At 39.6% G+C, this 72,089-nt stretch overlaps 1 protein-coding gene and 1 long non-coding RNA gene across 3 annotated transcripts; both read right to left on the bottom strand.

Moving 5' to 3' along the window:
- Window positions 1-37,219: 37,219 nt before the first annotated feature.
- LOC120869011 lies at window positions 37,220-38,104 on the bottom strand. Its single transcript, XR_005722392.1, has 2 exons — window positions 38,006-38,104; window positions 37,220-37,798 (listed from the first exon to the last, which is right to left on the bottom strand). It is a non-coding gene; the product is annotated as an uncharacterized LOC120869011 (long non-coding RNA).
- Window positions 38,105-42,610: 4,506 nt separating this feature from the next.
- Window positions 42,611-70,620, bottom strand: LOC120869010 (mitochondrial poly(A) polymerase). Of its 2 annotated transcripts, none has more exons than XM_040248034.1 (9): window positions 70,444-70,620; window positions 65,781-65,953; window positions 65,004-65,237; window positions 63,153-63,377; window positions 55,647-55,858; window positions 52,819-53,045; window positions 46,301-46,393; window positions 46,147-46,220; window positions 42,611-43,623 (listed from the first exon to the last, which is right to left on the bottom strand). In XM_040248034.1, the coding sequence occupies exons 1-9, from the start codon at window positions 70,595-70,597 to the stop codon at window positions 43,264-43,266; spliced, it is 1,752 nt and encodes a 583-aa protein (XP_040103968.1). In that variant the 5' UTR covers window positions 70,598-70,620; the 3' UTR covers window positions 42,611-43,263. The 2 variants fall into 2 exon arrangements, with proteins under 2 accessions (XP_040103968.1, XP_040103969.1); XM_040248035.1 differs by having other exon boundaries at window positions 70,131-70,607.
- Between the last annotated feature and the right edge of the window lie 1,469 nt (window positions 70,621-72,089).

Below are 72,089 nucleotides of genomic sequence, written 5' to 3'. Positions count from 1 at the left end.
TTGGAACATTGGGATACCTGCCTGTGCCCAGACTCCTTCCTTGGCTTTGACTTCCAGGTAGTTCCAGTTTACTTAAGTCATCACTTGTAAGAAGGTCTCTTGACTTCCCCAGAGAGTTGGACCTCTGCTCTGGAGCTCTGCTATAGCACCCTGTGGTTCTTTCGCGTACAGTTATACACACTACATTCTACAATAGATCCTACACTACTATAATACATCCACTACGCTACTGCAATATATCCCTGTATCCCTGTATAATTCTTCCATAAGACCATAAGCTCCATGAAGGCAGATGACACAGCTGTTGACATTTCTCCCGGCAATCTTGATTCCAGCCTATGATTCATCCAGCTCAGTATTTCACATGATATACACTGTATATATAAAGTTAAATAAGTAGGGTGACAATATACAGCCTTGTTGTACTCCTTTCTCAATTTTGAACCGGTCCATTGTTCCATGTCCGGTTCTAACTGTTGCTTCTTGACTTGCATACAAGTTTCTCAGGAGACAGGTAAAATGGTCTGGTACTTCCATCTCTAAGAACTTCCCACAGTTTGTTGTGATCCACACAGTCAAACGCTTTAACGTAGTCAATGGAACAGAAGTAGATGCTTCTCTGGAATTTCCTTGCTATCACCATGATCCAGCGAATGTCAGTAATTTAATCTCTGGTTCCTCTACCTTTTCTATATCCAGCTTGTACATCTGCAAGTTCACATACTGTTGAAGCCTAACTTGAAGGATTTTGAGCATAACCTTGCCAGTATGCGAAATGAACACAATTACATGATAGTTTGAGTATTCTTTGGCACTGCCCTTCTTTGGGATTGGAAAGAAAACTGACCTTTCCAGTCTGTGACCACTGCTGAGGTTTCCAAACTTGCTGGCAGATGCACTTTACCAGCATCATCTTTTAGAATCTGAAACAGCTCAGCTGGAATTCTGTCACCTCCACCAGCTTTGTCTGCGGTAACGCTTCCTAAGGCCCACTTGACTTCACAATCCAGGATATCCAGGTCTAGGTTAGTGGCCACACCATTGTGGTTATCTGGGTCATTAAGACCTTTCTTGTATAGTTTTTCTGTGTATTCTTGCCACCTCTTAAGTTGTGTGTGAAATAAATTTTGTGTGAAAACTTATTCCCACACTAAAACCTTTTACACAGATGTTTATAATCAGCTTTATTCCTAATTGCCAAAACTTGGAAGCAAACAAGATGTCGTTCTGTGGGTGAATGGATAAATAAACTGTGGTACACCCTGGAAACAGATTATTACTTGACCATGGAAAAAAAAATGAGCTCTCAAGCCATGAAAATACATGGAGGAAACTTAAATGCAGAGTATTAATACTAAGTGAAAAAAGCCAATGTCAGAAGGCTACACACTGTATGATTTCAACTACATGACATTCTGGAAAAAGACAAAACATGGAGACAGTCAAATGGTGAGTGGTGGCCAGGGGCTGAAGTGAAGAGAGAAGAGTTGGTGGAATGCAGAGGATTTTCAGGACGACGAAAATACTCTGGTACCATAATGATGAATACACATGGCTGTACATTTTCCAAACCCATAGAACACCAAGAGTGAACCCTAATGTAAATAAGCTGTGAACCTGGGGTGACAATGATGAGTCAACGTAGATTCATGAGTTATAGCAAACATCTCATCTGGAGAAGGACCTTGATAAAGGGATGACAGTGCATGAGGGGGGCAGGAGTACCTGGGAAATTGCTGTACCTTCCCCTCAGTTTTGCTGTGAACCTAAAACTGCTCTAAATTCTCCTAAGGAAAGTGCTTTCACATACATTATTCTTATAACCCTGTAAATTATGTTTCTTATAAAAGACTTCCTTTTTACCAAATCCTTTTTTTTTTTTTTTTTTAAGATTTGATTTGATTTAGGCTGCTCCAAGTCTTAACTGCAGCATGCAGGATCTTTAGTTGAGGCATGCTTGTGGAATCTAGTTCCCCGACCAGGGATTGAACCTGGGCCCCATGCATTTTGATCATAGAGTCTAACCCTCTGGATCATTTGGGAAGTCTCATTTTCCCAAATCTTTCATTATTAATCATATATTTTTGCCCTGAAAGTGGTAGTAGGTCTATACTCCCACCTCTATAATTTTTCGTTTAGATAACTAACACTTATTTAGCTTTAATGATATACTAGGCACTTTCTCTAAGACTTTTATTGAAAAGTTTATCAAAAGAGGTCTTATGATCCCAAGTTTACAGTCTAGCTCACCATGCCCTGGGCCATGCATCTCCTGGTCATGTCACTTCCCAACCTCTTACCTTAGCCCCTGCACCTGATCATGACCCCTCTCTCCTGCCTTCTAGTTTCGTCTCCTGTCCAAGCGGGGCTCTTGCACCTCAGGACCTGGCACAGGAGACTGGTCCCAGCTCCTCTGATACTAGCCATGCTCACCCCTCGGACCTCCCTGCCCTCAGGGAGCTTGAGGCAGGTGCTGCCTCCAGGACCACTCCTTGGTGCTGGCTCATTTCCACCAACTTCATCCTGGCCCTTTCTGGAAGCAAAGAGATTCTGACTCTGGAGCACTTTCCTCATAAGAGTCAAGGACACACACATCCAGCAATTCAAGAGGACGCCACAGGCAGGGCTGTGGATGCAGCCCGAGGAATGTGGATGGTGACCATGGAATGAGCTGCTGATGGAGAGTTCACTTCCAGAAAGAAGGTCTTGGCTAATCTGCCTCCAGATCTAGAGGGTGCTTTCCTCCCAACCGCAGATGGACTGGCTATCAGAAGACACTCGGACTTTCCTGGTGGTTAGGAATCTACCTGCCCATGCAGGGGATGAGTGTTTGATTCCTGGTCCAGGAAGATTCCACGTACTGAAGGGTAATTAAGCCCATGTGCCACAACGACGAGTCCACAAGCCACAACTGCTGAAGGCCTCGTGCCCTAGAGGCTGTGCTCTGCAACAAGAGAAGCCACTGCGATGAGAGGCCCGTGCACCGCAACTAGAGAGCAGCCCCAGCTTGCTGTGATGAGAGAAAACCCCACGCACAGCGATGAAGATCTAGCACAGTCAAAAACAAACAAATAAATATATAAACTAACTACTTCTGAAAAAAGAAGAGGACACACACTTTTGGAAAAACAAAAGAATGCCCAGCTTGAAAATTAAACCTGACAATACCTGTCAGAGCAGAGGCTGGCCTTTCTAAGCAAAATGGTCAGATTACAGGCAACTTCAACTCACAGACTCGGGACTGGTCTGGGTTGAGGGTGAAGAAACACCTGAGAACTGCTCCCACCTTTATGAAAAGTGAGGGGCAGTGTGAGGGGTCAGGGAGGGCATCACATGGCAGGGAGGTTCCTGAGGCCACAGCCTGCAGGGAAGTGGGGCCTTTTCCAGCATCTGGATGGAGACTCACATTATAGCCTACTTTGCAGTGTATAGGGCTTCCCACGTGGGTGGTTCAGACGGTAAAGAATCCACCTACAATGCAGGAGGCCTGGGTTCGATCCCTGGGTCAGGAAGATACCCTGGAGAAGGGAATGGCTACCCACTCCAGTATTCTTGCCTGGAGAATCCCAAGGACAGGGGAGCCTGGTTGGGCTATAGTCCATGGGGGTCACAAAGAGTGGGACACAACTGAGTGACTAACATTTCATAGTTTATAGGCTTGGGTAGTGATTTATTTCTTTTTTTTCAGCGAGGTGGAGAGGGGAGGGGAAGAGAAGGCAGGCCAAGAACAAATCTTCTGACAACCTTTGAATTAGGTGTCTTCACTGTATTGGAAGAAAATATTTGGCTACTGGATTAAAACCTAAAACCCTGAGAATAACAATAAATAAACAAAGCACAGTGGATGGGCACCCCAGGGGAGGGCTGAGCACTTGATCCAGAACGGCAAATGCAAACTTGAACTCTTTTTGAAGTTTTAAACTTGCTCTTTGAAATTCATCCAATGTTGCATTCTGCCTATTAATGTTTATTTTAATATGAAAATGATACTCTTTGTCCTCCAAAATCTTCAAACAAAAACATAGTGTTCCAGGAAGGTGTGGCAGGGAAACACAAAGCCCAGTTTCATGTATCTTGGAGTTGAAATAAGCAGGTGTCCAAAATCTCCATGCATTTAGGGCAACTGCTGGCTGACCATCTCTCTGCCGTGGGTGAAGGAGACAGACTGTAGACCCCAGGAGCTGGGTGACAAAGGGAGGCAGAAGGACTTCTCTCCAGGGGAGGATGCCCAGAGTCACTGCAGAGCACCTTGCAGAAGTCAGGCTAGGACAGTCCATCTTGGGGTCAGCAGGCAGGGGTCGCACCTGCTCCCAGCATCCTCAGTGTCCTTGTTTGCATCTGCATTTGCTCAGGTGTGTGAGGCTGTGATTACAGAACTGACATTATGCAGATTATGTGAGCTGCCCTGTCCGTGGCCAAGAGACACCTCAGATTTGTTCCACTTCCTCACGGGACTCATTTTCAGAAGGCTGGCATTCATCTCACAGCCCTGGGGCTCAGGCACATCTGGCTGCCTTTGCTTTCTCCTTCCTCTTTGGGACGTGGTTTACCATGAGTCGTGTGCCGTACGTCCTGAGCTGTGCCTTTTGACCTTCACCCCAAAGCGTGATGTGGTCCCCCTCCAGAGCACAGTTACATCTTACAGGAAAAATTAGGTCAGCTGTCATTGATCAAAAAGCGGGTAATGCAAGATGTTGCTGTTATTTAGTCGCCAAGTCATGTTGGACTATTTGTGACCCCATGGACTGCCACACACCAGGCTTCCTTGTTCCTCACCACCTCCAGGAGTTTGCCCAAGTTCAGGTTCATTGAATCGGTGAAGCCATTCAGCCATCTCATCCTCTGTTGCCCTCTTTTCCTTTTACTCTTTTTCCCAGTACCGGGGTCTTTTCCAATGAATCAGCTGTTCATATCAGGTGGCCAAAGTATTGGAGCTTCAGCTTCAACAACAGTCCTTCTGGTGAATATTCAGGGATGATTTCCTTTAGGATTGACTGGTTTGATCTCCTTGCAATCCAAGGAACTCTCAAGAGTCTTCTCCAACACCATAGCTCAAAAAAATCAGTTCTTTGGTGCTCGGCCTTCTTTACAGGCCAACTCTCACATCCATACATGACTACTGGAAAAACCATAGCTTTGCCTAGACAGACCTTTGGTGGCAAAGTTATGTCTTTGCTATTTACTTAATATGCTGTCTAGGTTTGTCATATCTTTCTTTCCAAGGAACAAAGCATCTTTTAAATTCAGGTACAAGATAAAAATTGGAAGATAACCACTAGAAAAATAGAAATAGAATGTATAACTTCCAAAGTAGCAGCAGCAAAGAAAGAAAAAGAAATTAAGAAAAGTCAATTATTCTAGCAGAAAGGAGAAAGAAATATACCTATAATATACATATACATTAGGAACAGAAAACACAAAAGTAATACAGTAAAAGTGAAGTTTTAAAATCACAATAAATATAAGATCCATAAAATATGTATTAAAAGATAAATATAATATAAATGTATTAAACTTATGTTTGTTACACAGATTTAACTCAGTTAATGGAAAAGGATACAACCCACGGAAGATTTAATACAGCTGACTATAAACATATGGAAAGAGTTCTCAGCCTCCCTAGTAATTAAAGAAACAATGAATTCACATATGGATTTTCAGATGACAACCCTTAGTGCTGAAGGGAGTGGGTAGTTTGGCATCCTTTTAAAATGTTGACTGTAAAATGAATTGGAACACATTTTCTGGAATAGAGTCAGCAACATGTATCAAAAGCCTTAAAATATATGCACCTAGCAATTACACTCTGAGGAAATAATCAGATAACATGGGCAAAAAAGTATCTGCAAGGATATTCTAATAAATTATTATTTAAAAAACCTGAGATATAAATATCCAACAATTATATTACTACTACAGCTATCACTGCTACTACTCATAGTGATAAAATATAGTACTTATTAAGAGTTTATTGCATAGCAGCACTGTTCTAAATGCTTTACTGATGAACACATTTTGATCTCCATTTTAAACTGTATGAGGTGAGTATTATAATCACCCCATCTTATAGGTAAGAAAACACCGGCAACACAGAATTTAGTAATTGCCTGAAGCTACCCTGAGATCAAAGGGAAGAACCCCCCTCACTTTTTTCTTAGGAAGTTTCTGTTTTGGGGGGCTTGTCCCTTCCCACTTCAAAATGCTTTTGGGGGACACTCACCACAGTTGAGAGCTGAAGGTCTAGGGCACAGATAGCTGGTGCTGAGAGACTGATAATAACCCCCACAGCCAGTACTAGAGCCTTTGAGGTCCCCTCCCTCAGGCTAACCTCGACTGTTCTATTTTTGTCACTTCTGGTTAATCTTATGTCATTCCAGTGATTAACCTCTTGCGAAAGACAGAATGACACGGGGGACCAGTGAAGATTATGTAGCAGGTATGATGGCCAATCCAACCAGTGAACACTGGGACAGATTGTTCATAAAAGCCACAGTGTTTCCCAGTTCACAGGCTCTTCTAGAACCCCACCACTGCCCACTTTGCAGGGGAACCTACGTCCCCTCCCCACGAATCTGGGTGGGCTCTCCAGAATCACTGCAACACTTGCGTTTATGAGATTATGCAGCCAATAAGAAACATATTCTTGAAGAATGAAATGGCAACCCACTCCAGTATTCTTGTCTGGAAAATCCCATGGACAGAGGAGCCTGGCGGGCTACAGTCCATGGGATCGCAGAGTCAGACACGACTGAGGGACTCAGCACACGCACACACGCAAAAAACATGTTCTAGGCAATACTGTGTTTTAATAACCCTAAACACAGGAAAAAAACTGTATTGTAAATTGTCACACTGTACACACACATATGTATCTTAGTATATATATTTACACTCGGCTATTTAAGTGAAGGAACAAGTGTGGAGGCATCATTCACTGAAATATGAACAATCCTTGCTCTGGGTACCCGAATCATAGGGAACTTTTTGTCTCTTCTTACTTTTCATATTTCTACAAGGAAATTACTTATGCAATGTGAAATAAAGAACTTGTAATTTCAAAGATCGAAAAAGTCATTGTGGTAGGTGGGGTGGGTGGGGTGGGAGTCAGAGGAGGGAGAAGGCACGTCCTGCCAGCCAAGCTAGGCGCTTATTTCCTTCCGAAGCTTCCTGGTTCCTCACAGCCTAAGGTCATGTGTCCCTAGCACTTGAACCAGCCAGGGTCTTTTCTGTCCAGCCTCAGCATCTCCAGCTGTGCCTCTCATCTGTGATCTGTCCAGGGTCAGCTGCTTAGCCTTTGTTCTCTTGGTCCAATCCAAGGAGACACTCAAGTACTTGGGGACTCATATAGGTGTTTCCTTTCTGTCATCCGAGGAAATGAGGCCAGGTGTGCGGTTCACAGTGGTAGACAATGGCGATTCATTAAATTCATTCAACAAATGCTGACTGGATGCCTACCACGAGACAGACTCCATTTTCAGGCCAAGCAACTTTGCATTCAAGGACAGTAAACTAAATGAGCCTCTTCCAATTCACTTCTCTAGTGCTTTTATTTTTTTTTTTTAAATAAAGATCACAACAATAAGTTAAACCATAAAGCCCTCTTGTGGTAAGATTATAAAAGTTTTGGGGAATTCCCTGGCTGTCCAGTGGTTAAGATTCCATGCTTCCAATGCAGTGGACACAGGTTCAATCCCTGGTCAGGAAACAACAATCCCGCATGCCGTGGGGCACAGCCAAAAAATAAAAATAAACAAAACAAAAAAAATCACAGAGCTGAATATTAAAGAACATTAAAGATCTGAGTATTAAAAAATAAGTTCTTCGGGAGTAAGATTTTTGTTTCCCTGGTGGCTTAGATGGTAAAGAATCTGCCTGCAATGTGGGACTCCTGGGTTCAGTCCCTGGGTTGGAAAGATCCTCTGGAGAAGGGAACAGGTACCCACTCCATATTCTGGCCTGGAGAATTCCACGGACAGAGGAACCTGGTAGGCTATATATAGTCCATGGGGTTACAAAGAGTTGGGCAACACTGAGCGACTTTCATTTTCACATAAGCTCATACATACCAACTAATGTCCAAGTAATTATTTGATTGTGATTCACTGAAATTCTTAAAAAAATTTTTTTTATATTCATTTAATTGGAGGATAATTACTTTACAATATTGTAATGGTTTTTGCCATACATCAATATGAAACGGCCACAGATGTGTCTCCTCCATCCCACTACTGGGCATATATCCTGAGGAAACCAGAATTGAAAAAGACACATGAAAAAAAAATATATGTACCCCAATATTCATTGCAGTACTATTTACAATAGCTAGGTCATCGAAGCAAACTAGATGTCCATCAGCAGGTGAACGGATAAGGAAGCTGTGACACACATACACGATGGAATATCACTTAGCTTCTTAACTGAGTCCCTAAGTTTTTAATCACGCTCTGTAGCACCCCTGCCCATCCCCCAAATGAAGTCAAGGCTGCGGCACAGAAACCACTCGCTGCACTGTTGCCATCTGGCTGCAAGTTCAGAGCAGTGACCTGTCTCCTTTGCATGGAACTAACTGTCCTGCCTAGGAAGCTGAGAAAACACTTCCTGCCAAAAGCACACCTTTCTTCTCCGACTTGCCCAAGTCTGAGCAAGCAGTCTGAGGAAGCTGACAGTCCTTCAGATTCAAACCTGCCCTCAGGAAATACCCTCAGCATTTTTGGGTGCAAACCTCGAGAGATTCTTCCCTGGGATCCTATTTTTTTACCCTTCCCTGGATCATCCCAGACCTACTAACCCTTCTTACAAAAGCCATATGTAGATTGACAGCTTCCAGAATCCTTTACAACAGGCGAGCTTCCCCTTGAAATAGAATGCTGATGAGTTTAGGCTTTTATCTCTTACAAATTCTCTTACTCTTTGTTTTCACTTATTTCTTTAAAATTTTATTTATTTTTAATTGAAGGATAATTGCTTTAAATATTGTGTTGGTTTCTGCCATATACCAACGTGAATCAGCCATAGGTATTTATGTGTCACCTCCCTCTTGAACCTCCCTCCCACCTCCAACCCCATCCCACCCTCTAGGTTGTCATGAAGCTCCTGTTTGAGTGCCCCGTCATAAAACAAATTCCCATTGGCTATCTATGTTACACATGAAAAATAAAAGTGAAAGTGTTAGTCGCTCAGTTGCGTCCGACCCTTTGCGACCCCATGGACTGTAGCCCACCAGGCTCCTCTGTCCCTGGAATTCTCCAAGCAAGAATACTGGAGTGGGTTGCCATTCCCTTCTCCAGGGGACATTCCCCACCCAGGGATCAAACCTGGATTGTAGTATATATCACTCTTAATTGTTGAGATGCTGAGGAAACAATGGTCAGAGAAACATTTCATCCACGAGAAATCAATCTGAGAAAAGGCAAATAAAAACTCTTTAAATAACTTTTTTCTCTTGGCCTGTTGTTCCACACTATTTTTTAGTGTTATTCATTTATTTAAGGACATATCACTTAATTTAGAAAACTTCTAAGAAAACTTTGGATTTATGATAACATAAACTTTATTCCCTTAGACTCCCTACACTAGTCTAAACTAAATCAACATGAGCTCCAAGTAGATTACTGCTTGACTGTTTTGGGGACTTTTCCTCCCTGTAGTTATCAAACATTTACAAAAAATAGTTAACTAATAAAAAAATATTTTTCTTATACATTGAACACTGAAAGAGAAAAATAGGCTGCATGCCTCATAAAGAAATGTCCTTCTAGTATTGGGTTGGCCAAAAAGTTTATTCTGGTTTCTCCATAATATCTTACAGAAAGACCCAAATGAACTTTTAGGCCAACCTAATATTTAACTGGACCAAGGAATCAAGAAGCATAACCATTCCTGATGTCTGTCTCCCTTCCTCCCTCCTTTAAAGAAGCGAATCAGCATCTAGAAATCAGACTGAGCCACTTTGCTCACAGTGGTCTGAAAGGTCCATTCATTCAAAGGTTGACAGTAAACAAACCGGGTCACAAGTGTAATAGCCTCGAAGGGATTCTGTATGTGTTTTAATTCTCACTCGGGGGCCCTGATGCTCCCATTCTTTTCTATCTCTACTAGTTTCCTTAAGGAAAGAAACATCTCCTCTCTGAGAGAATTGTGGGCAACAAGCTTTTTAAAAACTCACATTTTTCTCTCCACGAACAGGAGCCGGTGCCAGAGCTGTGGTCTCCACCCTCCTTGCTTCCCCCAGACATTCAAGGGCCAGCAGGCTGCAGCATGAGGAGCCGACTCACTGCCTTGCCTCCGACGTGCAACTCCCAGTAGAACGTTTGTCATACTGAATTTTGGAGTTCTCTGTCATCACATGGACGACAAAGGATCGTGATCCGGCCCTTTAATGTCTGGATCAGATGGGCTGAGAAAGCAAGCCACACACCCTCAGATCATCGGCTTAATTAGGACATTGAGGGAGAAGGGTTTGATTTTCAAACTGAGTTCTGATTTTCAGCTGAGTTCTGATGGCAGAACCTTCTGTGGCTGCCAGGCCATTCCTGCCCTGTGTGTGTGTGCATGCTAAGTCGCTCAGTCGCGTCTGACTCTTTGCAACCCCGTGGACTGTAGCCCACCAGGCTTCTCTGTCCGTGGGATTCTCCAGGCAAGAATCCTGGAGTGGGTTGCCATGCCCTCCTCCAGGGGACCTTCCCGACCCAGGGACTGAACCCAGGTCTCCTGTGGCTCCTGCACTGCAGGCAGATTCTTTACCCCTGCGCCACCAGGGAAGCCCTTCCTGCCCTGACCACTTCCAGCTCAGGCAGCTGTCTTGACGTGGATTTTTCAGTTGTCAGTCATAGAACCTAAAGGCTTTGGGCAGTACAGTGCCTGTGAGACCAACAAAGAAATACATCAGGGTGGGTAGCTCTGCATTGGAGGTTATGAGCAACTTTTTTCTTAATGTGTTTTCAATTTTCAAAATTGCCTACCATAATTTATATAATTTTTAAAAGGAATTTAAACAGTAGATGGAAAACTTGAAGGAAAAGGCAGTGGTTCTTCGTAGAGACCCCAGGGCTGCTGAGTACTCAGGAGACCAGAAGACTGCTTGCAACCTAACCCTAGAGGTTTCCCCAGAGCCTTTCAGAAGTGCGATGGGGGCACGTGACCATAACCTTCCTGCACTGACTCCCACTCCCAGGGTGGTGATCCATGACACAGCAGAGCAGTAGGGAAAAGAAGAGCTAACCCGACTTTCTAATGTTATACAGCTTATAAGTCACTCTGACAAATGCTCAGCCCTAAAATTGCCGACATTAACCAATGGACCAGCTGTGCGTTGGAGAGAAAGAAAACCACAGAGCTCCCTCTGCAGGCTGTGGACAGTATTAACTGACCTCCTCTCCATCCCTGGCTTCCTTGAAAGAATCCAAGACCCTTGTCAACAAGGATGTGGTTATTTTTAAATGAAATGAAATGTGCTGACACTCATAAAAACAAAAATAAAAAACCTTTCTCCTGTGCATTCTAGGGTAGCAGAGCAAACAGTATTTTAAACACGCATAGAAAACAGCAACAGCCCTTGTAATTTCAATTCCGTGAAAAAATTCAGCAGGGGGTGATTAAAATAACATTACCAGCTCGAGAGCCAAAACCAAGGCTGCAAGGCAGTGTTTCTAGGTGCAATGGACAAAAGCTTGCCTCGTGTCCTCAAGCTGCTTCGTGGAACTGGAATTGGTAAAACAAAGCTAACAGGTTCAGATGGGTTCATTTCTCCTTTCACCTGTAAACGCTGGTGAGCTCCTGGTTAGGAGCACCATTCTCCTCACCATAAGATAAGAATGGGCTGGATCATGTCTCAAGATTCCTTTAAGCTCCAACAGGAAAGAAACAAATAAGAATATTAGAGTGGGTTGCCATTCCTTTCTCCAGGGGATCTTCCCGACCCATGGCAGGTTCTTTACCGTCTGAGCCACCAGGGAAGTTCCATATGCAACAGTAATGATACACATTTGTCGCCAAGGTATATATTAAAGGGTGGATGGTTTCTATCCACATGTTGGTGTCGGGGTGGAATGAGAAGACCTGGGGCCAAATTCCATCTCAACCACTTACCATGGATGAGACTTGGAAGGTCACTTCTCTTAAGGGTCAGTTTACTCACTGGTGAGAGTGGAAACAAAGGCTCAGTGGTAAAGAATCTGCCTGAAATGCTGGAGACAAGTGTTTGATCCCTGGGTGGGGAAGATACCCTGGAGGAGGGCAGGGTAACTCACTCCAGTATTCTTGCCTGGAGAATTCCATTGACAGAGGAGCCTGGTGGGCTACAGTCCATGGGGTGGCAAAGAGTTGGACATGAGTGAGGGACTAACACTTTGAAGAGTGGAAACAGTAACAACAGTCAACTGGAAGATGCAATGAAAGAGAAGCCCCCATTTTCAGAGGAGCAATCATAAAGATAAACTACCTTAATAAGAAATGGGCATGATTTATAAAGCACATCCCTGAGGGAAATGAAGAAAGAACTACACAAATGGAAAAAGTTACCATGTTCTCAGGAGGCAGACTCAACATCATGTAGCTGTTAACTCCTCCTGAATTAATCTGTTAATACTATCCCAGTTTTAAAAACCAACCAGGTTTTGTTGGAACTTGGCAAGTTGATTCTACAGTTCTTACAAAAAGGTAACCAAACAGCTCAGGAGATTCTGAAAAATAAGATTCATGAGAAGGATATAAACCCTTCTGGATACTATTAATAAAACAAGTTATAAAGCCATAATTTAAATGATTTGGCTAAACAGTTTGTTAAAACAGTTTGGAGTTGACACATGAATAGAAGATCACAGAAAGTCAGAAACAGATGCCAATACAAATTGGAATGTATTAGCCTTTGACTGTGTGGATCACAATAAACTCTGAAAATTCTGAAAGAGATGGGAATACTAGACCACCTGATCTGCCTCTTGAGAAACCTATGTGCAGGTCAGGAAGCAACAGTTAGAACTGGACATGGAACAACAGACTGGTTCCAAAGAGGAAAAGGAGTATGTCAAGGCTGTATGTTGTCACGCTGCTTATTTAACCTTATATGCAAAGTACATCATGAGAAACGCTGGGCTGGAAGAAGCACAAGCTGGAATCAAGATTGCCAGAAGAAATATCAATAACCTCAGATATGCAGATGATACCACCTTTACGGCAGAAAGTGAAGAACTAAAGAGCCTCTTGATGAAAGTGAAAGAGGAGAGTGAAAAAGTTGGCTTAAAGCTCAACATTTAGAAAATTAAGATCATGGCATCCGGTCCCATCACTTCATGGGAAATAGATAGGGAAACAGTGGAAACAGTTTCCACTAACTTTATTTTTCTGGGCTCCAAAATCACTGCAGATGGTGACTGCAGCCATGAAATTAAAAGACGCTTACTCCTTGGAAAGAAAGTTATGACCAACCTAGATAGCATATTCAAAAGCAGAGACATTACTTTGCCTACAAAGGTCCATCTAGTCAAGGCTATGGTTTTTCCAGTAGTCATGTATGGATGTGAGGTTTGGACTGTGAAAAAAGCTGAGCACCGAAGAATTGATGCTTTTGAACTGTGGTGTTAGAGAAGACTCTTGAGAGTCCCTTGGACTGCAAGAGATCCAACCTGTCCATCCTAAAGGAGATCAGTCCTGGGTGTTCATTGGAAGGACTGATGTTGAAGTGGAAACTCCAATACTTTGGCCACCTTATGTGGAGAGCTGACTCATTTGAAAAGACCCTGATGCTGGGAAAGATTGAGGGCAGGAGGAGAAGGGGACAACAGAAGATGAGATGGCTAGATAGCATCACCGACTCAATGGACATGGGTTTGGGTGGACTCCGGGAGTTGGTGATGGACAGGGAGGCCTGGTGTGCTGAGGTTCATGAGGTCGCAAAGAGTCAGATACAACTGAGCGACTGAACTGAACATAATAAAAGTAGGATTTAAAATCCATGAGAGGGGCTTCCTTGGCAGCTCAGTGGTAAGGAATCTGCCTGCCAATGCAGATTGAACACAGGTTCAGTCCCTGGTCTGGGAAGATCTCACAAGCTGTGGAGCAACTAAGTCCACGGCACAAACAACAACTACTGAAGCCCATCTGCCCCAGAGTCCGTGCTCCACAACGAGAAGCCACTGAAATGAGAAGCCTGGGCACCGCAACTAAAGAGTAGCTCCCACCCACCTCACCTAGAGAAAGCCCACGTGCAGTGACAAAGACCCAGTGCAGTCATAAACAAATAAATAAAATTATAAAAAAATAACTTTCAGGAGAGAAAGATGTATTATTTGATAAATTGTGTTGGGAATATTAGGTAACCATCAAAAAATAATGGACACCTATTTCACATATCCAGATATCCAATATTTTTGTTGGCAACCTAATTATCCCAACACAATTTATCAAATAATATATCTTTCTCTCAGGGATTTTATTCTTTTTATAGAATTTTATATTTCACATACTGGGGCTCCCCTGGTGGCTCAGTGGTAAAGAATCCACCTGCCAGTGCAGGAGATGCAGGTTCAGTTCCTGGGCTGGGAAGACCCCCTGGAGAAGGAAGTGGCAGCCCACTCCAGTATTCTTGCCTGTGGAATCCTATGGACAGAGGAGCCTGGTGGGCTACAGTCCATGGGGTCTCCAAAAGAGTCTGACATGACTTAGCAAACAAAGAACAACAATTTCACATATCATGGCAGGATGAATTCTAGTTACATCTAATACTTACAAGCATTGTTAACTGAAAAAATTATGAGATAACATTTTAAATAAACCTAAAAAGGAAAAGGCTTTCTTAACTCTAAACAAAAAATTGATATACTTTTAGCATGTAAATATAAAACATTTTCTACATGGCAAAAATCACAGTAGCAAAGTCAAGAGACAAATGGCAAGTTAGAGAAAACACAACCACTTCATGGTTGAGGAGCCAATCTCTCTAATAAATAAAATGTTCTTACAAAACAATAAAAAGACAATAAAATTTTTTATGAAGTAAATAGTTTGCAGAATAGGAAATTCAAAAAACTTTAAAAGCTACTCAACTTTATTCATAATAAAACTTTAAAAGCTACTCAGTGTTATTCATAATAAAGTAAATGCAAAGTAAAACCATGACACCATTTAGTGGGGGCTATTTTGGCCGTACCACATGGCAAGCAGGATGTTAGTTCCCTGACAAGGGATCAATCCATGCCCCCTGTAGTGGAAACTTGGGAGTCTTAACCACTGGACAACCAGGAAGTCCCTAAATGACCCATTTTTGAACTGATATTAGTAAAGATTACAAAAATTTGAAAAATGATACACTCTTGGTGAGAGTATAAAGTAACAGGTGCTCTCATATATTGGGGGAGAGGGTAGTTTGGAAGTTTTCTTAAAATTACAAATGTGTGAAACCTTTGACCCAGAAACACCACTTCTAGGAATTTATCTTACAGATACATTAATAAATAAATTATACTATTAGCAACATTGTTTGTAGTTGCAAAAGACTGGGGGAAAAATTCTGAAAAATTTTAGAATATGGATTAGAATTTATAAATTCTAATAAAATTCTGAAAAATTTTAGAATATAGATTGGTTAAACAAATTCTAATTTATCCATTCAATGGAAATTTATGCAGCATAAAAATGGATGAGAAAACACTTGCTATCTGATATAGAATAATAAGATATAATAACAAATGGAAGCAGGGAGGCAAAAAGTGAAAAAGAAAATATATGCAAATACTTTTGTATAAGTATAAAAGATGTTTGGGAAGATATGCAAGAAATGTATAAAGCTGGGTGCCAATGACAAGAAAACCTAGGTGGCACAGGGCAGGGTAAGAGGAAGACTTTTCATTGTGTTTCATGCTATATCCTTCGTAAACTTTGAACTGTGTGAAAGTTTTACCTCCAAAGAGGGCGTATCTTCAAGCTCATTTCATGGGGAGGGTTAAAGGCAATAAATGATCTATATAAACTCCACAGCATATAGTAGGTGGTTCCTGAAGAAAGAGTCAGTCTTGCTGTCTGGGATGGGACCTGTGTCTTGCACTGTGGCCGGTCTCAACACCACTGGTGCACTTCTCCCAGGAAGAGTCCTTCAGGCATTCAAGGAAGCCTCTGACTGGCTGTCCCCATGATTCTTTCAATATGTTTGAATCCTACATGAAACATGACTTTGGCTCAGACTCTGAGTTCCAGCTATATATATTTTTAAAAGACAGAAAATTGAAACCCTACTCTCATGGAGTTCATGCAAGGAAGATTGAAGAGGGACACTGCCTTTGCAAGATGATCTTTAAGGCTTGGAGGAAAAAAAAAAAAAGCAAAACCAGAATAGAATAACCTAGACTCTGAGAGGCACTGCAGATGGTGCAGGCGGAATCTGTGGCGTGCACACAAGGATTTGTTTACTGGACGAGTGATGACGGCATTGCCCCATTATTTTCAGGTGGAAACAATTCTAAAGCTTAGCTGGGTGTTCTGAGCATCCAGTTGTCAGAAGCACACTCTTTTGTGACGCATTCCCTTTATGCAGGCATTTTACACGACTGGTGGGGAGACAAGCAAGCCTGACTGTATTCTAGACTAGGGTTCCTGCAGACTGACCTAGGCCTGTAAACTCTGTATAACTAGTCCCAGACGAGACAAGTACCAGAAATGGAAAGTGAGAGCGTAGAATAGTGTATCTGTTGAATCCAAGACTTTAAAATTAAGCTTGCATTTTACATTTCACTTTCTATTTCATTTATTTTTTTTCCAGTAATTGTTTTTTAATTTTACTTTACAAAAATGTCAGTCCAAAATAGTTTAAAAACCCGAAAGCACTGGTCCTACACTAGTGCTAGTCTGAGATGCACTGTTCTGGTCTCCATTTTCTTCCAGCAAGAATGACTATGAAGTTCCAGTAGAAACTGTGGTATCCTACATGGCAGCCGCTGACCACCACACATGGCTATTAAATGTGGCTTGTCTAAATCATCAGGTGCTGTCAGGGTAAAGCACAGACTGAATTTCAAGTCCTGGTGCAAAAAAAAGTCAATGTTTTAATAGTGATTAAGTGTTGAAATGACTGTTTTATGATATATTGGGCTAACCAAAATATATTACTAAGATTAATTGAATAGTTTTCTTTTTACATTTGAATGTGGCTTCTAGAAAATTTAAATTACATGTGTGACATATCTGTGGCTCACATTACACTTTTTCTGCATAGAGCTGAGTGCTGCTGTAGACTTTTCCTGTTCCCTCGGAACCAGTTTTGTGGTGTCCAGTCTTTCCACTACAAATTCAGCTCAAATATCACCTCTTCAGTTAAATCTCATGAATCGTGATTATAAATAAAGCTGCTTTTTATGTGAATCTTTATGGATTCACATAAGGATTTTTGTAAATAATATTGACTGATCTTAAAACATTGAATCAAACCTGTATTCCAAGGACAAACCTCACTTTAGTCATACCGTCTTTTTTCTTGAGTGATTTTACATCTCTGTTCATAAAATATGTTGGTCTGTAGTTTTCTTTACTTGTAATAACTTTGGTTTCAGTGTCAGATTAATGCTGATTTTACAAAATGAATGGGGAATGTTCTGGAATAGGATGCATAGAAGTGGTATTATTTCTTAAATGTTTGAAAGAATTCACCAGCTAAGCCATTTTGACCTGGAATTTTCTTTGTCCTCTGGTTTTCAACAGTTTGGATAGGAAATCTCTTGGGGGCTGTGTGTGTTTTGGTTTTATCCTGTGTGATATTCTCTGAGTTTCTTGATCTGGTATTTGTGTCTATCATTAATCTTACAAAATTCTCCACCAAGTATTCCTTCTACCCTAGTCTTTCTCTTCCTCTTGGGTTCCAATTATACATAGTTACACTATTTGTTATGGTCCCACAGCTCTTGAATGCTTATATTTTCTACTCTTTTGCTTTAGTTTGAATAATTTCTTTTCTTTTTTCATTGAAGTATAGTTGATTTACAATATTAGTTTCAGGTGTATGGCACAGTGACTTAGAATTTTTTGCAGATTATACTCCATTATAGGCATTACAAGATAATGGCTATAGTTTGGATAATTTCTATCAGCCTGCTTTCAAGTTCACTAATTCTTCCCCTAGCTGCCTAAGTCTACTGATGAGACCACTGAGTTTCTTCTTGACCTCAGTTACTGTTTTTCTTTTACCTTTAGCACTTTCACTTTATTCTTTTTTTATTGTGTCCATCTCTGTTGAAACTGTCTATCTGATCTTGCATGGTGCTAACCTTTTCCTATGAACCATTAGCATAGTTATCAATTATGGTTACTTTATTAGTCTGATTTCAACATCTGTGCCATATGTAAATCTTGTCTGTCATTTGCTTTTTTATTTACTCTCAGTGTGCTGTTTTTCTCGCTTTTTCATAGGTTTTGTAGTTTTTTCTAGTGTTAAGTCAGTAGTGACTCAGTTAAGTTGTTTTTATGCCTGGAGTCCTTTAGTATGGGGTTTTAAGTCAATAAGGTTGAGCTGGTTTTAGGGTTCATTACGCACCAGTCTTCAAATTCTTCTACAAATATTTGCTTTCTGGAGTAGGGCTCAGAAGATTTCTCTCAGTATCTGCTCCTTCTTCAGCTTTAGTTTATCTGTTTGTGCTGTGTGTGCATGCTAAGTCGCTTCAGTCAGGTCTGACTCTGTGTGATTCTATGGACTGTAGCCTGCCAGGCCCTTCTGTCCATGGGATTCTCCAGGCAAGAATACTGGAGTGGGCTGCCACACCCTTTTCCAGGTGATCGTCCCAACTCCGGGATTGAACCTGTGTCTCTTACGTCTAACTGCACTGGCAGGAGGGCTCTTTACCACTAGAACCGTCTGAGAAGCCCAGACCCTGTACCTCTTGATTCACGCTCTCACAATTCTTACAGCAGTATTTCACTGTTACTTGTGGCCTGACACAGTCGTGTGGCAGAGGTCAAAGAGGAAGCACTCTCTCTTGTTCTGATTAAGCATCAGTCTTGAGCTGGCACCATGCCCCCGAGTCTACGGATGGGTCCTCAGTGCTGCTTCTGTCCCCACAGTTTGGGGTCTGTATGCATTGCTGTCCTTCCTCAGGGTGACAGCTCTTTTCCTTTTGCTTTCTTCAGCTGCAGTGGTGTTTCCTCAGTGCCTGAAGAGTGAGCATTTGTTACCCTTTCCTTTGCAGTTGAAGGTTTTTAAGGGGGAAAGGATCTGGGTAGGATTCCATACCTTTCCCACATTTTAGCTGCTATTCTCCTTCTTTAGGCTGGCACAACGAGAGACCCTTTCTCAGAATTTTCATGTATTATTTCTGCAAACACCTAGTGAGGTCTGTGAAGAAAAGTATACACCTGGATGCAATTTCCCTTTGTGTCTGTAGTCTCCATAGGTTCCAAATTCTATCACAAATCCAACTTGGTTCCTATTAATTTTCTAACAAACCTAGCTTCCCTGGTGGCTCAGAGGTTAAAGCGTCTGCCTCCAATGCGGGAGACCTGGGTTTGATCCCTGGGTGGGGAAGATCCCCTGGAGAAGGAAATGGCAACCCACTCCAGTATTTTTGGCTGGAGAATCCCATGGACGGAGGAGCCTGGTAGGCTACAGTCCATGGGGTAGCAAAGAGTCAGACACGACTGAGCGACTTCACCTTTCACCTAGCTAAATTCTTCCTATGATATTCGTGTGCATCTTACCCAGATAAGCTCACATCTTGTCTCTGCCTGCATGTGCTCACTTCTCCTTAGATTTGGGGCTAGCTGGTAGCACTTCAACCACTGTTCTCTAATGAGTTCAAGAAAGTTGTGAACTTGAACATTCCTCAAGTTTCTTATTGTTGTAATGATGAGAGTGATGATCATTTAGCTTGATACAGTGGAAGCCAGTCATAGATTAAGCATATATTTAGCCTTAGTCAGTTCAGTCAGTCAGTCGTGTCTGACTCTTTGCGACCCCATGAATTGCAGCACGCCAGGCCTCCCTGTCCATCACCAACTCCCAGAGTTCACTCAGACTCACGTCCATTGAGTCGGTGATGCCATTCAGCCATCTCATCCTCTGTCGTCCCCTTCTCCTCCTGCCCCGAGTCCCTCCCAGCATCATAATCTTTTCCAATGAGTCAACTCTTCGCATGAGGAGGCCAAAGTACTGGAGCTTCAGCTTTAGCATCATTCCTTCCAAAGAAATCCCAGGGCTGATCTCCTTTAGAATGGACTGGTTGGATCTCCTTGCAGTCCAAGGGATTCTCAAGAGTCTTCTCCAACACCACAGTTCAAAAGCCTCAATTCTTTGGTGCTCATCTTTCTTCACAGTCCAACTCTCACATCCATACATGACCACAGGAAAAACCATAGCCTTGACTAGACGGACCTTTGTAGGCAAAGTAATGTCTCTGCTTTTGAATATGTTGTCTAGGTTGGTCATAACTTTCCTTCCAAGGAGTAAGCGTCTTTTAATTTCATGGCTGCAGTCACCATCTGCAGTGATTTTGGAGCCCCCCAAAATAAAGTCTGACACTGTTTCCACTGTTTCCCCATCTATTTCCCATGAAGTGATGGGACCAGATGCCATGATCTTCAGTTTCCTGAATGTTGAGCTTTAAGCCAACTTTTTCCCTCTCCTCTTTCACTTTCATCAAGAGGCTTTTTAGCTCCTCTTCACTTTCTGCCATTAGGGTGGTGTCATCTGCATATCTGAGGTTATTGATATTTCTTCCGGCAATCTTGATTCCAGCTTGTGCCTCTTCCAGTCCAGTGTTTCTCATGATGTACTCTGCATAGAAGTTAAATAAGCAGGTTGACAATATACAGCCTTGACGTACTCCTTTTCCTATTTGGAACCAGTCTGTTGGTCCATGTCCAGTTCTAACTGTTGCTTCCTGACCTGCACGTAGGTTTCTCAAGAGGCAGATCAGGTGGTTTGGTATTCCCATCTCCTTCAGAATTTTCCATAGTTTATTGTGATCCACACAGTCAAAGGCTTTGGTATAGTCAATAAAGCAGAAATAGATGTTTTTCTGGAACTCTCTTGCTTTTTCCATGATCCAGCAGATGTTGGCAATTTGATTTCTGGTTCCTCTCCTTTTCTAAAACCAGCTTGAATATCTGGAAGTTCACGGTTCACGTACTGCTGAAGCCTGGCTTGGAGAATTTTGAGCATTACTTTACTATCATGTGAGATGAGTGCAATTGTGCGGTAGTTTGAGCATTCTTTGGCATTGCCTTTCTTTGGAATTGGAATGAAAACTGACCTTTTCCAGTCCTGTGGCCACTGCTGAGTTTTCCACATTTGCTGGTATATTGAGTGCAGCACTTTCACAGCATCATCTTTTAGGATTTGAAATAGCTCAACTGGAATTCCATCACCTCCACTAGCTTGTTCGTAGTGATGCTTTCTAAGGCCCACTTGACTTCACATTCCAGGATGTCTGGCTCTAGATTAGTGATCACACCATCATGATTATCTTGGTCATGAAGCTCTTTTTTGTACAGTTCTTCTGTGTATTCTTGCCACCTCTTCTTAATATCTTCTGCTTCTGTTAGGTCCATACCATTTCTGTCCTTTATTGAGCCCATCTTTGCATGAAATGTTCGCTTGGTATCTCTAATTTTCTTGAAGAGATCTCTAGTCTTTCCCATTCTGTTGTTTTCCTCTATTTCTTTGCCTTGATCGCTGAAGAAGGCTTTCTTATTTCTTCTTGCTATTTTTTGGAACTTTGCATTCAGACGCTTCTATCTTTCCTTTTCTCCTTTGCTTTTCACTTCTCTTCTTTTCACAGCTATTTGTAAGGCCTCCCCAGACCGCCATTTTGCTTTTTTGCATTTCTTTTTTGGGGGGATGGTCTTGATCCCTGTCTCCTGTACAATGTCACGAACCTCATTCCGTAGTTCAACAGGCACTCTATCTATCAGATCTAGTCCCTTAAATCTATTTCTCACTTCCACTGTATAATCATAAGGGATTAGAATTAGGTCATACCTGAGTGGTCTAGTGGTTTTCCCTACTTTCTTCAATTTAAGTCTGAATTTGGCAATAAGGAGCTCATGATCTGAGCCACCATCAGCTCCTGGTCTTGTTTTTGCTAACTGTATAGAGCTTCTCCATCTTTGGCTGCAAAGAATATAATCAATCTGATTTCGGTGTTGACCATCTGGTGATGTCTACTGCTAAACAGATTCCCCAAATGGCCACAGTGTACCACTTTACAGTCAAACGAACAAGGTAGCTGCTCTACCTCCTTGTAAACACGTGGTAATGTTGATCTTGTCTCTATAAATTTACCTACTTTAAATACCTCATATAAGTGGAATCATACAATATTTCATTTTTGTGTGTCTGGTTTATATCAGCTTCCCTTGTAGCTCAGTCGGTAAAGAATCTGTCTGCAGTGCAGGAGACTCCCCGGGTTCAATCCCTGAGTTGGGAAGATGCCCTGGAGAAGGAAATGGAAACCTACTCCAGTATCCTTGCCTGGAAAATCTCATGGACAGAGGAGCCTGGTGGGCTGCAGTCCATGGGGTTGCAAAGAGTCGGGCTCGACTCAGCGACTAACACTTACTAACGCTTACTTATATCACTCAGCATACTTTTTTAAAGGTTTATTCATGTTGCTTGTGTGTGTGCTGCGTTGCTTCAGTCATGTTCAACTTTTTGTGATCTCATGGACTGTAGCTTTCCAGGCTCCTGTGTCCATAGGATTTTCCAGGAAGGAATACTGGAATGGGTTGCCATTTCCTTCTCTGAATCCATGTTGTAGCACAGACCAGAGTTTCCTTCCTTTTTAAACCTGAAGAATATTTCATTGCTTTTATAAACCATATTTGACTTATTTAACTATTCAAGGACACCTGGATTGTTTCTACCTTGTTCAGTTCAGTTCAGTTCAGTCGCTCAGTCGTGTCTGACTCTTTGCAACCCCATGAATCGCGGCACGCCAGGCCTCCCTGTCCATCACCAACTCCCGAAGTTCACTCAGACTCACGTCCATCGAGTCAGTGATGCCATCCAGCCATCTCATCCTCTGTCGTCCCCTTCTCCTCCTGCCCTCAATCCCTCCCAGCATCAGTCTTTTCCAATGAGTCAACTCTTCGCATGAGGTGGCCAAAGTACTGGAGTTTTCAGCTTTCTACCTTGTTACTATCGTGAATATAATGCTTCTATGAACATTGGCATATAAGTATCAGTTTCAGTCTCTGCTTTCAATTCTTTTGAGTATTTTCTAAGGAATGGTGCTGATCATATGGCGTGGTATGATCACTCTATGTGTACTTTTAGAGGAACCACTAAATGTTTTCCACAGGGCTGCTCTTTTTTATGTTCCCACCAACACTGTACCACGGTTCCAGTTTTCCCACATTTTTACCAATGTGGGTTATCTTCCAGTGTTTCAATACAATAGCCATTGTAATGAGGATTTGAAGTGGTACCTTTCTGTGGTTTTGATTTGCATTTCCCTAATGACTAATAATGTTTGAACATCTTTTTTTTTGCACCTATTGGCCATTTGTATAGAAATGTGTGTTCAAATATTTATTAATTGGGCTGCCTCTGTTGTTGTTGAGTTGTAGGGATTTGTATATTCTGCATATTCTTTATCAGATCTGTGGGTGGTAAATATTTTCTCATGTTTCGTGAGTTGCCTTTTCACTCTAATGATATTGCCCTATGATGCGTAAAAGGCTTTAAAAAAATTTTTTTATGAAGTCCAATTAGTCTATTGTTTATTGTTTCTCTTTTTTTGCTTATTCTTTTGGTGTCTTTTCCAAGATGAGCAAATCCAATATTATGGAGCTTTTTTTCTGTTTTCTTCCAAAGTTTTATAATTGCAGTCTTAAATTAAGGTTTTTATTCATTTTGAGTTAATTTTTATATATGGTAAGGGTTCAACCTCATTCTTTTGCATGTGATTATCCAGTTTTCCCATTTGCTGAAAAGACTGTCCCTTTATTGTTCATTAGCCTTGGCACTTTTGTCAAAAACAAATTGATAATATATGTGAGGATTTATTTTCAGACTCTCTGTTTTATTCCATTGATGTACACATCTGTCTTTATGCCACTGTTTGGACTGCTGTAGCTTTGTAATGTTCTTGAAATAGGGAAGTGTGAGTTCTCCAATTTTGTTCTTTTTTAAAATGTCTTGTTTACTTAGGGACCCATGAGATTTCCTATATCAAAGACCTAACTCTCAGTGACAATATTTGGAGATAGGGTCTTTAGAGAGGTTAAATTAAGGTTAAAGGAAGTAATGAGGGTGGTACTGTAATCTGATATTTATGACTGTTTGTTTTCTTTTTTTTAGCTGCACTGATGCTGATATGTGACCTTAGTTCCTTGACAAGGGGCCCAGGCCCTCAGCAGTGGAAGCGCAGACTCCTAAATCACTGGACTGCCAGGGAATTCCCAGGACTGTTGTTCTTAAAAGAAGAGGAAGAAACACCAGAGAGCTTTTTTCACAACTAGTTAAGGAATGAGCTCTCCCCAGAGACCAGCCCTGATGACATCCTGGCCCTGGACTTCAGAACTACGAGAAAGTAAGTTTCTGTTGCCTAAGTCACCTGGTCTGTGGTGTTTTGCCACGGCAGCCCTCGCACATGGCTGCCTCTACCAACTACTGTGTAGACATGGAGAGTGGGAAATCAAGCACAGTCAGTGGTGACGGTAGCTGGGGCACTCGTAATGGAGATGGTGGGCATTGGACCAGTCTGGGCTACATTCCAGAGAGCAGCCCACAGGACAGGCAGATAGGCTGGAATGTGAGGATGCAGCAATCAAAGGAATTAAATTCCAGATATACTGTAGGTAAATAAAACAGGCCAACTTTTCATTTTCAGTCTGGACTTCAAAAATCACTGAAAAACAGAAATAAGCTTGAAGATGACACAGAAGCTATTTTCAGATGGAAAGAACAGTGCAGTTGTATAAGCACTATCATTTTATGCTGTGATGCTATGTATGTTTCAATAGAACAGGATCCTGAAGTCTGAGGAAACTGAGGCAAAGGCATCTGAAGGAGGCGAAAGCCACTTCCTCCAAATCCCAAAACAAGGCCTTATCTAGGCTCCCCCAACACAGTAACCTACGACTTCTTCCCTCAATGGAGGAAGAACGGACATTATGATAACATTGCTCTTAAATCACTTGGGCACCTATGAGAATATTATCATTTTAATGAGGTATTGGAAATTTCTGTGAAGCCACTCCTTTAGAGCCAAAGTGCAGCCTTCATTTTGCTTTCACATTTTCAGAAAACACCAGACCTTTTCAGAGTAAGACTTTCAGTCCACAGCTGCAGCAGTGTAATCTGCTTTAGTAGTAGAGAAAAACAGAAGTAATTAGTTTTTAATACAGATTTTTTTCTTATTACCAAAGCTTTGCTTTTTTTTTCTTTTTTGGTCATGTTGAACATTAAAAAAACTAAGATCATGGCATCCGGTCCCATCACTTCATGGCAAATAGAAGGGGAAAAAGTGGAAGCGATGACAGATTTTCTCTTCTTGGGCTCCAAAATCACTGCAGATGGTGACTGCAGCCATGAAATTAGAAGACACTTGCTTCTTGGAAGGAAGGCTATGACAAACCTAGACAGCATATTAAAAAGCAAAGACATCGCTTTGCTGACACAGGTCCGTATAGTCAAAGCTATGGCCTTTCCAGTAGTCATGTATGGATATGAGAGCTGGACCATAAAGAAAGCCAAGCACCGAAGAATTGATGCTTTTAAATTGTGCTGGAGGACTCTTGGGAGACCCTTGGACTGAAAGGAGAACTAATCAGTCAATCCTAAAGGAAGTCAACCCTGAATATTCATTACAGAGACTAATGCTGAAGCTGAAGTTCCAATACTTTGGCCACCTGATGTGAAGAGCTGACTCATTAGAAAAGACCCTGATGCTAGGAAAGACTGAAGGCAAAAGAAGAAGGAGGTGAAATGAACTGGGGCAAACTCTGGGAGATAGTGAGAGTCAAGGAGGCCTGGCATGCTGTAGTCCATGGTGCTGCAAAGAGTCGGACGCGATTTAGCGACTGAACAACAATGTGATGCTACACAACCAATTTCCCAGAGCCTTCTGTAGCTGATGGGCCTTCTCTGCCTAGAATATGTGTTCTTTTGAGTACAGTTCCTCCTGGATATGAGGAATAAGAAGACAGGAGAGTACCAAAGTTGGGGGCAGAGATGTGCACAGATGCTCTTAAATGAAGCAAACTGCTGTTATTCTGTTATATGCCTGATTTGGCTCAAATTTTATTCACTTATTCATGTCCCATACTAAAACCACCCAATCAAAATTGGAATAGTAGCTTTAATTTATCCAACAATGACATTATGATTCTGATCTATTGACCACCATCCAGTCTTATTGTCAGCCACAATGTTAAGCTGTCAAAAAGCACAAAATATTTACCACTGCTTTGCTGCATGTAAATGGTAATGTGGCAGTTTTTATTAGCAAAATTACTATTAAATTCATTTCTAAAATTTTTCTTATCCAAGATTATGTAGTATTTTTCTTAGTCACAGCTATAAACTCCTTGAAAATTAATATTTATGTCAAGAAATAAAAATCATAATGAATATTCTATCAAAAATGAATTATGACTTATTCATATATTTTAGGATCAAGTATTATTGCTGTATGTTTGAAGCATTATTTTTTCTGGCATTGTATCTGGAGTACATATAACCTTGTTATTCATCACTTGTTAACTACATATTAAAACAATACCCATCACTATTCTTTTTTTTTCTTTTCATATCAATGTGAGTCATGAAACTTCTACTTTTCCTCCAACACTTAAGACTAAGTTCTTTCATTTAAATGAGCGGAGTGTTCAAATCTAAAGCAGTTTTCAGAGGAAGAAACCAACCACAGATACAGTCTCACAAAATTATTTTCATTAAACCTAAGAAAGATATAAATATCCAAATTTAGAAGTTTCCAACTATCTAAATTAGTGTTTTTAAGATCAAAAGGCATTATTTTTAAAAGAAAACATAGAGCCACATTTCCAGTTGTTCTGTTTCAAGATCAGTAATACGATGCCTGTTCGAGCTTGCTTCCTTTACCCCTGTAACTGCTGTAATTAATATAAGTCCTAATGCATACAATTACTTTCCTGAAACACAAAAAATAGCTTACTGGCAACAGACACTTGTGAACATATTTGAAATTAATTTAGTTCCTCTTACTCTTAGGGGGAAGAAAAACCAAAAGATTAAGATCGATATAAATAACTTTTTTTATAGTAGGTTTAAAAAAAGTACAATGCTTTTTTCAATTAATATATTTGTCATCATTAAAATGATTTTTAAAAGTCCAAAGGAGTACCTTTTTAATGGATAATTATAAGGTTATCAAAATAAATCTAGTTTAGAGAGTAACTGATGAAAAGCCAAAGATTACTAATAAAATTCAAGCTTTTTAAAGGGTTAAAAAAGTATAACCCTAATCATCATATGACTTCTATTAATCAATACTGTCTCTGCTTCCAGAGAGTAATAGACTAGATTTACTATCCCACTTAAGACAACTAAAATGTCTATGACAAAAGTTTTCATGACTTTGGACATAAAGGAAAAAGAAATGAGCCATGAGAGAGGGTTTTCCCAGCTCACTGCCTTGAGTTTCCCTGATGCAGCCATGGGGAGTCAAGAAGATGGAGACCCAGGTACCACAGGTTGCAAAGCAGAACACCAGAGAAAAGAGAGGGGCACAGATGGCATAGAGTTGGCCCTTGTTTTTCAGTCCTTTCTGCCTCTTTGCCTTTTAATTGAAGAGTTCAATCTACTTTCATTTAAAGCAATTGCTGGTAAAGCAATTTTATTTCTGCCATTAATTTTTTTTTCTATATCCTATTTTTTGGTTCCTCAATTCCTCTATTACTATCTAGTGTTATTTGTTCTAGAGTACTATTATGATTATCTTATTTACTTTTCTGTATATTTTTTACTTATTAGTGGTTATCCTATGGATTAAAATTTGCATCCTAGAACTGTAACAATCTACTTTGAGTACCAATTTACCTTCAATAATGCACAAAATTTCTGCTATTACACAACTTTGCTCCTCCTTCCTGTTGTAACGGTCACTAATTATATCTTTGTACACCATGTCCATTACATGGATTTATTTAACTTATATGCAGAGTACATCATGAGAAATACTGGCTGGAAGAAGCACAAGCTGAAATCAAGATTGCTAGGAGAAATATCAATAACCTCAAATATGGAGATGACACCATCCTTATGGCAGGAAGTGAAGAACTAAAGAGCCTCTTGATGAAAGTGAAAGAGGAGAGTGAAAAAGTTGGCTTAAAGCTGAACATTCAGAAAATTAAGATCATGGCATCTGGTCCCATCACTTCATGGCAAATAGATAGGGAAACAGTGGCTGATTTTATTTTTCTGGGCTCCAAAATCACTGCAGACAGTGACTGCAGCCATGAAATTAAAAGACGCTTACTCCTTGGAAGGAAAGTTATGATCGACATAGACAGCATAGTAAAAAGCAGACATTACTTTGTCAACAAAGGTCCATCTAGTCAAGGCTATGGTTTCTCCAGTAGTCATGGATGGCTATAAAGAAAGCTGAGCACCAAAGAACTGATGCTTTTGAACTGTGGTGTTGGAGAAGACTTGAGAGTCCCTTTGAGTGCAAGGAGATCCAACCAGTCCATTCTAAAGATCAGTCCTGGGTGTTCACTGGAAGGACTGATGTTGAAGCGGAAACTCCAATACTTTGGCCACCTGATGCAGAGAGCTGACTCATTTGAAAAGACCCTGATGCTGGGAAAGATTGAAGGCAGGAGGAGAAGGGGACGACAGAGGACGAGATGGTTGGATGGCATCACTGATACAATGGACATCGGTTTGGGTAGACTCCGGCAGTTGATGGACAGGGAGGCCTGGCGTGCTGCGGTTCATGGGGTTGCAGAGTCATACACAACTGACTGAACTGAACTGAACTGTCCATTACATAGATTTATAATCAATTTTATGCATTTGTTGCTTAAATCATATATAAAAGAAAAATTACCAAAAAATACAGTAATAACAGTTAACCTCATTCTTGTACTTTGTCATATGGCTTGGAGTTACATCTAATGCTCTTCATGGAAGTCTGAAAGTTCCCATTAGCATCTCTTGTCAGGCAGGTCTCCAGGTGACTAGCTGCCTCAGCTTTTGTTCATCTAGGAAAATCCTATTGCTCCTTCATCTCTGAAGGACAGTTTTGCCAGATACAGTATTATTTATTAATTCTGGGTGCACTGGGTCTTTCTTGCTGTGCATGGGCTTTCTCTAGCTGCAGTGAGAGGGGACTACTCTCCAGCTGTGGTGCATGGGCTTCTCATCGCGGCGACCTCTGCTATAGGGAACAGGCTCTAGGCACATGGGCTTCAGCAGTTACAGCACACGCGCTCAGCAGTTGCAGCGCGGCCTCAGTAGTTGGGGCCTAACAGCTTAGTTGCTCCACAGCAATGTGGGATCCTCCTGGATCAAGGATGGAACCCGTATCCCCTGCATTAGTAGGCGGATTCTCATCCACTGGGTCACCAGGAAAGTCCCAGCTACAGCATTCTTGCTTGATAGGACTTTTCCTTCCAGCACTTTCAATGTATTATCCACTCTCTGGCATCCATGATTTTTGATAAGAAATTGGCTCTTAATTGTAGGTCTTGTACTTATTTCATATCAGAGAAAAGAACTGTATTAGAACCAATGTACTATAAGAAACGCAACCAAATCAAACATCCAGTGCTTTGAAGCACAGATAACAAATTCGATAATCATAACAAATGCCACTAAACTGATATACTAAAACTAGTATTTCAAAATTTTCCTAAATGTGTGATCGGGTATGCTTTTGATGGTCTTGGAAAACAAATACTCCACATTTCCCAGTGTAATGAACTTTTATTTTTAAAGCAAAACAGATTTCATTGCACAGAATTTAAAACAGACGGTAGCTTATGTAACTAAATCTAATGGCCTAAAATATTTTCTCCTAAATCATGCTGCACATATTTTATTAATCTATGAATAAAATTTATTCCAGGATGGTACTGCACATATTTAATCATACTCAAGGCTTTCTTCATGCAGAAGATCAAATATAGCTAATATTGCTTAGAAAATGGGAACCACAGAGGGCTTAAGAATTAAGAAACGTTTTAAACCACATTTCAATTCAACTACTACTTAATGCAATTTTTACTGAAGCATCAAGAAGTTTGAAGAACTGGCTTTGTTCAGAGCAACCAAGATAAAAACATCAAATAATTTCAGTTTTTAAAATGGCATTATGAAATATTTAGAGACTTGAATTAAGGTTTCTGGCAATATAGCAGAGCTAGAATACATGTAGCAAATTATCAACATAAGTTGAAAACTAACAAAAGAAGGATGGCTATTTTTAATTGCTATATATCTATTACCTAAACAAATATAAGCTGATAATTTAGCTGAAATCTATAAATATGAAATAGTTAAATATTAGAAAAATAACTCGTAACATAGAAAAGAAACAGAAGTATTTCACTGATGCAAAAATGCACTAAAATTTTGTGTTCATAAATAAGATACCTAATAACATACACCTAAAATTGAAAAGAGAACTCTCTTATAAATCATAATATTTCCATGGAGCATTTTGGCCTAAAATGCTTTCATTCTTGATCTCAACCCAGATAAATATTTTGGAAAACTGGAAGAAAAATTGTATTTCATGGTTGTTTGAGGTATCTGAATATGGCTGGAAAAAGAAGATATTTTCCCCATTCTCATTTGGGCGCTTTGCCATTCATTCACACATGGCATAAATTTAAACTCTGAACTGGCATGGACAAAATCCTCTGTGAGGATATCACAATTCAGAAATAAAAGCTGGCAATTTCTGACTTTTGAAGCAGAGCACAAACAACATCTGTAATACCTGTTTCCTCAGTGGTGAACTAGGCTTTCCATCTGGCCAGGCATCTGCACGACTCAAGGCTTGTTGGCAAATGAGACATCATGTGAAAGCCCCTTACAAGGAATTAAACTGTATGAACAGTATACATCATCCCTATAAAGCTAAAAATGTTTATACATACATATAGGACCAGAAGCTGGAGTCAAAAAGAACTCAGTGGCTTCCAGTAACAGCAGCCTGAGTGGTACATACCAGTTCTCACTGAAAACAGCTCTGCAGCTGGGCAAGACAAATGGCAGCAGCTTGAAAGCATCCAAATGCTAACAAGGCAGTGAAAGCCTAAGGACCGTGGCCATGCAAATCTACAGAGGTGAGCCTACCACATGGGACTGCTTTCCCCATGGAGACATCTGCCAACGAGGTGATCAGAGCTGAGCAGGACTTTCAGAAGGATGGCTGGAAAAGGGGACAAGAACTGGAGCTCAGGGCCGCCCAAGAAGGGCCCTGCTGAGCGCTCCTGGCTTTGGGTGATGCTAGAATACGGAACTGAACCCAACTTCAAATCTCAAGCCCTTTCTGGATCACGGAGATCCAGGATCCTAAGTGACCCCTACCCACCTACCAGAAACAAGGATAAACCCATTCTGAAGGAAGATCAACAGTGCCCTCCCTCATCTGTTTTCCACACACAAAACACCACCAGTCAGGCAGCCTAGGAGGGAGTCAGCACCACGAGTCACAGAGCAGACCAGATAACTGAGTCATCAGGCAGACTTCATAGGAAAATCGAAGAGGAGACTAAGAATTCTGACAGAAAATCAGAAAAAATAATTTGAAATTCCAGAACTGGGGGGAAAAAAACTCAACTGGAATTAAGAATTGAATGAATGGGTTTAAAAAATTAGACACAGCTAAAGAAAAAAGTTGATGAGCCGTAATATAGGTTAGAAACACCCAGAATGAAGACATGAAAGACAGAAAAAAAAAAAGATTGAAAGTTTTCTGAAACTGATAAAAGATATTTTTACATCATTAAGTAATGCTGAACAACTACACATTAGAATCATATGCGCCAACAAAATCAGCACTGTTCATGTTTGAGAAAACTCCCTCTGACAGACAATCCCATATCTCCAATAAATCACAAGAGAAAAAGAAAAATGAAGCAGAAACCTAAGAATTAGACTTTGGAAACAAGTCAACCAATCACTGAGTAGGGACTGTAACTGGATCCTGATTAAAATATTCTTGGGAAAAAAGACAGCTGTGATATCCATAAGACAATTGGAAACTTCAACTCTAAGTGGGTATGAAGATATGAGAGATTTATTGTTTTTGTTCTACTTAGGTTTGATAATAACTTGATTGTGTTATAAAAAAGTTACCTTTTGGTGGTAATTGATAAAATGACAGAATGACTGAAATAGGCTTAAAATAATACCGATTGGGTAAATAAATGGGGTTATACATTAAAGCAAATTTGCCACGAGTTAATTACTGAAACAGGTGATGGATTTATGCAAAAAAGGTCCATCTAGTCAAGGCTATGGTTTCTCCAGTAGTCATGGATGGATGTGAGAATTGGACTATAAAGAAAGCTAAGCACAGAAGAATTGATGCTTTTGAACTGTGGTATTGGAGAAGACTCTTGAGAGTCCCTTGGACTGCAAGGAGATCCAACCAGTCCATCCTAAAGGAGATCAGTCCTGGGTGTTCATTGGAGGGACTGATGTTGAAGCTGAAACTCCAATACTTTGGTCACCTGATGTGGAGAGCTGACTCATTTGAAAAGACCCTGATGCTGGGAAAGATTGAGGGCAGGAGGAGAAGGGGACGACAGAGGACGAGATGGTTGGATGGCATCACTGATACAATGGACATGGGTTTGGGTGGACTACGGGAATTGGTGATGGACAGGGAGGCCTGGCGTGCTGTGGTTCATGGGGTCGCAAAGAGTCAGACACGACTGAGCGACTGAACTGAACTGATTATACTTTTCAGTTTACTTCTGTGTTCAAAATTCTCCATAATAATAAAGTTTTACATAATTATCAGTAAGCTTGACCATCTTTATTACTTGTCCATTTCAACTGCTTCTGTATCTTTTTCTTTGCCTATTACTTAAACATTTGTGGAGCTCATTATCAGAAAAAAACAGCCCTTTTCTACAGTATCAGAATTTTGTTTACAGCTGTCATGTGGCATGGCTTCTCATTTTAAAGTAGTCAAATTTATCAATATATTCTTTTATAAATTCATGTCATATTTGAAAAGGCACCCTTTTCTACTTGAAGTTCATAATATTCATCTAGGATGTTTAGTACTTTATGGTTTCACTTCTCCCCTTTCACATTTGAATTCTGACCCACTTGGAATTTATTTGGGTATAAGAGTGAGACTGGGACCAAACTGTTTTTTTTTTTCCTTCCAGTAGCTACCAATTGTCCCTGGTAGCTCAGATGGTAAAGAATCTGCAATGCAGGAGATGCAGGTTTGATCCCTGGGTGAGGAAGATCCCTTGGAGAAGGGAATGGCTACCCACTCCAGTATATTCTTGCCTGGAGAATTCCATGGACGGAGGAGCCTGGTGGGCTACAAGTCCATGGGGTTGCAAACACTCAGATACGACTGAAGTGATTAAGCACACACCAGTTGTCCCAAGAGGATTTACTGAATACTCCATCTTTCTATTGACCTGAAATGTTGCCCTTTTTCATACCACTATAAATCCCCACATATATCTTGAATATATTTCTGGACTGTTCTATTGGTTTGTCTGTCTCAAACCAGAAATATTCTGTTTGAATTATCTTATTTCATATTTTCATGTCATTTGTCAAAATAAAAAAAAATTCTTTCTTTTAGTGAGTTTTGTCTATCCTTACTCATACACTTTCAATGACTTCTAAGTTTCTTTTAAATATCCTTATGGAATTTTAATTGACTACATCATCATTAACCAATATGTAGGCAAAACTGTTACCCTTATATTAAGCCTTTCTATCCAAGAACAAAAATCATTTTTCTAGGAATTCAAACCTTTCATCTCTTGGTATGTCTCAATTTTGAGTGTCTGGTACAGAGCAATCATGGGTAAATGTTTACTGAATGAATAACTCCATTATACCAGTATTCTGGGATTAAGTGTCACAAGTAAAGAAGTTTGAAAACTTTAAAATCAGTGGAGTTTATAACACCTATCCTACTCAAACTCTTCCAGAAAATTGCAGAGGAAGGTAAACTTCCAAACTCATTCTATGAGGCCACCATCACCCTAATACCAAAACCTGATAAAGATGCCACAAAAAGAGAAAACCACAGGCCAATATCATTGATGAACACAGATGCAAAACAAAATCCTAGCAATCAGAATCCAACAACATATTAAAAAGATCATACATCGTGACCAAGTTGGCTTTATCCCAGGGATGCAAGGATTCTTCAATATCCACAAATCAATCAATGTAATACACCACATTAACAAATTGAAAAATAAAAACCATATGATTATCTCAATAGATGCAGAGAAAGCCTTTGACAAAATTCAACATCCATTTATGAGAAAAAACTCTCCAGAAAGCAGGAGTAGAAGGAACATACCTCAACATAATAAAAGCTATATATGACAAACCCACAGCAAACATTATCCTCAATGGTGAAAAACTGAAAGCATTTCCCCTAAAGTCAGGAACAAGACAAGGGTGCCCACTTTCACCATTACTATTCAACATGGTTTTGGAAGTTTTGGCCACAGCAATCAGAGCAGAAAAAGAAATAAAAGGAATCCAAATTGGAAAAGAAGAAGTAAAACTCTCACTGTTTGCAGATGACATGATTCTCTACATAGAAAACCCTAAAGACTTCTCCAGAAAATTACTAGAGCTAATCAATGAATATAGTAAAGTTGCAGGATATAAAATCAACACACAGAAATCCCTTGCATTCCTGTACACTAATAATGAGAAAATAGAAAGAGAAATTAAGGAAACAATTCCATTCACCATTGCAATGAAAAGAATAAAATACTTAGGAATATATCTACCTAAAGAAACTAAAGACCTATATATAGAAAACTATAAAACACTGGTGAAAGAAATCAAAGAGGACACTAATAGATGGAGAAATATACCATGTTCATGGATCAGAAGAATCAATATAGTGAAAATGAGTATACTACCCAAAACAATTTACAGATTCAATGCAATCCCTATCAAGCTACCAACGGTATTTTTCACAGAGTTAAAACAAATAATTTCACAATTTATATGGAAATACAAAAAACCTCAAATAGCCAAAGCAATCTTGAGAAAGAAGAATGGAACAGGAGGAATCAACCTGCCTGACTTCAGGCTCTACTACAAAGCCACAGTCATCAAGACAGTATGGTACTGGCACAAAGACAGAAATAGAGATCAATGGAACAAAATAGAAAGCCCAGAGATAAATCCATGCACCTATGAACACTTTATCTTTGACAAAGGAGGCAAGAATATACAATGGATTAAAGACAATCTCTTTAACAAGTGGTGCTGGGAAAACTGGTCAACCACTTGCAAAAGAATGAAACTAGAACACCTTCTAACACCATACACAAAAATAAACTCAAAATGGATTAAAGATCTAAACATAAGACCAGAAACTATAAAACTCCTAGAGGAGAACATAGGCAAACACTCTCTGACATACATCACAGCGGGATCCTCTATGATCCACCTCCAAGAATATTGGAAATAAAACCAAAAATAAACAAATGGGACTTAATTAAACTTAAAAGCTTCTGCACAACAAAGGAAACTATAAGCAAGGTGAAAAGACAGCCTTCAGAATGGGAGAAAATAATAGCAAATGAAGCAACGGACAAACAACTAATCTCAAAAATATACAAGCAACTCCTGCAGCTCAATTCCAGAAAAATAAATGACCCAATCAAAAAATGGGCCAAAGAACTAAATAGACATTTCTCCAAAGAAGACATACAGATGGCTAACAAACACATGAAAAGATGCTCAACATCACTCATTATCAGAGAAATGCAAATCAAAACTATAACGAGGTAGCATTTCTCGCCAGTCAGAATGGCTGCGATCCAAAAGTCTACAAGCAATAAATGCTGGAGAGGGTGTAGAGAAAAGGGAACCCTCTTACACTGTTGGTGGGAATGCAAACTAGTACAGCCACTATAGAGAACAGTGTGGAGATTCCTTAAAAAACTGGAAATAGAACTGCCTTATGACCCAGCAATCCCACTGCTGGGCATACACACCAAGGAAACCAGAACTGAAAGAGACACGTGTACCCCAATGTTCATCGCAGCACTGTTTATAATAGCCAGGACATGGAAGCAACCTAGATGTCCATTGGCAGATGAATGGATAAGAAAGCTGTGATACATATACACAATGGAGTATTACTCAAAGAATACATTTGAATCAGTTCTAATGAGGTGGATGAAACTGGAGCCTATTATACAGAGTGAAGTAAGCCAGAAAGAAAAACACCAACACAGTACTAATGCATATATATGGAATTTATAAAGATGGTAACGATAATCCTGTATGTGAGACAGCAAAAGAGTCACAGATATACAGAACAGTCTTTTGGACTCTGTGGGAGAGCGGGAGGGTGGGATGATTTGGGAGAATGGCATTGAAACATGTATAATGTCATATAAGAAACGAATCGCCAGTCCAGGTTCAATGCAGAATACAGGATGCTTGGGGCTGGTGCACTAGGATGACCCAGAGGGATGGGATGGGGAGGGAGGTGAGAGGGGGGGTTCAGGATTGAGAACATGTGTACACTCGTGGTGGATTCATGTTGATGTATGGCAAAACCAATACAATATTGTAAAGTAGTTAGCCTCCAATTAAAATAAATAAATTAAAAAAATCAGTGGAGTTTATAAAGAGAATATATTCTGAGGTTACAGAAGAAGCCAGTGCTTTTTACTAATTAGAATTTTCAACTAGTATCTATTTTGTATATCTCATAGTTAGAATGACCTTAAAGCTCTGTAAAATTCCAAGGTAACTTTAGAATTACAATAAATAAACACAATTTACTGTAAAATGTACTTTCTTGCCTCCTATTCCTTTGAAAACTGATGGCTGTTTACATGGGTACACAAAAGAAGGAAAACATTGGGTGGGAAACTAGCTAGTAGATCATTAAATTAGAAGAGAGGTAATGACATAAACTAAGCTGATCATAACAGAAATAGAGTTAATAAAACAAAGTGCAAAAAAAGAAAGGGTCCAAAGGATCTGAGTTTGACCTATGGTGGTAGAGAACAAGGGTACCAACAACAGAAATAAGAAAATAATGAAGCTAGCCAATTTTAAGGAAGAAAATAATTTTAATTTAAAACAGGTCAAATTGGAGGTAAAGCACAAACTCCAGCACACCAATCATGATAAAGTTTTAGAGGTGGGACTAAAATAATGATTTGATAGTCCTATAGCCAGAAGTGAGCATGAAACTCTGGAAATCAGTGATATATGGAAAAAATATATTTATTCGAACCCATCTTATCACTTAATAACAGATAAGTGAAGTGCCACTGCTCATTGTTATTCTTAGTCATCACTTCTTTAGCAAAGCAAAATATAAAAATATTTTGATCAAATAAAAATATAAAATATGCCAGAAATGCTGTAAGTTTTTTTTTAAAAATTCAGTGATATAAAGCTGAGGAGACCACTCAGTCCTGGTAACCAAGCTTTATAACCAGTAATGCCAAGAAATGAAGCAGGGAAACTTCAAAGATGCTTACTGTAGGTTTAACCAGAGAACCTGGGGAAAGGGAACATTTTCACATAAATCATACACAAACAACCCTTCTAAAATCACCAAATTAACTGCTAAAAAAGAAAAGCAAGGGGAAACTTGCGCCACTTCTATACTGATATGTGTATCTGTAAATAAGTAAGTAAAGTCGCTCAGTCGTGTCCGACTCTTTGCGACCCTATGGACTGTAGCCTACCAGGCTCCTCCCTCCATGGAATTCTCTAGGCAAGAGTACTGGAGTGGGTTGCCATTTCCTTCTCCAGGGGATCTTCCCAACCCAGGGATCGAACCCAGGTCTCCCGCATTCCAGGCAGACACTTTAACCTCTGAGCCACCAGTAGAACTGTAATACACATTTTGAAAGTCTCTCAGTAGTGTCTCTTTGCGATCCCATGGACCATACAGTCCATGGAATTCTCCAGGCCAGAATACTGGAGTGGGTAGCCTTTCCCCTTCTCCAGGGGATCTTCCCAACTCAGGGATTGAACCCAGGTCTCCTGCATTGCGGGTGGATTCTTTACCAGCTGAGTTACAAGGGAAGCCCAAGAATACTGGAGTGTAGTCTATCCCTTCTCCAGGGATCTTCCTGACCCAGGAACTGAATCAAGATCTCCTGCATTGCAGGTGGATTCTTTACCAATTGAGCTATGAGGAAAGCCTTTTAGCCTTTCCCTTCCCCAGGGGATCGTCCCAACCCAAGGATCAAACCACGTCTCCTGCATTGCAAGGTGGATTCTTTACATATGTTACACGGAATGAAAAAAAAAATCAGTTTTTAAATTTAGAAATTCATTGTAAGGCATCAGCCAGCTTCATAATCCATCTTTTACTCAGTTTTTGAGATAAAAAGATGATATTAATGTTATTTCATACACTCTTCAAGTCCATGTGTAAGTTAGGTGAAGAGTAATTAAAATCCTCATCATTAAGCTACATTAACCTAAGCCAAGTAACTGAACTGTGCAATAGGATGTTTCAAAATGGATGACTTCCACTGTACCTGACACGTTAATGAATTCTGGTGGCACAGAATATAACACTGACTTAATTTGTAATCTTTCATTAATTTGCTCCATTTTATTTCACAGCATCCATTACAGCAAGTTTTCACTGTGTCATACTTCAAAACACAACCGGAAAAGATAATTTATAACTTATATTTTTCATTAATTTAGACTTGGTCTATTCCAAATTAAGTATTTTACCATACTATGTATTCTTCATGGTGTAACAATGACTGTTTCAAGTCCCATCTTTCCAATACTCTTTTAAAAATATCTTGGCACCATATCCTAAAAGATTAGAAATTTTGCTGTGGAAAAAAAAAGTTTAAATGTATTCATCTACTGTCTTTAGTCTAGTTTTGATTCTACTGAGTACTTAAAGATGAGGGAATACACATACACACAAATAACATAAGGGATCACATTTAAAATATAGTGTATTTTAAAAATAATTTGTGTTGATTTATATATCCTGTGCCATAGATATTTCAGTTTAAAGATTCCATCTAAAATAGACATTTTCTGGGAGTTGCTCCATGGGAATTCCAGAGGAACACTGTAATGTTTATACTCGTTGGAGTATGTATCCACAAGTAATTGAGCTCAGCATGGAAACTAAAATAAGCCTTTCAAGTATTTAAAATAAATTTTCCAACATCATCCCAAGGTGAAAAGTGATTTCTGGTCATGTTTTCATTCCTTCCCAAGTATATACTGCAAAGAATTTCTCATTAGTAAGGCTTTACATAAAATCATATGTCTTGACCTGATGATATTTCCTGGTGATAGCTTTAAACCACTTAGTCTTAACTTTCTTGTGAAATACTCTTGCTAGGTGTATGAGAGTCAGCTTCTGGACCTGTGTGAAAACTTTAACAACCAATTTTATCTAACTTAATAATGGGACCTAAGGTACTCAAATTTGCTAAGAAAAAAGGAGCGGCCCTTGAGAACTATACTTATTAACAGATTAATCACCTAAAAAAGCAACTGACTAATGTTTATTTCTCTCATACTCAAAAACCTTCAATGCTTTACCACTGCAAATATACTCAACCTTCTAACTTGCCACAGGCTGTCCTTCACAATCTCGCTAAACCTTGACTCTGAGCATCACAGCAAAAACTCTACCCCACCTGTCTGGACTGCCCCTTCTCCAAACATACTTTCACCTCCCTGACACCTATTCACACTGTCTTCTGCTCTCAGAACGATAATCCTGATGCCCCTCCTCTGGTCGATGGAGATTATGGTCCCTTCAAAGCCTACTCTGTCCTACTTGATGAAACCTTTTCTGATCATCTCTGGCAGTAAAGATTTCTTCCCTGCTACAGTATTTTGAATATTCCACTCCTACAGTGTTACCTGAAGGGGCTGAAGTGAGAGCAAAGACAAGCTACTCACCACCTAACACCAACCTCTGGAGGGTGGACAAGAGAGCTGCTGCCTGGACCAGCTGTGGCTGCTTGGCGGCTCGTCTGCTGGTTTTGCAGCAGGTGTTCACTGTGCAGGTGTTGACTCATACATGTAAATGTTGCATTTTCCTACTGTCGGCAGCAGCAGGCTGTAGGGAAGTGAATAGAGCTATACTTCTAAGGCCAAGGAATTTCTAGGAAACTGAGGTGACTTAAGAGTCTAATTCTGTTCCCAACCTAGAGCAAAACAAAGAGGTAAGCACTAAACGAGAGCAGGAAGAAAGTCCAACTTCAAATGTCTTATTCTCTCTTCTCTATGGTGACTGGAGGTTCTGAGGGAGACAGATCATATGTTGTTTTCCTAGACTGCTTGGTCAATTCTCTAATTTCCTAAAAATGGGTAATAACTCAGGAATTAGACTAGTGGGCTATAAAATCAGGAATGATGTACACTGAAAGCAATGTGATCCAGGTAAGCTCCTATCAAATTACTTTCACATAGAGAATAAAACCCACTGTTCATGACAGCTAGTGACTAAAAGCCTCGTAACAGCTAGAAAAGAAAAACTTAAAAAATTTTTCTTTACCGTTATTGCTGCAATTAGTCTAACTAAGAAATGACAATGACAAATAACTACTGATTATCCCTAAGATTAATTAAAAACTATTTTTTAAAAATTTGGAAAGTGATGCAATGAACTTATTAGCATCAATGGTAGCTCAAATAACAAAGACTATGCTTGCAATGCGGGAGACCTGGGTTTGATCCCTGGGTTGGGAAGATTCCCTGGAGAACAGAATGGCAACTCACTCCAGTATTCTTGCCTGGAGAATCCCATGGACGAGGAACCTGACAGGCTACAATAATGAAGTCACAAAGGGTTAGACACAACTAAACGACTAACACACACTGAACTTAGGAAAAAACACAAAGTTGTCTGCAGTCCTTATGCAGTTTACTAGAATGAAAACTTCATGTAAAAGACTGATGTAGATTAAAACTCATCCCGTAAGTAAACCTCATTCTGAAAAGTAAAACAGACCTAGGGTGTCAAAGTTATTCTATAAATTATAAAAACAAAAAGAAATGCTAACACATATATACATTAAGGCTTTATGTGCTTTAAATGACCATTTTAGACTTAACACCAACCTAAAAAAGAAAAATGTCCAGTTAAATATTTATGAATGGAAAAAAAAATCATTTCATTTAAAAACTCTTGAATATTTATGCTTTTTAAACCTCTTTCTAACTCTCAGCACACATTTCCAGTCCAACAGAATTAACCTAATTAAAAAAACAAATGTGAAATTCCCTGGCAGTCCAATGGTTAGGACACAGTGCTTTCACAGTGCTGGGACCCAGGTTCCATCCCTGGTTGGGGAACTAAGATCCCAGAAGCTGTGTTGCATGCAGCCAAAAGAGAAGGAAAGAAAAACAGCGTTTAGTTTAAGGACTCCACTTGTATAGAACACTGATGCCTGCTTGTTGGTTTCAGATGTGAAAGTGAACTGCCTAGCCACACGGGCACAGAACTTACCTGCTTCACGACAGTTCTATTAGTGAGCTTCCCATAAGACCTCAAGCAGGGCTCATAGTTTCTGACCTAAAATTTAGATGGGAAACTATTTTGAAAACCAATACAATCTCTAAATCTGAGTTCTGAGTAGCATGAATAATGACTATCTACCACCAACATTACGAATAGGGTACTATGTGCCAGGCCTGCCTGTGGTCCTGCACTTTCCTGTGGGCCTGTCTAATCTCCACAGCCACCGCAAGGGAGGCGCTGCCATCACCCCCATTTTACAGACGAGACCCAAAGAGACAGTGATTCACCACGAAGTCAGTCTGGCTCAAGTTTGTGTTTTCCGACACTATACTATTGGCTTCATAAACTGACACTCTCTCTATAGGGACTATAAAGGAAATTATACTTCAATACTCGGAGAAGGCAACGGCACCCCACTCCAGTACTCTTGCCTGGAAAATCCCACGGACGGAGGAGTCTAGTAGGCTGCAGTCCATGGGGTCGCTAAGAGTTAGACACGACTGAGCGACTTCACTTTCACTTTTCACTTTCATGCATTGGAGAAGGAAATGGCCACCCACTCCAGTGTTCTAGCCTGGAGAATCCCAGGGATGGGGGAGCCTGGTAGGCTGCCGTCTATGGGGTCGCAGAGTCGGACACAACTGAAGCGACTTAGCAGCAGCAGCAGCATACTTCAATACTATCTATTTCCTACAGGGAGAAAGGAATTTTGAAACGAGATTGAAGGAATATTGGAATATCACATACTAGTAGAAAAAGGATTTTATTTTTGAAGATAGAAAAACTAATTAATATTTTTAAATACAGAGTACCAATATTTTTATATATTTAGCTTAGAATATCTAGAATGTACTAACTAAAGTATCTATATTCATCTCTTTCAAAAATATGAACGTTTTTGGAAATCCATACCAATCTGTTTATATTTATATGTGAAAGAATACTTGGAAGAATACAAAACTAAAGAGTACTATCGAATTTCTCAACTTTATTGTATTCATTGCCTATGTATATACATACCTAGGGAGAAGGCAATGGCACCCCACTCCAGTACTCTTGCCTGGAAAATCCCATGGATGGAGGAGCCTGGTAGGCTGCAGTCCATGGGGTCGCTAAGAGTCGGGCACAACTTCACTTTCACGCATTGGAGAAGAAAATGGCAACCCACTTCAGTATTCTTGCCTGGAGAATCCCAGGGACAGAAGAGCCTGGTAGGCTGCCATCTATGGGGTCGCACAGAGTCAGACACGACTGAAGCAACGCAGCAGCACCATACATACCTAGAAGTCCCTTTAAATGATTTACACCCAGATACTCATGCGGATATCAACAATGGTTTGATTCTAAGACTGATTTTCCCCACCTGCTTTGTATATTTTATCTGAAATACATTCTAATCTTCTTTCACCTGTTCCTATGGCTAGCGTTTTCATATGGTGCCACCACTTTCAGACTGAACATATCGCAGAATCTCAGACCAGTTTAAAGGGCCCAACAGGAAGATCATGAGAAGAGAGACACCGGATGGAAGTATGACCTGCCAGGGCTTCACACAGTTCTTCCAGGCAGTCAGCGACCAGCTTACAGGATAAAACCAGTTCTGAAAGCAAATGAGCAGCCATCATGCCTGAGTGCTAATTGCTCTTCTCCCATTAGTGGCTGTGGAATTTTCTGCACCGCTACTTTTTATGGAATCCAACAAGTTTTTAATTCTTTCACTTGCAGGCTTCTTTTTCTTCTTGGAAAGAGACACATTATTTGTTATAGACGGTAGCAGCAGGGCTGCCAACCCCCAAGGCTGATTACTTGATGGTGAAGGGCGGTCTTTACCTTCCTGATGTAAAATCCAGGCACTTTCTCTGGCCAGATCCACCAATTTTTGCAGTTGGCTTTGACTTACATTTTTGCTAATGTTGAGAGAAGTTTCAAAAGGATTCTGAATGTGCAGAGGAGAAGATTCTGGTTTGTTCTGTTCCCTTCCCTGTAGATTGTTACCGGGAAGAAAAAGATGTATGAATATATTAAGGGCTCAGATATAAAAACTGTTTGGTTTAATAAAATGTCAAAAACACATAAAATACCAGCACTAACTTTACAGGGTAAAGAATCTCTGCCCCAAGGGAGCTCGGTATGTATGCATGTTACGTGTTAGTGTATATACGTGTGTGTACTTCTGACTGGCTTTTTCCACTGTAGTTTTATGAGTGCTCTTTAGAGAAAAATAAATTAGGTTTATGAGCTATGGATGATGATGTCACTGCTCCGATGAGAGGTATCTGGACTAAGTCAACCAATAAAAGTATTTTTAAAATAACATAACATTTATCTAACAGAATAGAACTGAGAAGGAAAAAAAAATATGGAAAAGAAAAATGGCATAAGATAGTTATTTTGGGGACTTCCTAAAAACATGCCTATTACACACAAAATAGAAGCACACAAAATCAGAAGCCTTAAATTAAAAATAATAATTAATGTTTCACAAGTATGAAATGAGAAAGGCAGAGAAGGAACAAAGGATTATTCATATTTTAAAACATTAAAAGCTTCCTATTTACATTCCTAAAGATTCAACTTAAATAAGGCTCTGCCAGGTGAGATATCTCATAGAATTAAAAACAAAAGCTAGAGCTGACTCATGAACATCAGTGATCCACTCATCTATATAATCTTTTCCTCTTTCAAATGATATCACATACATAAATACTACAAAACCGAGTCAGGAGTCTTCAGCGTGGGCAGCCCCTGTGAGTTCCCTACTGTCTCTCAAGCCACTGTCCGGCAGGGGCGCTGCCCTGCCATTGCCTCTGAGCCCTGAGCAGTGCAGGCATATAAAGGGGAAGCCATTCCCTGTGTTCTAGGACCTTTTCCTTCTCGACTACATTCCAGAGCTCTGTGTCTCTTACCCTCTCTATCCCACACTTTTTCTCTCTTTTTTTCCTTTTTTAAACAAAGTCTCCATGAACAGGATAAGGATCAGGGAAGGATGAAAAAAGGAGAGTTGAAAAAACAACAAAAAAGAATATCTGAGTATGTGTTTTATGAAGCCAGTCTTACACGGGCTGTAACCAAATATCTACACGCTAAACAGAATAAACCCAGAGGCCATCTCACGTATCCCCCACTTGTAAACAGATTCTGCTTGGAGTTTGCTCTGATGGCTCATCTTTTATGGAAAATGTCATTCCGACTACTCAGATGAACCAAAATCATAAATTCACTTGCCTAGGTAAATTAAACCCTAAGGGCTCAAATTGAGGGAATTACTAAAATTTAACTTATATGCAGAGTACATCATGAGAAACACTGGGCTGGATGAAGCACAAGCTGGAATCAAGATTGCCAGGAGAAATATCAATAACCTCAGATAGGCAGATGACACCACCCTTATGGCAGAAAGTGAAGAGGAACTCAAAAGCCTCTTGAAAGTGAAAGAGGAGAGGGAAAAAGTTGGCTTAAAGCTCAACATTCAGAAAATGAAGATCATGGCATCTGGTCCCATCACTTCATGGGAAATAGATGGGGAAACAGTGTCAGATTTTATTTTTGGGGGCTCCAAAATCACTGCAGATGGTGACTGCAGCCATGAGATTAAAAGACACTTACTCCTTGGAAGAAAAGTTATGACCAACCTAGATAGCACATTCAAAAGCAGAGACATTACTTTGCCAACAAAGGTCCGTCCAGTCAAGGCTATGGTTTTTCCAGTGGTCATGTATGGATATGAGAGTTGGACTTGAAGAAAGCTGAGCTCCGAAGAATTGATGCTTTTGAACTGTGATGTTGGAGAAGACGCTTGAGAGTCCCTTGGACTGCAAGGAGATTCAACCAGTCCATTCTAAAGGAGATCAGCCCTGGGATTTCTTTGGAAGGAATGATGCTAAAGCTGAAACGCCAGTACTTTGGCCACCTCCTGCGAAGAGTTGACTCATTGGAAAAGACTCTGATGCTGGGAGGGACTGGGGGCATGAGGATAAGGGGACGACAGAGGATGAGATGGCTGGATGGCATCACTGACTCGATGGATGTGAGTTTGAGTTGAACTCCGGGAGTTGGTGATGGACAGGGAGGCCTGGCGTGCTGCAATTCATGGGGTCGCAAAGAGTCAGACACGACTGAGCAACTGAACTGATCTTTGGGACTAGGTGTTCCATTTCTTCCACAGAAATTCAATCTGGTTTATAAAAGTGTATATAAAACTATGCTTTCTAAAAAAATTTTTAGAATATATTCCATATTTTGAAGGATACAGTCTTAGTAGTAGGTGATGACAGAGATATCATGGCAAACTGACAAAGACAGATGCTGAAAAAAAAACTGGTCTACTAGATGATATCTTGGCCTAAGTCATGTAGCTCCACTAGGTGTCAATTTTTTATTACTCTCTATCATCAAGAGTTGACATGCAATGACATTTGTTAGAATGCTTTGAAAACTACACTCATTAAATATTAGTACAGTAGAAAATCACATACCTAATCATCAAATATTAAATAGTACTTACCTGTCGAATATTTATGGAACTTTTATTGAATGCAAAATTTCCAAAATACTCAAAAAATTCTTTCAGTAGTAATTCTGTAAGAAAATAAAACAAGAAAGATAATAAGAAAGTCTATTTCAGTCCAAAAAGGAACAAAGAAAAGGAAAACACCTACCTAGTGTTTCTGTGTTTCCTGAAGGTTTAATTCTATTCAAGTCACGAACAAATGTACAGTTGTGGCCTTCTATTATACACTTATCTTCTGCATCTTAAATAAACAGAAATGGAAAATATTTCACATTCTATTTCAAAGATATTCCCTACTTCAGAAATTTATAATCACACAAAGCAAAGCTATAGATTAACATGTCCTATTATTGGTCAGGGCTTTTTATATATAGTATAAATAGTAGGATTAAAACTCCATTAAGAAGGATTTGAGAGCAATTATACTACAGTAAAATTAACCTTACATGAACTTTGGTGAACAGACTGTCCATCAACGTTCAATGATTCGTAATCTATCCTCTGAGGTCATCAGTTTTCTAGTAATAAATGAAAATGTAGACTTTTCCCATCTTTCACCCACTTAAATCCTGGTACTATCTTGGATCAAATATATTTAATTGAGATCTCCATTTTCGGTATTACCTTTTGTGCATTTACTTTCAATAACGCATCCAAGACACATACAAACTGAATGTTCTAAGAGTTCTGAAAAACTTCTGGTAATTTCTAAGAGGCAGGCCTCTGCAGTGACTGGAACTCAGTAAGACTCATTTAATGGCACAATGGACTCACACAATTCACCTTTCCTAACAGTATTTACATCTTTAGATGTAATCATTTCCCTAGTTATGGATAAATATACAGCCACCATGAAATCCTTCATCCATTCTAATCCACCTTCCACTGTACAAATGCAGGCAAACAAACTCCCACTCTTAGAAGTCTAATCAACCGCCACTAAAAGGGCTTTCTCTTTTCCTAACTGTAAGGGGGCGCCCAGCCTTTTGTCCTGTGCTCCATCAGCAAGCACCTGACCACACACCATGGCTGCATTCATGCTATTTACTCCCTGACCCCAGTCTGGGACTAGAGAGACCACTGTCCAGTCCAAGCAATGATGACCTTCCCTCTTCCCACCAGCCAGTCCACAACAACAGTGTCCGGCATACAGCAGGCACATAACCAAGAATCTGAATGTTAGCTGGTATTTGACTTTGAATGATTATCTATAATAGCCAGAGAGAAATTCATAAAACAAGGTTTCTTCAAACTACTGCCTCCCTTTTTTTGGTGTGGTTTTGGTTATTTTTTGGTTAAAACCCTGGTTACTGACTTAAGTACTCAAAAATCATTCCAGATTCTAACATTGATTCAAATTCTAAAACTGTTACTCATTTTTTAACAGCAAATTTTATGTGCACTGTTATACAACTGAAGAATTTATATACAGGTCCATTTAGATTTATTTTTCCTGGGACCTGTGCACATGCCTTATTATTTCAAATTATCAGCAGGCCAGTCATATATATTGATGCTCTTTTAGCTGCTGTGTCTTATTTTTCTTTTTTCCAGGAATATATTTACAATAGAAAAGTAAATCCACATTAAAGTATATCTATATTAAAGTATTGAATATTTCTAGGAATGTACAGTGATAAAAAACAGACTGTGTCTATAACTGTTGGTCTTCACCAGGAAAAGTTTTTAACAGAAAGTAGTAAAACCTGAAGGAAAAAAAAACGATCCCCTGATTTAAGACAGGGCCAGTTTTGTTTTCTCAAAACCCCTAAGGCATTCAAACCCAGGAAACAACTCAGCTGTTAAGTCTTCTCCCTTTTCACTCTCGCTCCTGTTTTTCTGCTATTAAACTAATATACAAATAATAGTCATTAAAATTAAAAATTCACTTCCTCAGTCACACTACCCATATTTCTAATGCCTGATAGCCACAGGTAACAAGTGGCTGCCCAATGGACAACGTGATGACAGGGAGCTCCACTGAACCATGCTGCCATAGAGAAATCATTCTTAACCTCTTCAAACATAAGACACCCTGTTGTATGTGTGCATGCTCAGTCGCTCAGTCATGTCCACCTCTTTGCGGTCCCATGGACTGTAGCCCACCACGCTCCTCTGTCCATGGGATTTCCCAGGCAAGACTACTGGAGAGGGTTTCCCTTTCCTACTCTAGGGGATCTCCCCAAATCAGGGATGTCTCCTGCACTGGCAGGTGGATTCCTTATTGCTGAGCCACCTGGGAAGCTCCTATGACACCCTATTTCTCTCTGTTCATTTCTATGGAAATTACTTACTTCTTAAAAGTATTGTATGAAACATTGGCGATCTACAGACAAGGTCAAGTCCTATTACCCCTCCTACCAGGCCACATATGCCAGTGACACTCAGCCGCTCTGGTGGCACCTACATGCTGCTTCAGAGCACATGCTCTGGGGTAAAGATGGTGATATAAACTCAGCATCTACCTTCACCCCAAAGCACTACTGAAATGAGAGTAAAAGGACATAAAATCTTAAAGATGGAGAATAGGAAAGACAAGAGCAACCAAAAATTTTACATTGAAAAACTGATGGGACAAGCAGCAATGACTGAAAGAGATCTGAGAACACTGGGTCTTAAACCAGCAGTAAAGAAAGCCAAGAAACCAGACGTTCAGGCAGAGCCCCCAAGAGCTTGGCAGCTGAAGTGCCAGATCTGACCAGAAGGGCCCAGCCTGGATGCCTGATGCTTAGAGCAGCGAGACCCTGAGGTCTCTTCCTGACAGAAAACGTCGGGTTTACCCGGGAGACAGTACAAGAAAGAATCTCTACACTGGGAGATGCAAGACACGTTTGAGGGTGGGAAAACTGTTCTAAACACAACAAATGGTGTAATAAACGTCAAAGTTTCAGCATGTTAGAATCCAGGCCTTCTCTTCCAGAAAAAAAGACTGAAAGAGCATGTTCTAACATAGGAAACTTAGATGATGCAAAAAAAATTTTACCCAAGTGCCTGGAACTCAATGAATTGCCACTGGGTCATGAAGAATGAGCAACTAAAGCTCTCTTCTATGTTGGGGTCTCTGCATCAAACTTGCTGAAAGTGCGACCCAGTCATTTCTTCTTGAAACCTTTAATTCATCATAGGAAAGAAAAACAGGCATCCTAAACAAAAGAACTCTAATCAAATGACTGATTATAAGAGGAAGATGCTGGATTAAAAGCATTAAACACAGAAGTAAATATTACAAAGGGACCATAGCCAAAACAAGACAGAAAACGCAAGAAGATAAAAGAGACACATGGGGAAAGTGGTAGAGACTGTAAGAGAACATGAAGAAACAAAACTTCAAGAATAACCGAACTATGAAAGCTGCCCTCGTGCTCAGAACAAACAGCCTTCAACTTTAAAATGTTCATCCAATCATCTGAATCTATTTACTGAACTCCTCTAAGCCAGGAGTGGAAAATGCAGAGACAAAGCAGACAGCCTGACCTAGAAACGCTTGGTCAAGGCAGCCAGATCAAAGAACAACAATCTAATTGTTGTCACAATACAGGTGTGTTCCAGGTGCTTGGAAGGCAACAGGGCACCACCTCTGAGAAGGGAGGGAGGAGAGAGGAAGCCAGGAAAGACCTAAGAAGTCAGATTCTGGACTGGGTTTGTCTTTTCTCTTCCCTGGCTTGATCGGGATGAGCTTCTCCAGGTAAAAAGAGAAGGCAGGAGAAGAAGCCACTGCAGGTGAAGGCACAAGATGTGCAGAAGTGCAGAGGCTCTAGGATCAGGGAGGAGCGTGGAGAACCGCAGCTCCTGAGCTGCACAGAGAAGAGAAGGTACAAGAAGAGGAGAAAGACGAAGATCATGAGGGACCCTAAACGCAAAGCTAGAAGGTCTGGACTTCAACTTCCAGATTTCAAACAGTGGTTGACAAAGTCCTAGAAGTGCTGACAAGTGTTCCATAAACTGACACTGCCCTCTACTAATAAACTAGCAGGCAATCAAGCAAGCTTACTCTCTTACTTTCTTCTTTTTGAAACAATACAAATTGATAGGCTCTATCTGAATATCAAACGAGAGGCACAGTTCAGAAGAAAATGACTGTAACGAGACTCAAGCCCCTCAGCTGATGAACCACGGAGTTCCCACGATGGCGATGATTTCACAGTTTAACATTGTTTTTATTCTTAGCCATATTCTGTTGAAGATACATTGGTCTGGGACCCCTGGTTAAAATTAGAAAGTATAAAAAGCATGGATTCTAAGGAATACATCAAAATTATCTTTACCACATCCTTCATACACACATTTACCTATGAAAAAGTATTTCACAGCAAGTTCAAGATTCCACTAGAAGTTAAAAAATCAATGATCAAAAAGTAGCAACAACTATACCAAGTTCACTTTTACATTTATTATCAATTCACACCTATAATTTGCTATGTGGAAAAAAGCAACTGAAATGGCCTGATTTCTCTGACCATGTTTAAGAATGAGCATGAAAAATGTTAAACAACCAATCTGGTATTTTTAAGTAGAAAATAAAAGAATTCCCATCAAAGGAATGTTTTGATGCCATAGAATGTGATTAAATTTGTATTTGGCTTAAAATAGATTTGGAATAAAAACTCAAAATGTCATTTTAAATTTGTTCACAAATTATATTTTTTCTAAAACAATTAGTGGAAATTTAAAAAGATAACAGGAAAATTACTGAAAGGATTTCAAGAGAGTGAATACTACAATTAGATGTGAATTTCTGAAAATCACTGTTAGTTAAGAACAGAGCAGTGGGAAGGGAGAAGCGGCGCAAATGTCCCCAAGGCAGAGATGTGAAGGGCCTGACAGCGGCAGGGGTGGGAGAGAACCACCAAGGTGTGATGGTGTGCTGCTAACACAAATCTGCTTCAAAGCAGCCTTTTTCAGTTTCTATTCTTTCTTCGCTTCTGAACTCCAAAATCCATGATACTTCCCCAAACAGTTTCTAGGAAAGTAGTCTTAAGCATCAGTGCACACAGCAGGACTGAACAGGAAGTGCTCTTTCCAGGCGGCTAACAGGTGAGATCTACCCAGGTTTTCTGTTTGTGTGCATCTCATCTCTTTACTAGATTTAAGCGTTGCCTGAGAACATCGTCTGTATAAACCACTGCACCAAAACCACACCTGACACATAGTTTGCAGCCAACAGATCCAGAGTGAATGAATGACACCGAATGAGGAGATGAACACAGGCATGGAGCTCAAAGGTGAGATACAGGCCCACCACTCTACCTCCCTCTAAACTTCCTACTTTCCATAACCTACCACACGGAGATTTTTAAAGCTTACTTTCAAGTGGGACCAACACTTAAAAGAGATTACTTCTCATTTGAATTAGTGGCATGGAAGTGAACTTAAAAGAATTTATAGAGAAGAAAAGGCATGTTCCAGGATGAAAAACAAATATCACAAAAAAAGGAGCTAAGAGGAAATGTTATGAACATGTGATTGGCTGAAATGTGGCAAAACATGAAGAGAAAGAGTGGGAAAAAAGGCTGGAAAAATGGCTCCAGGTGAAAATCCTATATAATACAAAGCCAAGCCAACTGCTTGAGGTTTATTCTATAGGGAATAAAATCCTTTTAAAGAGGGTCACTTTAGGAGTGAACTTTATAAGAATTATCTGGCAGCAATATATGGGAGGGGCAGAAGATGGAGTGCATATACATTTTCTGAGTAAATCCCTGAATTATTTTCCTTTCATAATTTAAGACTGTAATACCTTAGTATCTCCCCCAGCAGCCTATCAAAATTTCAATTTATTTAAAACACAAATTAAATAGTATACTAATTCTAAAACCATTTACCTAAGATTGCCTATAAACTTTCAACCGAAAAAAAAAAAAAAATTTAGGACCTTGAAACACCATGAAATGGTTTTTGGCATTTCTAAGAGAAATCTGGAAATAGCTTCAAACTTGGAAAGCCATTTGGAAGCTGGGCTCCAATCAGAAGCTGCATCTGGGATATATTTTTCTCCAAGGTCATTCCAAACTTGGTCAAGCCAGGAGAGGCTCCAACTGGCTCAGGAGATGGTAAACAATGTTGCCAACTGACACAGTAAGACAGAGCTCTTGAAAAATTTTAAAGGCCTCCGCTTCACAAATCACCAGCTCTCATGACCCCTGGTGGACATTAAGAAAATTAACAGCTTTTAGATTTTATTAATAGTCACAACACTTTGAAAATACATGACCCTTAAACAAACTGAGTGCCCAAGAACTGATGCTTTCAAACTGTGGTGCTAGAGAAGACTCTTGAGAGTCCCTTGGACAGCAAGGAGATTAATCCTAATGGAAGTCAACCCTGAATATTCATTGGAAGGACTGATGCTGAAGCTCCAATACTTTGGCCACTTGATGCAAAGAGCCGACTCATTGGAAAAGACCCTGATGCTGGGAAAGACTGAAGCCAGGAGGAGAAGGGGGCGACAGGATGAAATGGTTGGATGGCATCACCGACTCAATGGACATAAGTTTGAGCGAACTCCAGTACATAGTGAAGGACGGGGAGGCCTGGCATGCTGCAGTCCATGGGGTTGCAAAGAGTTACCTGACTGAGCAAGTGAACAATAAACAAACACACATGGCTTTGATAACACATGGTAATGCTATCCATTCAAACAGAGAAAACAGATGCTTTGAGTCTCACCTGCAAGGGTTTTTAGGTAGTCTAGTGTTGGAAGAATAGGAGGTGACCTCCTCTGGAGAAAAAAGATGACCATCATGGTGAGGGAGAAATTTGTAATCCAAGCACCAGGAATACTACTCGTTAATGAATGTGCTCGAGCCCAGCATCGGACACTGAACACCAAGGCTCTAACCCGCGAGTCCAGGGCACCATATATGTAAAGCAGTTCAGAACTTTTCAACGCAATCCTTCAAAAGAGAAAAATAATAGAAATTTTCAACCCCCCAAATTATGATCCCAGAGTAGAACAAAACACAAACCTAGGAATATATCTAACTATCTTACTCTATCTAAACATATTCAGAACAACAAGAGCAGATCATCAAATTCATTATGTATTTGCAATATAACATTTAATATTAATGGTAACCTTTCATTACCATTAAAACATTCTTCTAAATGCTGACAACCACAAGGCAGTTATCAAACTTAAAAATTTTAAATCAAAGTTCCTAAACATGATGTAATAAGTAAAATAATACCTAAGTGCTCTTTATTAACTATCAATAAAGACACAGGCAGGCCTGTAATTATAGGAGCTTCATACTTTAGCTGCACACATAGATTAACTAGTCCTTTTCTGTTTTGAGTCATCATTAATTCCTGTGTTTATTTGTTGCACCCACAGCTTTTCTAGTTTTTTAAGGGGCACTGAAGATACATGCCGAGAAGATACAGACAGAATGAACAAAGTCAGAATCAGAATCTATTTGGGCTATAGGCATTCCAATCCAGTGGTTCTGTAGATTAATTAAAACTGTGCTGCGTGATTTATTTCTGATCTTCGTATCAGACGAAGCTGGAAGGAAAATGAAGTCATATGTAGGATTTGCACTCACCACAGGAAGAAAAATATGACAAAGACTTCCTGATAACTGAATTTCAAAAACAATTTGATCTTGTTATGGATTGATTATAGGTGACCTAACCTCATACATTATCATCCAAATCAGGACACTTCAGAATGGGAAAAGGAGATTATCTAGTCCTTCGACAGACAAGGGAAATATTATACTTATTTTATCAAGAAAGTATAAGTCTTTTAAAATTCAGCCAAAATTACTTAAGTGTACTATTTATAAAAATCACAACTCAGGAAGATTAAATATGTATTAAGAAATCAGTCTTCAGAGCCTATTTTCTAAGTCTTCTAGTCATATGTTATAATGCAAAGAGTTATAAGAAATATTTTTAAATTAAGTTCCTAATGATCAAGACATGTCTTGTAATTTCTCAAAGACCCAAGAGAGGGCACATGTTATTTCATAGTATCAGCTCCAAACTGCCTACTAAGTACCATCATGGGTGGCACTCCCTGAGTTTAAGGAAAGGAGAGGAAATGGCAAATTAGAAATTCATGGTGATTAAATGTTTTAGGTATGTAAATGAAGCTGAAAAATAAGTAGCACACAGTACAAGGTATCTGATATAAAGAAACATGCAAGTATAAAAAGTCTGATGCATATTAAATAAATTTTTAAAAACTATAGCAACAAGACAATGAAAATAACATTATTACAAAGATAAAAGTCATTTTATTCGACTTACATACTATAAAGAAAATATAGTAATGATAGAAAGTATAGTATGTATTTTTATTTATTTTTACTCCATGAGCCACTTGAGAGAAATTCAGAAGTGTTTAGCACTGACTTGTTAGTGAACACTTGAGTTTATTCAAAACTGCTCTAGATTGGATTTTCTGAATCTATTTTTAGTTATGATTATTTAACTAACAGATAGTACAGGGAGACAAAATGCACGCAATGAGTATGCTGCTGCTGCTGCTGCTAAGTCGCTTCAGTCGTGTCCGACTCTGTGCGACACCATCAACGGCAGCCCACCAGGCTCCCCCTCACTGGGATTCTCCAGGCAAGAACACTGGAGTGGGTTGCCATTTCCTTCTCCAATGCAATGAGTATACTAGAGTGTAAAGAAACAAACGCCTCAACTGAAGAGTTTTCTCTACTGAGAACCAAAGAAAAGTTATCAGAGCATAAAAGAACTCGTCATTCTCATCACCCCCACTTTTTTTTAAGCAAACAGGTTGATAATAAAATGAACACATGCTGAAGAAAACTATGCAGTCTTATTAGGCTGCTCAGTCCACCATTTGCTTGACACAAAGTTGACTATGCTAAGCTGCTTAAGTCGTGTCCGACTCTGTGCGACCCCATAGACGGCAGCCCACCAGGCTCCCCCATCCCTGGGATTCTCCAGGCAAGAACACTGGAGTGGGTTGCCATTTCCTTTTCCAATGCAAAAAAGTGAAAAGTGAAAGTGAAGTCACTGAGTCATGTCCAACTCTCAGCGACCCCATGGACTGCAGCCCACCAGGCTCCTCCATCCATGGGATTTTCCAGGCAAGAGTACTAGAGTGGGGTGCCATAAAGTTGACTATATCTGGAGGCAATTCCGAGGACAAACTCAAGATGCCACTTTACTTTCTAAGTAAACTAGAAGGCTAGATACTCAGGAATTTTTGAGTTGTTATCAGGCTATATAAGTAGGAACAATGAAACACAGTTCTCAGAAGATGTTTATTAGGTATGTTAACATTTTAACATAGTATCTTAACATTTTATTAAGAACACAAAAAAAAAAGAAAAGAAAAACCCAATAGATATTATATAGTATAAGAGAAAGTACTTCCTACTTTTCAAGTTTTCACGTTTTAAAAAAATTACTAGTAAAGCATATTTGAGAGTCAAAAATCACTGTTTCTGCACAAGAAAAACTATGCTAATCCTTTGTAACATTCATTTAAGATGGTAAGTAAGAGACCATACCTATTGTTAGCAGTCAGATCACACTGAAATCCGGAGGCCTGGTGTGAGAACCTGACAAGCGGGCAGCGGGCATTCAGGATCCTCTGGACTCCCACACAGCCTGGGCCAAACTGGTCTAGGCACTCTCCTATCACAGAGAGGATCTTCTGAGTTGCAACTCTTTCTGAAGGAACGTTTTTCACTTGAAATTCCATCAGAAAATTTCCTGAGGTCTGAATAAAAAAAACATTAGCAAATAGCTTTTTATAAAAAGGAACTTCTGAAACTTTTCTAAAAGGATGCTCTAAGTCATTTCTGGTCAAAACACACATATACAAAACAAAAAATTAATAACCATACAGACACAAAAAATTCTCCATGCAATCACAGCCAAAAGCAGACCCAAAATCCTCAATTGTGAAAATGAAAAGACAATTGAAAGACTAGGAGAAAATATTTGCAAACAGTTTGACTGGACAAGGGCCAATATATACAAATGGCTCATACAACTCAGTGACAGAAACAAAAACCAAAGGAAAAAAAAAAGACCCAATCAAAAAATGTGTATAAGACCTAAATAGACATTTCTCCAAAGAAGACACACAGATGGCCAATAGTCATATGAAAAGATGCTCAACATCACTAATTACTAGAGAAACGTAAATCAAAGCTAAAATTAGGTGGGAGGGAGGTTCAAGAGGGAGGGGACATATGTATATCCATGGCTGATTCATGTTGATGTATGGCAGAAACTAACACAATATTGTAAAGCAATTATCCTTCAATTAAAAATAAATTAAAAAACAATTAAATATCACCTCACACCAGTCAGAACAGCCATCATTAAAAAGTCTACAAATAATAAATGCTGGAGAGGGTGAAGAGAAAAGGGAACCCTCCTACACTCTTCATGGAAATGCAAATTGGTGGAGCCACTATGGAAAACAGTATAGCGGTTCCCTTAAAAAAACAAAAATAGAGCTACCATATGATCCAAAACTCCATCTCTTGAGCATTTATCTGGAGAAAAATCTGAAAAGACAGATGCACCCCAATGCTCATGGCAGCACTATTTACAACAGACGAGACATACGGATAAAGACGATGTAATACACACACACACACGCACACGCACACGCACACGCACACGCACACGCACACGCACACACACACACACACACACACACACACACACACACACGAATACTACTCAGCCATAAAAAAGAACGAAATAATGCTATTTACACAACGTCAATGGACCAAAGATTACCATGAAGTCAGAAGGAGAAAGACAAATATATGATACCACTTATATGTGGAATTTAAAATATGATACAAATAAACTTATTTATAAAACAAAAACAGACTCATAGACATAGAAAACAAACTTATGGTTACCAAAGGGTATGGGGATAGGGAAGGGATAAATTAGGAGTTTAGAATTAGCAGATACAAACTGCTATATATAAAATGAACAATAAGGTCCTACTGTATAGCACAGATAACTATATTAAATATCCTGTGATAACCATAATGGAAAAGAATATGCAAAAGAATAGACACAACATATGTATAATGGAATCACTTTGCTGTACACCAGAAATGAACATGACATTGTAAATCAACTTATACTTCAATAAAAACATTAAAAAAAAATCTTCAGTTGTCCTTTGATTCTCTAGAGTATAAAATACTAACTTGAAAGATCATTGGCTTTTTATAATTGACTTATGTAATACTACACGTAGAACCACAGACTCTGTGAAGATATACATGCCCTTTCCAAGTGAGCCTTTCCATTTTCATAAGATCTGCAAACCCACAGTAGTTATAACAGGAAATACATGCATGAGAACAGCAGATCAACAGAAGGAAACAGACAATATAACTAGATGTAACTATAGGCATTTAATAGTTAATAAAATGAACTCTGCAAATTACTGCAGAAATGCTATTGAAAGAATGAGTCAAGTGGCCATCAAAAAAAGAAACTAGACTATTCCAAAACCAAAGTAAATTCACCACGGAGCAAAGAGTTCAATAAAAAAGGTTTTAATCAATAAAATACCAGAATACAATGGGAGCATGTTTATACAATCATAGAGTAAAGGATTCTCTAAGCATGACACAAAATTCCAGAACACACAAAAGAATATGAATGAATAAAAATGAAAACCATCTTAAGGCCACGCATATTTATTACTAGATAGAAGACAAATGAAGACAATAGTACATGTCACATAAAGGAATAATGTCCCTAATTTATGAAGGGTTTGCACAGAGCCCAATTCTACAAATGGTCAAAAACATTTGAATAGGAAATTAATAGAAGAAATAAAACTGAGCAAGAAACATAGTAAAAGATGTTCCTGTTTTCCAGAAACTAAGAGGAAATTAAAATAGCAATGAGGTTTTTTTGATTATCAGTCTGGCAAAAACAAAAAGGCTGACAGGACCAGCTTTGGAGGGTGAGGAGAAACACATCCATCCTGACAACAGGAGTGTAAACTGAGACATACTTTTGGGACAACTTCAATACTGAAATAGCAAAACTTTGAATATGTAAGATTTTGATTAGTTACTAAAATCCTAGGAAACCACCCCAAAGGAATGCTAATACAAATGAGCAGATATACAAGCTGTTCACTCACTGCAGCACTATTTGTGTGGTAGATACCTTTTAAAAGCTCTATCTAGCTTAAAGCCCTCTACCCTCAACCCGCCCCTCTTCAAGAACTCATTTCTCCTGAAAGGATCAAGGCCCTGACAATGCATGTGGACCAGACAGGGTTGCTGACATAAGCACCATGGAGGCTCCCCGTCACGGCCCAGTGTTTCCACCAGGAACTGCAGCTGAGGGTCAGAGGCTACCAGGTGGCTGAAATAGAACTCAGAAACTTTGGGGCAGGCACATGCTACACCACCTGGATGAAAATGTAAAGAAAATCGAAGTGGGGTGGGGAAAGGAGAGTGAAGGGGAGGAAGATATTAAACAAAGCAAACCCTGGAGAGAAACAGACCCTTTGTGGATTGTTGATCATTTATACTTGAGTTCTAGTCTTTTCCTAGGACTCACCCACACTCCTGATTCCTGAGTTCTAGGATGCTTCCTCTACTTCTTCTGTTTGTTTAAGCTGCTCTGGGTTGGTTTCTGTTATGCACAACCGAAGAATATTACCTACTACAGTTGGCAATAAAGCAGGAAAAAAGATACTGCTCCCTAACTAACGAAAAAGGACTGGTTATGAAATAAATTATGGTACATTGAAGCGACTTAGCAGCAGCAGCAGCATGGTACATTCATTCGATAGAGTATTCTGCAGCCATTTTTTAAAAGGATACAGTAGATTGAAGCTACGACATATATACAGATTTAGTTATAATCTTTTCCTAACTGTGCTTAACTCAGGCTAAAGAATAAAACAAGTCTGGAGAATTACAAACCAAAGTGGGGTACAGAGACACACAGAGCACCAAGAGGAAGGAGAGGTTCATGACGGCATACAGCAATCAAGGAAGCTGCTTTATGGAGGATGAATTTAAAAGTAGTCCTGCTTTTTGTTGTTGTTGTTGTTAATTTATTTTTATTTATTTAAAAATTAAAATTAAAAAATGCTCCTGTTCTTCATTATATTTCTAAGAAGTTTCTATTAGCAAAGTTATTATCTTAAATAAGCACATATTTCAGAATATAAATATATAACAACACTGCTTAAGTTAAACCTACATACAAAATTATGTCAAATTGTTTAGTGAGACTGGAGCACTGTCTTTTAAAATACTTTTTTCTAAATAGCTCTCCAGTTCAGAAATCTAACATCCAACTAAGTTTGCAACTCCTTCCTCCACTTCCAACAGAAAAAAAACTGTTTCTTACTGTCTACCAATCCTCTCAAACATTCTATGAATTGGTTCTATAGTACCAATCCAGTTTTACAGCTAGGAAAATCAAGGCATAGAGAAGGTAAATAACTCACCCATTGTCACACTTACAGCTGTAAGTAGAAGAATGATTAATCTGCACTGTGGCTCCTGAGCCCAAGTTTTCACCATCACAACATATTGTTAGCCATGTTAATTATTTAGTATAAAAATAGCCTAATGTAACTTAAGCGTCCCCGCCAGGAATTTAATACAACTTCAAGAAATAAAAGCATGTTAGTCTTAGTAAGACTGATCCGTTTCACTGTGATGTGTTTTATATTCCTTGGCCAGTTTTGACTCTGTAATTATACACCGAGCAGACAGGCACTGTGTGGGATGAGCAAATGAACAGACGTGGTCTTTGTTCTGCCCATGCTTATGATACAGTGAGAGACACAGATCAACCACTAACTAAAGGTAGCCCAGGAGGAATCTGGAGACAGAAAGATGAGCAAGATGCTGCAAAAAAGGAGTGATTAATTTTGACTGGAGTAGAGAAAAAAAAATCAAGTACGGTTTTAAGAAGATGGAATCAGAACTAGGCCTTGCAAGCTGCTTAGGAATGGCAGTCAGGAATGGAAGGAAACAGCACTCCTCACTGAAGAGACATAACAATTGTTTAGTTGTTATCCACATCATAAAAGTGCCTTGCTGCTGTTAGGTAATTAAGTGATGTGACTGAAAACCTGGTGTGTGAAGATACAGAATGACAAATTATCACTAAAATGAATTACGAAACAGATCATTTCAATTCTATGTTAAAAAGAACAGTTCTAAGTTTGTGGATGATCCAATCTGTGTTTTAAGGTAACTTCAGCAGAACCTGAGGGCTAGAATACCAAGGCATGAGGCGAGGAATACGTGGAAAGCAAGATGTTGTTATAATCATTTAACTGAGAATTTATAAGGGACCCTGTGACTGCAGCTTTGAGGATATAAATGAAGAGGCAGGCCTAAAAGATTAGCTTAGATTTCTTTGCTTAGGTGATAGCAAATATCAGGAAAGCTAAAATGCCACTAATTAACATGTGACACATAAATAAGAACTTTCATAAAAACTTAAGAACATTAACAAGGAGATGAATATAAACTTTTGTTTTCAAAATGTTAAGTTTGAAGTTTCAACTAGACAGTCACACAGAGAAGATTATTAATTTGAAATACATAAGAAAGAAAAGTCATAGAAACCTAAGAGTGTACAAAAATGCAGAAGTTTTTCCAAATCAAAGTTGCAATTAAGTTAAAGCCCCTCTTATATTGTTTGGGATGATACCAGACACACTGATTAACTTTACTCTGTCAGACATGCATGTTAATAAACCATAAGTGGGATATAAAATCTCTAAACTGTAAATGGAAAGAAAGTAAGGGATGAAAAGGCAGAATAAAGAAACAATTCAACAGGAGGAAGAAAGGAAGGAAAAGCATAGAAAATAGGAAATAAAAAATTAAACAGTAGAAATAAAATCAAATTTTACCAGTAATAATAAATAAAAAGACTCAAAGATTGGAGTAAAAGCATAAAATTCAGTGATTTGCTATTTATACCCAAAATATAACAACATATGTTGCTGAGAGAATATCAACAATCTCAGAAAGAGCCTCTTAATGAGGATAAAAGACTGAAAAAGCTGACTTAAAACTCAACATTTCAAAAACCAAGATCATGGCATCCTGTCCCATCACTTGATGGCAAATAGATGGGGGAAAAGTGGAAACAGTGATGGATTTTCTTTTCTCGAGCTCCAAAATCACTGCAGACTATGACTGCTGCTGCTGCTAAGTCACTTCTGTCATGTCCAACTCTGTGCGACCCCATAGATGGCAGCCCACCAGGCTCCCCCGTCCCTGGGATTTTCCAGGCAAGAACACTGGAGTGGGTTGCCATTTCCTCCTCCAATACATGAAAGTGAAAAGTGAAAGGGAAGTTGCTCAGCCGTGTCCGAATCTTAGCGACCCCATGGACTGCAGCCTACTAGGCTCCTCCGTCCATTGAGATTTTCTAGGCAAGAGTACTGGAGTGGGGTGCCATCGCCTTCTCCGACTATGACTGCAGCCATGAAATTAAAACATGCTTGCTCCTTAGAAGGAAAGCTATGACAAACCTAGTCAGCATATTAAAAGCAGAGACACCACTTTGCCGTCAAAGGTCCATCTAGTCAAAGCTATGGTTTTCCAGTAGTCATATATGGATGTGAGAGTTGGACCATAAAGAAGACAGCACCAAAGAACTGATGCTTCTGAACTGTGGTGTTGGAAAAGACTCTTGAGAGTCCCTTGGACACCAAGATCATCAAATCAGTCAATCCTAAAGGAAATCAACTCTGGAAATTCATTAGAAGGACTGACCCTGAAGTTGAAGCTCCAATACTTTGGCCATCTGATGCGAAGAGCTTCAGTTCAGTTCAGTTCAGTCGCTCAGTTGTGTCTGACTCTTTGCGACTCCATGGACTGCAGCACACCAGGTTTTCCTGTCCACCACCAGCTCCCGGAGCCTACTCAAACTCACGTTCATCGAGTCAGTGATGCCATCCAATCATCTCATCCTGTCGTCCCCTTCTCCTCCCTCATTCAATCTTTCCCAGCATCAGGGTCTTTTCAGATGAGTCAGTTCTTTGCATCAGGTGGCTGAAGTATTGGAGCTTCAGCTTCAGCATCATTCCTTCCAATGAATATTCAGGACTAATTTCCTTTAGGATGGACTGGTTGGATCTCCTTGCAGTCCAAGGGACTCTCAAGAGTCTTCTCCAACACCACAGTTCAAAAGCATCAATTCTTTGGCACTCAGCTTTCTTTACAGTTCAACTCTCACATCCATACATGACTATTGGAAAAACCATAGCTTCTCACTGGAAAAGACCCTGATGCTGGGAAAGATTGAGAGCAGGAGGAGAGGGGGCAACAGAGGATGGACGGCTGGATGGCATCACTGACTCAATGGACTTGAGTGTGAGCAAGTTCCAGGAGAGAGTGAAGGACAGGGAAGCCTGGCACACTGCAGTCCATGGGGTCTCGAAGAGTCAGACATGACTTAGCAACTGAACAAAAAAATGTGAAAGCTGAAAATAGTGATACAGAAGAAGGTTTCTGAGACAGATAACAAGCGGCCATCTTAAACAAAAAAGAATTCAAAGAAAAGGCATTTACAGAGATGATGGACATAACAATGATAAATGAACAACCTGATAAAAAGGTATAATGATCATATACTTCTTTGAATACAATAAAAATCAGAATTCTGAGAAACGAATGGAAGCAAATAACATGAGATGTAAAAAGTAGGTTATGTAGATAAAATGGTTAGTTAATATACACATAATCTAAAAAACACAGTAAGTAACCTTGGTCTACCCCCAAAATTTCTCAACCCCCAAAAGGAACAAACATTTCATTACATGTTTAAGATATTCACAAAAAATGACCACGTATTAGACCAATGCAAAGAAGATTTTACAGTTCCAAAGAAGCAGTATCAAATAGACTTTACTCTGTAACCACACTGCCTCTTAAGCTTAGAAATCAAGTTATAATTTTATTAAGTCCAAAGATTTCCTTTATTTCTTCTAATAATTTTAACTTTGTGATTTAAAGAAATGCAGTTACCTTTTGAGCAGTAAATTTTCCAATTTCATCTAGATCCAAGAACATGTCCAAATCACATCCTAGTTTCCCAAAACTATTCACTGAGGAGCCAAAGGGTCTGACTGCACAGTCCGGAAAGTACGCAGCTGCTACATCTTCAATGAGAGAGCAGGTGAGATATCGGAGCCTGGTGTTTTCCTCTGTGAGCTGGAATTCCCTCAAGAGAATGTTCAGCTGATCATCTACCTAGCTGGCCAAAACAAAAGAACAAAATACAGAAAATGTTCAGGTCATGTTGCATAATGGTCATTTTATTTCAGATATTTGATGGCTTAGGAGACCGACTTTAAAAATACACAATCTTTTTACATTGAGCCTTATTACAAATGCCCTTTAAAAAGTACTGAGGAATGAGGAATGAGGAAGGATACCAGCAAAATAAGATGGCTAGAATTAAAACTATGACTGTTCTTAGGCACTGAGTATAAAGTATTGTTTCAGGAAAATGAAAACAGTAAAGTGCTCTAGTAGACGAGGCAGAAATAACCACAAAGCTGGACATTTAAAGGAAGTTGCAGGGGAGAGGAGAGCCAATGTTAAAGGCAAGAAACACTAGAAAGCAGCAGTTTCAGGAATGAAGGCCCACGATCCCCCAGTTCCTTAGAACAACAGTCCTGTATGTTCCCTAGGAGACTAGTGTTAAATGATCATACCATGAAGGTACATGCTGGAACTTAAATATTCATATTTAAAATAAAACCACAGCCTTAAAGGCCCACAAAGGAGAAGAAATATAAAAGGTTAGAAGTTTTAAAAATTAGAAAAATACCCCCAAATAGTATATTTTGATAAAACCATAAAGAGAATCTTGAAAAGAACTAGCTAAATCTTTGACTAGTCTGTAAGAAAAACCAAAACTAATATAAACATCATGGCATCTGGTCCCATAGCTTCATGGCAAATAAAAGGGGGAACAATGGAAACAGTGACAGACTTTATTTTCTTGGGCTCCAAAATCACTGCAGATGGTGACTGCAGCCATGAAATTAAAAGACATTTTCTTCTTGGAAAAAAGGCTATGACTAACCTAGACAGCATATTAAAAAGCAGAGACATTATTTGGCCAACAAAGGTCTGTATAGTTACACCTACGGTTTTTCTGATAGTCATGTACAGATATGAGAGCTGGACCATAAAGAAGGCTGAGCACCAAAGAATTGATGCTTTCGAACTGTTGTGTTAGAGAAGACTCTTGAGAGCCCCTTGGACAACAAGAAGATCCAACCAGTCAATCCTAAAGGAAATCAGTCCTGAATATTCATTGGAAGGACTGAGGCTGAAGCTGAAGCGCACCTGATGCGAAGAGCCAACTCATTGGAAAAGACCCCGATGCTGGGAAAGACTGAAGGCAAGAGGAGAAGGGGGTGACAGAGGATGAGATGGTGGTATCACCAACTCAATGGACGTGAGTTTGAGCAAACTCTGGGAGATGGTAAAGGACAGGGAAACCTGGCGTGCTACCATGGGGTTGCAAAGAGTCAGATACAACTGAGCAACTGACCAACAACTACAAACATTATTAGAGCAGAAAAAAAGAGATAAAACCAGAAATAAGATCTTTTAGTTTACAAAAAGAATGTCATATACAATTATATGTCTGACAAGAGAGAGAAAACTAGAATAATCCAAAGGCCCCAAACTTTGGAAGAATGTGATTACTTCTTATGATCACAAATGGTGCATCTTTTACTTTTCACTTGGTCAGTATGCTCCGTAATTTGAATATTTAATAATATTTAATAAAAACTTAAAATGTACAAAACAAGTCAAATACACATATATCAAGTTGGGAAAGTATACCTAAAAACTTACACTTTCTGCACAACAAAGTAACTGATAAAGCTTCTTGCTTGAAGGAGAAGACTGGTTACTACATTGAATACTTGACAGTTCAGATGTCTGGTTTACTGAATTTCTCAATTTTAAATTGAAATAACGTGACTTGAATGGAATTGCAGCCTCAGGGCCCAGGCTTGGAGTCCGGGTTATATTCTGCAATGAAGTTACACTTTCCTTCTGACAAAATTCTACAACAGCGTAAAGACCCTAGATCAAAAACAAGAATAGAATACATTCCTAAATACTATTCATATTTTTAAATTAATAGTGTTTTAGTTCATATTTCAAAGCAATTATCACAACATGAAAAACGTTCATTATTAAAATCTACAATGGTATGCACACAAGCAATGGTTTTAAACCATTATAAGCAGATCAATAAAAGGAACACTATAAAATGGTATGAGTTAAGTGAAGCTGAAAATAATGCTGACACAGAAAAAAAGACCTCCCACTGGCTCCAATGCCTAAGATAATGGAATGATTTAAAGTAGTCAAATTATCATTCAGTAATAATTCTGCTTATAATTCTGTAATACTCCTATAAGGACTTCTCACATTAAAAAAAAAACCTCATTAAAGAAATTTAGATTAAAAAAAGCTGTAGGATATCAACAGAAAATATAACTTTACCATGTTGCAAAGGCAAGAGAGCAAGAAATAACTAAATATATATATATATATTATATATATATATAATATATATATATATATATGACTATTAAGTCAGACTGTTTCTCAAATACTTACAAAACTTTCATAGAAGAAGTGGGTGTTAATAGGTCCATGCTGGGATAAGAACTTGAGAAACTTCTTCTCATTGATTTTGTTTGGGCAGTGGATCAACACAGTCCGCTGGGCCTGCTCTCGTCTCTCGTTTTGCACCTCAGAGAATCTCTTTTTTGGAGTCCTGTCTTCAGAGCCTATGAATGAGACAAAGACATTACCAACACACGTAAAATTTAAAGCATCTCTTGATAAGGTATATAAAGACTGTACACTTGACTACAGTCAACTTTATCCTAACTTCATCTTATTTCTTCTCCTCCTTTATCAAAGTGAAGTTGTGCTCCTCTCAATCTTTCTATTACCATTCCGTTGTGATTACCATTAAGCCGTCCACTGTTTTGATTGACTATATTCAATGAATAGCGCTAAAAAGGGAGTGTTCCATAAAATTTTCAAAGCAAAACCAGAAAAGTAAAACCACTTTTATAAATACACATGTAAGAAGTCTATATAAGCTGTAACATTTCAAAGTCTAAAAGAAATACAAGTCTAAGTGCAATGAAACAAAGGTACCAAAGTCCCCTTTATAAAATAATCTTTTTAAGAAAGCCTTATTCTTTGACTTCTTGCTGTGTTCCCAGTCTGGTCTAAGCCCCGTGGCCTGAGTATGAAGCGCCCAGCACCTTGGCCCCTTCTCACCCACGTTAACTTTCACCACCTCCTCCTCCTCCACACTGCGCACCTACAGTGCTCTTCACACGACACCATCACACACACTATGAACTTTCACAGCCTCTTCTCTCTGGCTGCAATGCCCACCTTCTCATTTTCTGTCTCACAAACTCCCATTCATCCTGCAAACTGTGCTCAGGTCTGTGGAGACTTCTGACTCTTCTTGGCAGAATCGCCTCCACTCTGCAAAACCTCACTTCAACATCTCTGGAAGAATGTCAGTCACAGTGTTGTATTTACTTTAACAACACAGAAGAGAACCTGTCTTCCATCCTTGGGACAAGGATGACCTCAGTCTACTGACAGCCTTTCCACCTGGTCCCTATTTCCTTCTTTTTTTTAATGGTCCAAGTTTTTCTATCCACTTTTCCAGTTGTAATTACCACCTCGATCTTCTTGCTGCTGATATTTACTGAGTCTACACTGATGTTCCACTGCTAATTGTAAAAGTAAAATCAAACTGCAAAATTTCATAGAGTAAATGTATAAATCCTCCTCCAGTTCTAATACCCAAGTATTAAATGTGATACTTTTCCAGACATTTTCAAGGCATATATAAACATATGCATCTGTACCTCTCCAGAGATAAACATTTTTCACACAACTGAAATTACTGAAAATGTACTGTACATTCTGCTCTGTAATATGCTTTTAAATATTTAATACACTGTCCTATCTTTTCATATCAGTAGATATATATTTACCTCATTTAAAAAATAACTGCATAAGTATTCTTGGATATTTATGGTAATTTAATTAATCCTCTATGATAAATATTTAGATGGTTTACCTTTATCACCATCACAAGCAACACTGCAGTGTCATCAGTATACAATGTTTTTGTACTTTTATGCAAGTATTTGCCTGCAGTTGGACTACTGAGGAGGAACAGACACTGAATTTGAGAAGAGATCGAGAAGTTTGTTGAATGATGGAGAAACATGCTTGAAAGGACAGGAGGTGAGGGGGGAAGGCAGAGTCTACAGGACTAATAGCTGTGGCCTTGAACAACAGAAGGTACGAATGATGTAGACAGAACAAAGTCATGAAAACAAGGGTCAGAAAGTTCAGGTAATGTAAGTTCATTTCCTTGTAAAAAGGCTTGTCAAATGTACAGAGAACACAAAGTGGGAAGGAAAAAGTAGTAAGTGCTAATATTTTAAGACAGATTCAAATTTTCAGTGGTCGTGATAACAATCTGATAAGCAAAAACACAGAGAATATTGTCCTTCATTTAGAATCAAAAACAACATAAACACACAGGCACATAACGGGGGTTGGGGGTGAGGTGGGAGGAGGGAAGGGATCAGCTAGCAGTAGATATATAAAAGAACAAAACTGTGATCTGATGAAAGTTCAGTATAAGCCAAGGGAATGTATTAACTTCTGGGGTGAGAATGGGAGAAGATAGATATAAAATCCAAGTTCAAGGGGTACTGTCACTTTTTCACTATTCACTGGTCAGGCCACACGTAGAGTACACGCTCTGCTCCAGACATTAGGGATCTGAAGGATGCTGATTAACCAGAGAGAATCTGGAAAGAAGTAATAAAAGGTCTAAAACTCTGGTAGGGAAGCACTGCAAAGAAAGAGGGGATTTACAACCTGGAACAAACCAGCGCGAACCCAACAGCGCAGCACTTTCCAGTTTTCACAAAAACACTCTCTTCTGAATCTCATAATAACCTTTTGAGATAGACAGGGTAAGTATCATTAATGATGAAAAAACAAATCAAACATCTAACAAGCTGGGTAGCCTCCTAAAGAGCTCAGCTGCTCCTTGGTTGCCTGACACATGTCCCCTGTCTGTGCCAGGCACAACCCTGTCTGTGAGGTTGTAGGGGGTGGCTGTCAATAGCTATCTTCCCATACATGTGCCCACACCCCACTAGGCGGGCCAGGACTCTCAAATGATTTGAAACAGCTCCTCTTGGTCCAGTAGGTGAGGGTGGTGGGGTGGGGTGGGGTGATGATCAAAAACTCTTTCTTAGATCTTTCAAATTCAGGCAAAAGATTATTCTCCCACTGGACAAAGTCGCAAGCTACTACTAGTGGCCATTCCTCCCCACCTCACCATTAACAAGCTGCAGAAGAAGAACCTGAGATAAGGAGGCCGCCACAAGAACAGCCGAGGAAATAACTCACTCTCATCACATTCATCCAGGTGACCTTAAAGCAGTCATGTCTCCTTCTGGAGTTTGGTTACATGGTTGGTGGATCCTCCCTTTAATTTGAGTTAGTTTCTGTCATCTGCACCCAGAGTCCTGAACAATACAAATTCTTGTTCTTAAATCAGGGTTCTTTCCATTTCTCACATGAAAGCTATGTCAAAACTAAGACCAACAGGGAAATGGGAAATTAGTAGCTTTAGCTCATTATAGATATTTTCTAGCCATCTGAGCCTCATCAAAAATGAACTGACTGATTTATGAAACAGGGTGTTCCTTGTTATAAGAAAATGTTACTAGCAAAGCTTTGGCAATGAGTTCTCGCACTGAGTGAATAACTCAACTGCGTATTTCTCAATTTTCTTCTAATTATAAAATTATATAGAATAATCATCTACTTCTCTTTAAAAATAGAAAAGCAATTCAAATGAGGATTTTGTTACTTGTTATGCCTCACCAGAATCTCTAAATATTTAGCCAGTTATATTACCCTAATGATACAAAATGAAACACATTTCCTAAGGAAAACAAAAAGGTTCTACTAAATGAAGCATTGGAATCAGAAGGGTTTATTCTTACCTTTGCTACTGAATAGCTGAATAAGCTTGAACCACTTACTGGCCACCTGGACTAACTTGTTTCTATATCTATAAAATGGACTAATAATAATTCCTTCCAAACTGAGTTCACATAGTTCTGTATCTCAAAGAGCACATGAAAATACTCTAAAATTAAGCCACTATAGTCATGTTAAATTATAATAGCTTCTTTGGCAGAAGTCTTACTCAAATTTTCGGTCACTTAAAAGAAATTCTAACAGAAGCAGTTTCTACTACACACAATCCAATCAGCATTTCAATGAACTGTCATATGAAGCAATATTTCCCACTCACTGTCAATGAGTCTCTCAAACAGTCTGATGAGGACAGCAACCCTATCATTTATTTTAGGGAAAAACACTTTCCTGGTTTAGCATGTTTTAGAGTTGTTCCCAGAAATAATTTCATATCTTAAAATTCCAGCTCCAAGAAATGGTGTTTAACAGCGGGACTCGAGGTATAAATTAACTCAGCTGCAAACCACTCAGCACCTTGGGCCTCTGTCTAAATCTCTAAAATGGAAACAATGACACATCTCCTGCCAGATTGCTTTAAGAATTGTAAACAGCGTATACGCATCTCTTAGGTTTCAAGAGGGGTGGCTGGACTTCTGAACACACCAACACATAAACTTAAAACTCCTGCCTGTTCCAGCCCCTGCAGATCTGCTATCAGGCTGATTTTGTTCAAAATGGTCAGAAGAATAAAGCAAAAGGCAGTAACTTCAGAGGCAGAGCCTCCACTGGAGGACCAGGGATCCCAGTTACTCATTCATCAAGGCTTCGCTCGGCCTCCATCAGCAACTTGGGAGCATCAAAATGTTACATTTGTGAGCTAGGAAGCTACCGAAAAAGGAACTGTGGAATCGCTACCATTACTGGCAACAATGTTTCGCCAAACTGTCAAACAGTGGCAAATTGTGTTCCTGGCCTGCAAACGAGCCTTGAACGACTTCATTGCTGGACACGGAGTCCCCGAAGGCAGAAATGTCACAAACCCCGCTACGACCACGAGCCACGGCGGCGGCTCTAGATTCCCCGAGCGCGGTCAGACGAGGTCGGGACACCTCTCCGATGGTCAAAGGCTCCCCGGCCGCTTCCACAGGTCAAGCGCCCGCCCGCGACTCCAGACTCTTCCTCCTGCCCTGGCCCGAGGCGGATCGCGGCTACAGCCCCGGCACCACACCTGTCTCCGCGCTCCCCGAGGACTGCTCTTCTCTCCTGAGGTCTGCGGCCACCGTTCCTGGGCAACTGAGAAGCCTGCGAAGAGGGCGCTGGACTTGGCTTCTCTGAACGCGCAGGGACAAACGGGTCAACAGCCCCACTCCGCAAGCCGCCATTGTCAAAGCGGCAGAAGCACGAACGAAGGAGCACCGGGCTTCCGCGCATGCGCGCTGAGGCGAAAAGGATGGGAAGCCTAGAGGGTCAAACTAAGCAAAGGACGTTTCCCTTAGATAATAAGATGCGAGTTGAATAAGGATACCTGAGCTTTCTGACATGTTTTCAATAGTTCCACTCTCCCACGGTTCTCTGAAAGAAGACGCTCAAGAGAACGAGCAGGCGACTTACTCTTTCACACTGAAAATAGAACCAGAGACGGGGGCATGAGGAAGGGGCGCTGACTTGGGAATCTTAAGAATATAATAAACTCAACACTTTTTCATTACCAAACTCTAAGCCTGAAATTCTTACAACAGTCCTGTGACGTAGGAACTCTTACCATGCCCATTTATTTATGGGGAAGTTAAGGCTTAGAGAAGTTAGGTAACATTCCTAAAGTTCTACAGCCAGACTGGGATAGAAATAGAAGTTAAACCTAGGTTTAATAGGGTTTCCCTTCCTCCCTCCCTCTCGCTCTCCCTCCCTGTCATTTTTTGGTAACATTTTTATTGCGATTTAATTCATATACTACAAAATACACCCCTTTAGGTTCATCATTCAGTGATTGTTAGTATATTCACGAAAATGGACACCAATCACCGTTATTTTTAGAAACACTTTCATTACCTCCAAAAGAAACCTTGTCCCCCTGTCAGCTACCACCCCGAACCACCACACTCCCCCCAGCACTAAATAACCACTTATCTACTCTGTGTGTCTATGGAATTGCCTTTCTGGACATTTCATATACATGGAATCATATGAGGTGTTTTTTTTTTTTTTTGTCACTAGCTTCTTTCACTGGATACAATCATTTCAAGGTTGAACCATGTTGTAGCATATATCTGCACCTTATTTCTTTCTGTGGCAGAATAACATTCCATTGTGTGACTATGCCGATAACATTCCATTGTGTGACTCTGCCGCAAGTGGTTATCCAGTCATCACTTCATGGGCCTTTGGGTTGTCTCCACCTCTTTGTTACTATAAATAATGCTGCTATAAATTTTCATGTACAAGTTTTTGTGTGAGCATATGTTTTCACTTCTGTTGGATACATACCTAGGAGAGAATTGGTGGGTCATATGTTTAACTTTTTGAGGAACTGCAGGCTATTTTCCATAGCTGCTGAATCATATTCATTCTCACGACTAGTTTATGAGTGTTCCAGTTTCTCTACATTCTTGTCAATACTCCTTATCTGTTTTATTTATTTATTTATTCCATTCTATTTTTGTTCAATAGAATTCTAATTATAAAAAGTTTTTAGACTAAGTATGTCCACACATTAATTTAGCCATTTAAAAATTAAATGTAGAATTCTTGAAGGATAGTGGACAGTGTCTTATTTTTTAAACTGTGTGGTGGGGCTACAGTTGTTCATTGGATCAGAATTATTCTTACCATACACATGTTTATAAATGTTATTTTGTATCTACTCAATATTTAATA

This window comes from Oryx dammah, unplaced genomic scaffold (genome assembly GCF_014754425.2).
Source record: "Oryx dammah isolate SB20612 unplaced genomic scaffold, SCBI_Odam_1.1 HiC_scaffold_10, whole genome shotgun sequence".
NCBI lineage: Eukaryota > Metazoa > Chordata > Mammalia > Artiodactyla > Bovidae > Oryx > Oryx dammah.
Note: the sequence above shows the minus strand (reverse complement) of the source record. Positions and strands in the feature narration are given on the sequence as shown.

Bases quoted from the DNA above. Each gene is read 5' to 3' on its own strand.
- LOC120869010 (XM_040248034.1), bottom strand. From the start codon at position 70,597: ATGGCGGCTTGCGGAGTGGGGCTGTTGACCCGTTTGTCCCTGCGCGTT. The intron at 55,859-63,152 runs GTAACTGCATTT...TTTTTTATTCAG, and splicing joins GAAAATTTACTGCTCAAAAG to ACCTCAGGAAATTTTCTGAT. The intron at 53,046-55,646 runs GTATGGTCTCTT...TCTCTTTTGAAG, and splicing joins GATCTGACTGCTAACAATAG to GATTGCGTTGAAAAGTTCTG.